This window comes from Pan paniscus, chromosome 18 (genome assembly GCF_029289425.2).
Source record: "Pan paniscus chromosome 18, NHGRI_mPanPan1-v2.0_pri, whole genome shotgun sequence".
NCBI classification, from domain to species: domain Eukaryota; kingdom Metazoa; phylum Chordata; class Mammalia; order Primates; family Hominidae; genus Pan; species Pan paniscus.
This window is the reverse complement of record NC_073267.2, coordinates 31,249,355-31,301,458: the sequence shown is the minus strand read 5'-3', so window position 1 is coordinate 31,301,458 and position 52,104 is coordinate 31,249,355. Positions and strand designations below refer to the sequence as shown.

General features: G+C 46.3%; 1 protein-coding gene across 1 annotated transcript; it reads right to left on the bottom strand.

Moving 5' to 3' along the window:
* Positions 1-4,752: 4,752 nt before the first annotated feature.
* LOC117976346 (uncharacterized) lies at positions 4,753-45,533 on the bottom strand. Its single transcript, XM_063598072.1, has 14 exons — positions 45,220-45,533; positions 35,492-35,674; positions 31,757-31,856; positions 31,449-31,593; positions 27,309-27,369; positions 27,164-27,199; positions 25,229-25,813; positions 19,897-20,070; positions 15,593-15,775; positions 11,893-11,992; positions 11,585-11,729; positions 7,439-7,499; positions 7,294-7,329; positions 4,753-5,933 (listed from the first exon to the last, which is right to left on the bottom strand). The coding sequence occupies exons 1-14, from the start codon at positions 45,337-45,339 to the stop codon at positions 4,941-4,943; spliced, it is 2,922 nt and encodes a 973-aa protein (XP_063454142.1). The 5' UTR covers positions 45,340-45,533; the 3' UTR covers positions 4,753-4,940.
* Between the last annotated feature and the right edge of the window lie 6,571 nt (positions 45,534-52,104).

Genomic DNA, 52,104 nt, shown 5'->3' with positions numbered 1-52,104 from the left:
AGGTTCTTTCATTGAGTGCCCCTTGAGGAGGCTGGAGGAGAGGCCAATGACATTTGCACTTGAGACTCCAGAGTCTAGATTTATAACCACTATGTTACGGCTGCCAGTGTGGCTGCAAGGACACTTCTTTCATTCATTCATTTACAATAGATGCAGCATCTGCTGTGTGCCAGATGCCATTCTAGGTTCTAGGGAAACAAGGCAAAGCCCCTGTTTTCCAAGGCATCCACATTCTAGGAAAGACTGCTACCAGCCTGGCGTGGTGGCTCATGCCTGTAATCCCAGTACTTTGGGAGGCCGAGGTGGGCGGATCACTTGATGTCAGGAGTTCAAGACTAGCCTGACCAACATGGGGAAACCCCATCTCTACTAAAAATACAAAATTAGCCAGGTGCGGTGGCGCATGCCTGTAATCCCAGCTACTCGGGAGGCTGAGGAGGAGAATCTCTTGAACCCAGGAGGCGGAGGCTGTGGTGAACCGAGATCGCACCACTGCACTCCAGCCTAGACAACAAGAGCGAAACTCCATCTCAAAAAAAAAAAAAAAAAAAGGAAACCGCATCTCTACTAACAATACAAAAATTAGCTTGGCAAGGAGCTAGGTGATTATAGTACCAGCTACTCAAGAGGCTGATGCAGGAGAATCACTGAACCGCATCTCTACTAAAAATACAAAAATTAGCCAGGCAAGGAGCTGGGTGACTACAGTACCAGCTACTCAAGAGGCTGATGCAGGAGAATCACTTGAATCCAGGAGGCGGAGTTTGCAGTGAGTTGAGATTGCACCACTGCATTCCAACCTGGGCAACAGTGCGAGACCCTGTCTCAAAAGAAAAAAATAATATGAAGTGACCAGGTGTGGTGACTCACACCTGTTATCCCACCACTTTGGGTGGAAGCAGGAGGATCACTGGAGCCCAGGAGTTCGAAACCAGCCTAGGCAACATAGTGAGACCCTGTCTCTATATTAAACACACACACACATGCACACACACACACACACACACACACACACACACAAAGGCAGCCAGACTATGCACTAGGAACTGCCCTGGGAATCCCTTTGCATTCTCACAACAATCCCATTTCACAGATGAAGAAACCAAGGCACAGAAATATTAAGTAATGTGTCCAGGTGCGGTGGCTCACGCCTATAATCCCAGTACTTTGGGAGGCTGAGGCAGGCAGATCACGAGGTCAGGAGTTCGAGACCATCCTGGCCAACATGGTGAAACCCTGTCTCTACTAAAAATACAAAAATTAGCTGGGTGTGGTGGCAGGTGCCTGTAATTCCAGCTACTCAGGAAGCTGAGGCAGGAGAATTGCTTGAACCCGGGAGGCAGAGGTTGCAGTGAGCCGAGATCACAACACCACTGCACTCCAGCCTGGGTGACAGAGCAAAACTCCGTCTGAAAAAAAAAAAAAAGAAGAAATACTAAGTAACTTGTCTGAGGCCACTTAGTTACCAAGACATGGGAGCTGGGACTTGAACCCAGGCAGTCTGGCTGGATTCATGCCTGCAGCCTCTGCACTCCTGCTACTTACTGTGTGAGAAGCACCTGTTCTGTGGAAGGTTGTGGGCTGAGATCTTTCCATGAGTTCCACTCATTTATCCCCAAGGCTGTTCTTAAAGACAGGCATGACAGTTATGCCCATTTTACAGATGGGGCCCTGAGGCTCACAAGGGCACGCCACTCGCCCATTTCCACAAAGCTATAGCTCGTTAGCAGAGGGCAGAATTCGGCCGCCTCTCCCCTAGCTCGAAGGCTGTGATTGACACAGAGGTTTTTTTGTTGTTGTTGCTGTTGTTTGTTCCTTTTTCTTATTTTTGAGACAGGGTCTTGCTCTGTCATCCCAGCTGGAGTGCAGTGGTGCGATCTCAGCTCACTGCAAACTCTGCCTCCAAGATGCAAATGATTCTCGTGCCTCAGCCTCGCAAGTAGCTGGAATTACAGGTGTGCACTACCACGCCCAGCTGTTTTTTGTAGAGATGGGATTAGTAGAGATTTGTTTAATAGAGATGGGGTTTCACCATGGTCTCTACTAAACCCTGTCTCTACTAAAAATACAAAAATTACCCAGGCGTGGTGGCACATGCCTGTAGTCCCAGCTACTCAAGAGGCTGAGGCAGGAGAATCACTTGAACCTGGGAGGTGGAGGTTGCAGTGACCCAAAATCATGCACTCTAGCCTGGGGTCTCGCTTTTGCCCAGGTTAGAGTGCAGTGGCACAATCACAGTGGCTCACTGCAGCCTCAAACTCCTGGGCTGAAGGGAATCCTCCCACCTCAGCCTCCCAAGTAGCTAGGACTATAGGCATATGCCATCCTGGCGAGTTAATTTTTTGTGTGTTTTTATTGTCTCGAGACAGAGTCTTGCTCTGTTGCTCAGGCTGGACTGCAATGGCATGATCTTGGCTCACCGCAACCTCCACCTCCTGGGTTCAAGCAATTCTCCTACCTCAGCCTCCCGAGTAGCTGGGATTACAGGTGTGTGCCACCATGCCTGGCTAATTTTGTATGTTTAGTAGAGACAGGGTTTCGCCGTGTTGGTCAGGCTGCTCTCGAACTCCTGACCTCGTGATCCACCTGCCTCGGCCTCTCAAAGTGTTGGGATTACAGGCATGAGCCACTGAGCCTGGTCTGGTGAGCTAATTTTTAAATTTGTTATAGAGACAAGAGTCTCTCTTATGTTGCCCAGGCTGGTCTCGACCCCCTGGCCTCAAGTGATCCTCCCACCTCAGCCTCCCAAAGTGCTGGGATTACAGATGGGTGTCACCGCACCTGGCCACTGAGGAGGATTTCATTATAAACCTGCCCTGAAGGGAGGGAATCCAATTTTACGAGAGGGTGTAGCCTGGTGAGGCCTGGATGACCTCCGGAGGCAGGGGCTTGTGCCTGGGCTGAGGCCTAAGGGTCAATGGGCAGACATGAAGTTGCCCCAGGCAGAGGGTACAGTGTGGGCAAAGTCAGGAAGTGGCAGGGCTTGGATCACTCCAGGAAGAGAGAGGAGTCATGTGTCACAGGAGCTCGAGACCCAGAGAGGGAGGCAGGCAGGCAGGGACCAAGCTTGGGCACAGCCAGGAAGGCAGGACAGGGCATGGTGGGGCCAATGGAATCATTACCCAAGTCGGGGATTTTCAGGGAAACAGCTTAGATAAGGCCAGGCATACAGTAGCTCCCACCTGTAATCCCAGCATTTGGGGAGGCTGAGGTAGGAGGACTGCTTGAGCCTGGGAGTTCGAGACCAGCCTAGGCAACATAGTGAGACCCCCATATCCACAAAAAATTTAAAAAAGGAGTTTGTGTTCCTGTAGTAGCATACTTGGGAGGTTGAGGTGGCAGTATCACTTGAGCCCGGGAGTTCAAGGCTAAAGTGAGCTGATTGAGCCATTGCACTCCAGCCTGAGCAACAGAGAGATACGCTGTCTCAAAGGAAATACAAATTAAAAAACCAGCCGGGCATGCTGGCGTGTGCCTGTAGTCTCAGCTACTTGGGACACTGAAGTGGGAGGATCGCTTGAGCCCAGGAGTTCAAGGCTGCTGTGAGCTATGATTGTGCCTCTGCAGTCCAGCCTGGGCGACAGAGAAAGACCCTGTCTCTTAAAAAAAAAAAAAAAACTTAGATAAGAGGATGCTGTGCCTCCCTGGGGGTCTTCAGTCACCCATGGTCCTGGCAAGAGGAGGGCCAGGAGAGAGCTTCACCCACCTGCTGTCCTGCCCATGTGACATCCGCAGGTGCTGCCATGGCCACGACTGTTGTTACACTCGAGCTGAGGAGGCCGGCTGCAGCCCCAAGACAGAGCGCTACTCCTGGCAGTGCATCAATCAGAGCGTCCTGTGCGGTGAGTCCCCAGCGGCACCATGCCACCCACCCCGAGTATCCCCTGGGCATCCTGGCATAGCCAGATGACTTCCGTGCCCCTGTTGCAATAACCACTGCTTCCAACTCTCTATAGAACACCCCTTGGGTATATCTAATGTAAGTGATATTTATTTTATTTATTTTTTGAGTCAGAGTCTCACTCTGTCACCCAGGCTAGAGTGTGCTGATGTGATCTTGGCTCACTACAACCTCTGCCTCCTGGGTTCAAGCGATTCTCATGCCTCAGCCTCCCAAGTGGCTAGGACTACAGGCATGCACCATCACGCCCAGCTAATTTTTGTATGTTTTTCAGTAGAGGTGGGGTTTCACCAAGTTGGCCGGGCTGGTCTCAAACTCCCCACCTCAAGTGCTCTGCCCGCCTCGGCCTCCCAAAGTGCTGGGATTACAGGCATGAGCCGTGGTGTCTGGCCCTAATGTGAGTGATCTTTAACACTGAGCACTTGAAAAAGAAAACCCTGAAGAAACCTAATTCTTTGATGTCTGGATGACAAGGAAGAAGATAGAAATGGCATCAGATAATAAACAGTGTAAATGTTTATCAGAAAGGGGCTGGTGGTCGGGACAAGTAGGAGGATCGCTTGAGTCCAGGAGTGCATCTCTACAAAAAAGTTAAAGGATTTTTTAACATTGGCCAGGCGTGGTGGCACACATCTGTGATCCCAGCTACTTGGGAGGCTGAGGCAGGAGGATTGCTTGAAGCCCAGGAGGTTGAGGCTGCAGTGAGCTGTGATCGAGCCACTGCACTCCAGCCTGGGTGACACAGCAAAATCCAGTCTCAAAAAATAATAATAATAATATTTTACATAACCAACCACTTCTAAAGATTAAAAAAAACCCCATGATTAAAAACCTCAGGTCCCTCAGGCAATCATACCAGATATCGAAACAAAGCAACAACATAAGGACTGCAGTATTTATTTTATTTTTATATTATTTATTTATTCTTTGTTAGTTTGTTTTTGGAGTGTGGGTTTTGTTTTGCTTTTTGATTTTTTTATTTTGTTCTACTCAATTTTATTCTTATTGCTCAGGCTTGAGTGCAATGGCCTGTTGTCAGCTAACTCAACCTCCGCCTCTTGCGTTTGCGTGATGACGGTTCCACGTCATCGGCCCTCCGCCTCTTGCGTTTGGATGATGATGGGTCCACGTCATCGGCCCTCCGCCTCTTGGGTTTGCGTGATGATGGGTCCACGTCATCGGCCCTCCGCCTCTTGGGTTTGGATGATGATGGGTCCACGTCATCCGCCCTCCGCCTCTTGGGTTCGGGCGATGATGGGTCCACGTCATCGGCCCTCGGCCTCTTGGGTTTGGGTGGTTTTTCTGCCTCAGCCTCCTGAGTAGCTAAGGGTGGTGTCTTCAGATTATCATCCTCTGAGGGTGGAGCTGAGGGTGGAGGTGAGGGTGGAGGTGAGGGTGGAGCTGAGGGTGGAGGTGAGGGTGGAGTTGAGGGTGGAGTTGAGGGTGGAGGTGAGGGTGGAGCTGAGGGTGGAGCTGAGGGTGGAGGTGAGGGTGGAGCTGAGGGTGGAGGTGAGGGTGGAGCTGAGGGTGGAGCTGAGGGTGGAGGTGAGGGTGGAGCTGAGGGTGGAGGTGAGGGTGGAGCTGAGGGTGGAGGTGAGGGTGGAGCTGAGGGTGGAGGTGAGGGTGGAGCTGAGGGTGGAGCTGAGGGTGGAGCTGAGGGTGGAGGTGAGGGTGGAGCTGAGGGTGGAGGTGAGGGTGGAGGTGAGGGTGGAGCTGAGGGTGGAGGTGAGGGTGGAGCTGAGGGTGGAGGTGAGGGTGGAGCTGAGGGTGGAGCTGAGGGTGGAGCTGAGGGTGGAAGAGGAGTGAGGAGACACTGGGGAGGCGTCTTGAGATTATCATCCGCTGAGGGTGGAAGGGGACAAAGGAGACATTCGGGAGGTGTCTTGAGGCTCAGGGAGTTATCCGTTATAGAACGTTGTTGAGTTGGAGGAGGTGGCTGGTGGCCCATCCTGTTTTTTAAAGTTTCAGCTGTGAGGTAGGGCCAGTGGGGCAATCCTGAAGAATGACGATGCTCTGCTGCCGCCATTCTGACCTGTAGGGACAAAAGAGGGAATGCTTTCACACATATCCATTTGATGGACAAAATTACCGCCACCAACACAGTCTGCACCTTCTGTTGCTGGTGATAGATTTTTGCACCTTTCCATCCTCCAGGTTTCAAAATAGCAGTATCAGTGTCATAATATCACCCTTCCACTGAGTACTGCCGACAGCTGGGGAGTAAAGAAAAGTCATTGGGACACACTGTTGTCTCCACATGCCACTGTGTCTGTCTGCAAATGTAGGCAGGCTGGGGTCCTGCCCCAGGGAAGACAGAGTCATAACAGAGTAATAAAGAAGCATGTTTGAGACACAGGAGTGTCTATGTCTATCCTCATTCCTCCCTCACAGCCATCACCAGAGCATGTTTCTTGCACCAGGTCAACAGACAGTAAGAGACAGTAAGAGAGGCATGAAAAGCCCATTGTCCACACATGTTGCAGCTTCTTTTTGGAGAATGTTTTCCAGGCCTTTTATGTTCTGTCTCTGATTCTCAGAACTCTGCAAGGTCAGTGTGACCACCCTGCTCCAAATCTAAGAAAACAGAGGTTTCCAGAGGAAGGAGAAATTGTGCCCAGGGTCACACAGCTTGCAAGAGGCAGAGTGGAAGTTGATTCCAGCTCTGCCTGCAGGCCCCTCTCATTTCCCCTCTGTTTCCCTTCTTGACAAAGGATCTTCTTCACTCTGGAGGTGCCACCCATGAGAACAAAGAGCTCTGGAGAGATGTGGATTCCTGAAGAGCTGCAGGGGAACTGGGAGAGGGTTTTCTGACAGAACAATCTTATCTCAAGAAGTCAGTTAGGCATGGCTATAATATTTCTTTTCACTCCCAGGCAATACCAAATTGTAAGTGCACTAAGACATGAAGAATACTTTTGTCCATGGAAAAATGAGGTGGGAATTCTAAACAAAGCAAGTTTTAAAACTGTGTTTCACTTCAAGTGTACAAGTCCCATCACGTGTAATCATAGGACTCGGCAGCTTTTGAAGGTACAGAGGCCACACAAGAACCAGCTTAGCTGAGCATCATTTAAGGCCTTCATTTGGAATTGTCCCTGTGGGTAATAAGTTACATTCACTCTTCACTAATTTACAGTCAGGGCCCATTTGCTATTACAAATATGGGACCTCTGACACTTAGAATATTAGATCAGGGGCCCCACTGGGTGGGGATGAAAGTGGTTTTGCACAACATGGTTACCAACAGGGATGGGACTGTGATGCTTGTAGGCAGCCTTTCTCTCTGCCATCTCCCTCTGCAGGGCTTGAGCACAGAGCTGTAGGGAGAAAAATGTATCCATGTCCTGACCTGGCAGACTATGTCCAAAAGCAAGGAAAACAAGCAAACTTACCCAGTTGCAAAGAGGCTTTCTTGCAGAAGGGGGGATCTGAAAAAGCCAACACATGAGAAATTGAATGTTGAGAGAGTCTAAGGGCCGTGGCATCATCTGCATCAGCACTGAACTATCCTGCAACTGCGGGGAGGAAGCTCCTTACTTTGCATTTGTGGTAGTCCTCTGCCCGCCGCCGCAACTCTTGAGCACGTTGAAACATTTTCCTATGGATTACAATCACTTTCATCAGATAAAGCACCACTTTCAGGATGATTTTAAATAATCTGCCATATTTCTGTTATCCTCACAACTGTACCCTTACACAATCTATCTCTACCTAGAAAACGTATTTCAGATGGCTATAAGAGTACAGTCTGAGCCGGTCGCGGTGGCTGACGCCTGTAGTCCCAGCACTCTGGGAGAGCGAGGCGGATGGATCACGAGGTCAGGACATTGAGACCATCGTGGCTAATATGGTGAAACCCCTTCTCTACTAAAAATACAAAAAATTAGCCAGGCGTGGTGGCAGGCACCTGTAATCCCAGCTACTCGGGAGGCTGAGGCAGGGGAATCACTTGAACCTGGGAGGCGGAGGTTGCAGTGAGCCAAGATCACATCATTGCACTCCAGCCTGGGTGACACAGCCAGACTCCATCTCAGAAAAACAAAAACAAAAACAAAAACAAAAAAACTGTACGGTCTGATCCAAACTGTTGCTATACTGATTCCTCCTCTTGCTTACTGCCTGCTGACTTCTGAGATGATAGTTTCCTTCCCCATTCTCAGTATATCCCTAATTCATCCTTCATTGAGCATCTTTTATCATAAAGCTGTATTCTCTTTGTATTAATATCCTTACCGTGTTTCACAGGGCAGAAACAGCTGGGCTTATAAACAGGCATAGTCCTTTTGAAGGATGTGGTTGATCCTACAACAACACACTTTTCTAAGGATGACAACAACTCACCCCACCCCTAGAATGGCTGGTATGAACCGAGTTTCCACACAGTCTAGCTGGCAATGGGGTCAGGAGACGTTTTGCTACTTCACATCTTTTGGTCACTGGTAAATATTAAGGTACTTTGTTTTCTGTTTTGTGAACTCTCTCTCTCTCTCACGATATGTCTTCTGACCACTTGTTTCTATTTATGCATTTACTGGGTCTAAACATTGTACAAAGGTTAAAAACAACACTCCAATGGGTGTTTCACAGGAGGGTGGGGTTCAGTTTCTGAACTCACTTGTAGGTGTGTATTTCTTTCATATCCAATTTCCCATTTTCCTCTGCCTCTGATACCTGCCTCTCCTTTTCTGCATGCTCACATTCTTTCATGCTTAGTTTCCTCAGATTAGAAGGGAGAGAAATGCACACACATGATCCACCAGCCCGTGTGGGATTCCCTCTGCCCTTCTGGCATCTGAAGGCTGGGATTCAAAGATTCCCCCTGCAACCTTTCCACAAATGAACCAACTGATTCTCACAACTGAAGGGAGAATGGACACCTCCCATTGAGGGACAAAAAAAAGTCACACTCTGGCCTGCTGGCAAGTCACCTGTCATTTCCAGCTCATCTTCATAGTTCCATAGTTAGTCCTATTCTTTAGTAAATATAAAGACTATTAAAAGCTTCTATGAGGAGCACTATGTGTGTCTCTGGGGTCAGTCTTGTGCTTGACACAGCGAAAGCTCATTTTAGTTCAGTGTGAAAAACCAGACCTCACCAATTCATCACAACTAACTCCATCGGAAGCAGAGGATTGCTCCTCATCTGACTCCTCCTGTGTGAGACCTGATTCTCAGTCAGAGGCTGATGCCGGAACTGAGACCATCAGCCATAGAGAGATCCTTCCAGAATATGGTGTCATTAACCCCGCAGTTCACTACTGCACTTTGCCATGATTCAGGACTGGAACTCTTGTCATCGACTTTAAAGATCCTGGTTGACAGAAAAGGCAATCTGAATGCTGGGCGCATCTATTGAATTACAAATGATTGGAATGGCTCCTAAGTCAGGGTGTTATGTCCTGAAAATAGGTGACAATGGCAAACCATCCACCCTGGTGTTGACTGACTTTAACAAGGTTCAGTTCACAGAGATTGAGGGCAGAAAAAGGAAACGGCCTAAAAAGGGTAAGTTTGCTGTGTTGCCCTCACACCACTTGATTCATGGTCCTGATCCTAAGGATCTCACCTGATACTTGGTTTTATAGGAAGGATGTGTAAAATTCCCAGAACGCTAGGAAACAGGGATGAAAACACTTCAAAGAGAAAGTTAATGAACTTGTTTCTGACCACAGGGCATCCTTCAGCACATGCTGTCTGGAGTGGCCTCAAACAAGGAGTGTGTGGTGTGGTGCTGAGAATGCAATGGGAGCAGGGTCCTGTCCCCATGCTACAGAAGCTCACAGTTTAATGCAAATGAGAAGCCAGTGAAGACATCACTACTCCTGCTGTGCACTTGGGAACTAGAAACACAAAACCTGACTCTGGAGGGAAGCTAAGGAAGCATTCTACTCTTGAGTTGACATAAGTGCATCTGAAGCTTCTGATCTCCGATGAGAACAATGGGGGACACCAAACAGAATATAAAACTCATGATTGAATACATCAAATTGCTAACATGGCAGTAAACAGACATGAGGTGAAGATGGAGAAGAAGGAAACCCAGGACGAAAGTCAGCCTCGCATTTGGAACCCATTTCCCTGAGTTTCATTGCTGAATTCCAGAAGGAACTACTGAGATGCAAAGAAGCACAGCAGCTTTTGCACACATGCGTGGGATTAGATGGAAAACAAGTGGATTGAGGGTCTGCCAATGAAAGCGACCCATACTGAAGTCCACTGGCTCTGGTTGAGACCCAGAAGAGTCATGCATCAGAATAGAGGTGGACAGGAAATACCCTGGCCTTTCTAGGGACTGAGCCTGCACCGACGACCTCAATTGCAGCCTGTATGGAGGACCCCTGACCATCCCGCAGAAGTAGACTCCCATCTCTTCTGCAGCAAGATAACATGCTACTAGGCCTCAATTCATTGCTAAATATTTTTTAACAACTATCTCACATTTAACAAAAAAAGATCAGTCATATGGCAGCAAAATACAATGTAATATGACCAAAACATGAAAGACTGTGAAAATGAATCTGGAGGTGACCCAAGCATTGAATTCAACAATCCAGGCTGGGTGCGGTGGCTCACACTGGGAGGCTGAGGTAGGCAGATCACCTGAGGTCAGGAGTTCAAGACTAGCCTGGCCAACATGGTGAACCCCTGTCTCTATTAAAATTACAAAAATTGGGCTGGGCACGGTGGCTCATGCCTGTAATCCCAGCACATTGGGAGGCCGAGGTGTGCGGATCATGATGTCAGGAGTTCAAGACCAGCTTGGCCAATATCGTGAAACCCCGCCTCTACTAAAAATACAAAAATTATCCGGGCATGGTGGCATATGCCTGTAGTCCCAGCTACTCAAGAGGCTGAGGGATAAGAATCGCTTGAACCTGGGAGGTGGAGGTTGCAGCGAGCCAAGATCATGCCACTGCACTCTAGCCTGGGTGACAGAGTGAGACTCTGTCTCAAAAAAAAAAAAAAAAAAAAATTTGGCCAAATATGGTGGCACACACCTGTAATCCAAGCTACTCAGGAAGCTGAGGCAGAATTGCTTCAAACTGGGAGGCAGAGGTTGCAGTGAGCCAAGATTGCACCATAGCACTCCAGCCTGGGTGACAGAGCGAGACTCTATCTCAAAATTAAAAAAAAAAAAAGGCAGGCTGTGGTGGTTCACGCCTCTAATCCCAGCAATTTGGGAGGCTGAGGCAGGTGGATTACCTGAGGTCAGAAGTTCGAGACCAGCCTGGACAACATGGTGAAACCCCATCTCTAGTAAAAATACAAAAATTAGCTGGGCGTGGTGGTGGGCACCTGTAATCCCAGCTACTTGGGAGGCTGAGGCAGGAGAATCGCTTGAACCCAAAAGGCAGTGAGCTGAGATTGTGCCATTGCACTACAGCCTGGGCAACAACAGCAAAGCTCCATCTCCGGAAAAAAAAAAAAAAAAAGAGAGAGAGAGAAAGGAAAACCAATGCCAGTACTAGCAACTCCTCTTCCCCCAAAAAAATGACAAACAAGAATGTAGGAAGGGAAAGGAATTATACAGCTTAAACTAATGAAACAGAAAGGACAAACTCAATTTTGAACCCACTGAATTTGCCACAAATATTGTAGAAAATATTCTCAAGGACTTTACAGTTGTCTACTTTGATTGGCATAAGGTCCATACAGCAGTATTTGTGTCAAGGCACATCTTACTGTTTTTTGGCGGTCTTCCTCTTTCCATTGATTTTGTCATGATGGTTGATTTTCGTTGTCACCTTCATCTTATGGATTTTAGCTCTAAGTTTTGTTTTCACATGTGTCCGTAGAGTAATGACGTCTTTCCGGCCAATTTTATTTCCTGGAAAGGAAGAAACTCTTTTCTTTGTGTGCATACAAATGGACCTCAGCCCTTGGTGAGAGTGAGGACAGGAGAAGGTGAGAAACCTGAGGGCAAGAAGCTGTTCTTTCCCTTTCCAGGGCAAACTCATTTCCACACTATGGGGACTCCAACAGAGCCATACCTTCCTGTCTACGTCGGTTGGACCTCCCGGCTCTCTGCTGTACATCTGTGGATCCATCATGTCCATTTTCAGACTGGAAGATAGTCTTCAGGAAAGACAACTAGGAAATAATAATATAAGAATGACGGCTGGGCACGGTGGCTCATGCGTATAATCCCAGTACTTTGGGAGGCCGAGGCAGGTGGATCACGGGGTCAGGAGTTCAAGACCAGCCTGGCCAAGATGGTGAAACCCCGTCTCTACTAAAAATACAAAAATTAGCCGGGCATGGCAGCGGGCGCCTGTAATCCGAGCTACTCGGGAGGCTGAGGCAGAGAACCGTTTGAAGCTGGGAGGCGGAGGTTGCAGTGAGCCGAGATCACACCACTGCACTCCAGCCTGAGCGACAGAATGAGACTCTGTCACACACACACACAAAGAATGACATGAGGCTGGCACGGTGGCTCACTCCTGTAATCCCAGCACTTTGGGAGGCCGAGGCAGGCGGATCACCTGAGGTCGGGAGTTTGAGACCAGCCTCACCAACATGGAGAAACGCTGTCTCTGCTAAAAATACAAAATTAGCCAGGCATGGTGGTGCATGCCTGTAATCCCAGCTAGTTGGGAGACTGAGGCAGGAGAATCACTTGAACCCAGCAGGAAAAGTTGTGGTGAGCTGAGATTGTGCCATTGCACTCCAACTTGGGCAACAAAATTCAAACGCTGTCTCAAAAAAAAAAAAAAAAATAGGCCAGGTGCGGTAGCTCACGCCTGTAATCCCAGCACTTTGGGAGGCTGAGGCGCGTGAATCACAAGGTCAAGAGATGGAGACCATCCTGGGCAACATGGTGAAACACCGTCTCTACTAAAAATACAAAAATTAGCTGAGCATGGTGATGCACGCCTGTAGTCCCAGCTACTCGGGTGGCTGAGGCAAGAGAACTGCTTGAACTCAGGAGGCAGAGGTTGCAGTGAGCAAAGATCCCACCACTGCACTCCAGCCTGGTGACAGAGTGAGACTCCATCTCAAAAAAAAAAAAAAAAAAAAAAAATGACATGAATATACTTCACACAACGGAACTGTACACTTCAACACGGTTAGATGGTAATTATCATCTTCTAAGTATTTTACCACAGGTTAACATGTTTCACAGCTTGAAAAGGAAGTAATTACCTTCAGCTCTCTGAGTTCTAGAATTTCTAACATTTCACCCCCTGCTCCTTCCTGATCTGCACTGGAGCATCTTCCTTCTGTCCCTGCTCTACTCAGAGTTCACTTTCCCTTCCCTCACATCAGCTTCATTGAGGCTGGTTTGAACTTAACGCAAAACATTCTCACTAATGACTGAATTCCCACCAAGATTTCCATATTATCACAGTATGCTTTTAATCTTCTAAGATATTAAATATTTGTTCTCATCATAGCGAAAATGCAATGCAAATCCCATCTCAGTTGTGGGTCAGATACCTATGAATCTCCTGAGGTAGTCATTGAAATGACTTTTTTCTTGAGATGGAGTGTCACTCTCAACCATGCTGAAGTGCAGTGGCACTACCTTGGCTCACGGCAACCTCCACCTCCCAGATTCAAGCGATTCTTATGCCTCGGCCTCCCAAGTAGCTGGGATTACAGGTGCCTGCTACCATGCCTGGCTAATTTTTGTCTTTTCAGTAGAGATGGGGTTTCACCATGCTGGCCCATCTGGTCTTGAACTCCTGACCTCAAGTGATCCACCTGCCTCAGCCTCCCAAAGTGCTGGGATTACAGGCATGAGCCACCACACCTGGCCTGAAATAATATCTTTCAAATTCTTTGTAGAATTTGTTTTTTCCTGATTTCTGCACATAGGATCAAAAAAAAATCATGTACTAGGATTTCGAGAGAAGCAATGGGTAATCTAAAAAGATGAAAAGAGCAACCACGTCAATCCCACAACTACTGCTAGATTTCATAGGAAAGGTAGCTGGCCCAGTTTGGAGCTAGGAGAAATGTCAAACACATGAAGAAATGACAAGCAAAGAAATGCCATCACGCATGAATGCTTCATGGCACCCATGATGTCCCTGCTTAGGAGGTAATGGTATAGATGACTAGATGACAAGGACAAAGATGAGAGGTGAGAAGTTGTCCAAGTCCAACAGCTCAACTGAACTTTCCTAAATGGAATTGTTAAAAAGTGGTAAATTTAAAAACTTCCCCTGGCTCACGTGGTGGCTCACGTTTGTAATCCCAGCACTTTGGGAGGCTGAGGCGGGTGGATCATTTGATGTGGGTTTTGAGACTAGCCTGGCCAACATGGTAAAACCCCGACTCTACTAAAAATACAAAAATTAGCTGGGCATGGTGGTGGGCACCTGTAATCCCAGCTACTTGAGAGGCTGAGGCAGGGGAACCGCTTGAAGCCAGGAGGTGGAGGTTGCAGTGAGCCGAGATCACACCATTATACTCCAGCCTGGGCAACAGAGGGAGACTCGTCTGGGGGTGAGAAGAAAAAAAAAAAAAAAAAAAAAAAGCTTCCTCCAATTTATACCGAAAATTCTCTGTTCAGGACTAAGTGGCATAGAGAATGTTAAATGTGCCTAGATATCTTCATAACTCATATATTTTCTGCTTTCTACATATCTTGAAAGGCAGTGCCAAATGACGTGTAATTATCTAGGTGGTTAAACTGAAATATACTTCCTCTTCCCTTGAATATAAAAAAGCATTGTGGTATTAGTACTTTTATCTTGGATCATTGTTCAGAAGGAGGTTCAGCCCCCAGACAACCACATTTTTACTGTCATGAATGGCAAGACAAAATGTAGAGCTCAACTTACCCAAAGGAAAAAAGGCTCAAAAGACAAATTATGGCACAACTTAGCAGCCAAATTCTTACCAAGTACAGACTTTTGACATACTGATCTCTCTCCAGTTGCAAGTGGGAACATGCACTTTGAATGATGTCATTCAAAATTACCCTGCCCAGACACACTTTTCATTGATTCTCTTGGAGGGCAGTTCTAAGAGATTCTCTGGGGCTTTCTCTGCATCATGAGACGCAGTGCAGTTCTGCCCTTCACCTTCCGGCAGTTTGTCACCTCGTCCCTATGACCTCAGAGGAACTTTGTCTCAGGCCAATTGTTTGTTCCTTGGCCTCTTTCATTTCCCCTAAAAATCATTTGCTGCCCCTCTAAATGGCCTACGTCTCCATCTATCTCCCTCTCCCCTCAGAAGAGGGTGCTCTTTAAGCATCAACCATCTGGCCCTTCTAGCAGTCTCATTTTTCAGCTGATTCCCATGTTTATGCCTGTTCTAGGTTTTTCTTCTCCTGTTAAGCTGTCTGTTGTCAGCTCATTTCTGCAGTGAATCTTCAGAGAGGAGATTGGAAGCTTTCCTTCCACCCATACGATAGAACTATAAAGCAGAAGAGTTTAGAAAGAATTTCCTATTTAAGTGACGAAACCTCATACTCCATTTGTGATAAATAGCACAAAGGTTAAAAAAACTTATTTTTGACCAAAAGCTCTGTTGACATTCTATTAAACAAACACCGACCTATTTAATTTTCATAATGTAAATGGCAGACATTTTCATAATTCTTATGCTAATAAATCATTTCCCTGATTGTTTGGGTAAAACCACATATTCATAATGAAGTCCAGAAATGTGAATTGTTTTATATAATTTATTCTTATTTGTGATTACAAGTATACCTCTACAGAAAGTTAGTATACTCACACAAAGGTAATTTGTGCAGAAGAGAATGGTAAATGTGTAAGGTCTCAGAAACCCAATAATGATAATTATCAAATTATCCAATTTCTGTGGAGATGGGGTTTTGCCATGTTGGCCAGGGTGGTCTCGAACTCCTCCACAAAAGTCAGTCTCACGATGACGATAGACAGCCAGAGTATTGATAACCTGGAATAATAATAGTTGAAATAATGAAAAGGTCAATGACACCGACAATATTTCACTCAGAAAGAATCATCCTTAGAAACCATCAACCTCCTCCAAAAGGTAACCACATCCCTCAGATATCACCGTGGGATTCCACTGCTACAAAAAAGAACAGAAGTTAGAAGTCTCATGTTTTTCAGATGGATGGTAGTGTTTTTAGGCATTGCAAATGTGGGGTGCTGTCTTTCTTGGTATAAAGCAGGGATATCCAATCTTTTGACTTCCCTGCCTATATTAAAAGAAGCAAAGTTGTCTTGAGCCACACATAACATACACTAACACTAACAATAGCTGATGATCTAAAAAAAAAACTCTTTTTTTTTTTTTTTTTGGAGACAGAGTTCCGCTCCACTCAGTCGCCCAGGCTGGAGTGCAGTGGTGCAATCTCAGCTCACTGCAACCGCCAGCTCCTGGGCTCAAGCCATTCTCCTCCCTCAGCCTCCCGAGTAGCTGAGATTACAGGTCTCTGCCACCATGCCCGACTAATTTTTGTATTTTTAGTAGAGATGAGGTTTCACCATGTTGGCCAGTCTGGCCTTGAACTCCTGACAGGCGATCTGCCTGCCTCGGCCTCCCAAAGTGCTGGGATTAGAGGTGTGAGCCACCGTGCCCAGCCATTTGTTTTTGTTTTTGTTTTTGTTTTGGTGTTTTGTTTTTGAGATGGGGTCTCACTCTGTCACCCAGGCTGGAGTGCAGTGGCATGCTCTCGGCTCACTGCAACCTCTGCCTCTCAGGTTCAAGTGATTCTCCTGCCTCAGCCTCCTGAGTAGCTGGGAGTACAGGTGCCTGACAATGCACTCAGCAAATTTTTGTATTTTTTGTGGAGATGGGGTTTTGCCATGTTGGCCAGGGTGGTCTCGAACTCCTGACCTCAGGTAATCTGCCCGCCTCAGCCTCCCAAAGTGCTGGGATTACAGGCATGAGCCACTGTACCTGGCCAAAATCTCCTAATGTTTTAAGAAAGTTTACAAATTTGTGTTGAACTGCATTCAAAACTGTCCTGGGCCACATGCAGCCCGTCACTCATGGCTAAGATAAGCTAAGTATAAAGTAATTATCTTTTCTTTTTGTTTGGAGACAAAGTCTTGCTCTGTCACCCAGGCTAGATTGCAGTGGCATGATCTCAGCTCACTGCAACCTCCGCCTCCTGGGTTCAAGCGATTCTCCTGCCTCAGCTACTGAGTAACTGGGATTACAGGCGCCTGCCACCGCACTCGGCTAATTTTTGTATTTTTAGTACAAACAGGGTTTCACCATCTTGGCCAGGCTGGTCTCCAACTCCTGACCTCATGATCCACCTGCCTCGGCCTCCCAAAGTGCTGGGAATACAGGTGTGAGCCACTGCACCTGGCCAGTAGTTATCTTTTCTTTAAAGTTATTTACTTGTTTTTTAAATTGATGTATAACATTGGATGCATTTATTATATATCACATGGTAAAAGAATCCCTCTAAATAATACTTCTCTCTTGGATTATATGAATCTTTGTCATTTAAAGCTCAGCATAAGTAAAAAAAAAAAAAATACAACGAAGAGATTACTTCATTCACAAATAAGTATCAAATTTTAGTGCTTAAAAATTAACAAGGTGGGCCGGGCGTGGTGGCTCACGCCTGCAATCCCAGCACTTTGGGAAGCCGAGGTGGGTGAACCATGAGATCAGGAGATTGAGACCATCCTAGCTAACACGGTGAAACCCATCTCTACTAAAATTACAAAAAATTAGCAGGGCATGGTGGCACGCGCCTATAGTTCCAGCTACTTGGGAGGCTGAGGCAGAAGAATCACTTGAACCCGGGAGGCAGAGGTTGCAGTGAGCCGAGATCGCACCACTGCACTTCAGCCTGGGTGACAGAGCGAGACTCTGTCTCAAAAAAAAATTACCAAGGCGGAGATCATGAAAATGGCATGAATAGTGTGGGATTTCTCTAAGATTGTTGATATTAATTCCATTAGACTCTTATGTGAGTGAAGATGAAGACTTCCCCTGAGTAAGTTCAGACAGCTTGTGATAACATTTCTACATCGATTCCTCAGGATTTAACTATATATTCTTGAAAACATCTGAATTTTAAATGTTTCTTTCAAGATGGTGAATTAAACAGAGATAGCCCTTCATCAGGTTGAACTCAGCATATGCTGAGTCTGAAATGGAAATGATGGAGTTAGAGAACCATACAACAATGGTAATGATTTCAGAAACATGGTGTTGAGCAGAACAAAGCAGACACAAAAGAGTACCTATGGCATGGCATGCATCTGTATACGCGAAATTCCAGAATAAGCAAGCTAACCTATGATAAGAAAGAGACTGGCTGGGAAGAGTGAGAGTTCACTTTCTGGGGTGACATAATAGTGTAGATCTTGGCTGGGCACGGTGGTTCACGCCTGTAATCCCAACGCTTTGGGAGGCCGAGGCGGGCGGATCACCTGAGGTCGGGAGTTCAAAACCAGCCTGACCAACATGGAGAAACCCTATCTCTACTAAAAATACAAAATTAGCTGGGAGTGGTGGCACATGTCTGTAATCCCAGCCACTCGGGAGGCTGAGGCAGGAGAATCGCTCGAACCTGGGAAGCAGAGGTTGCGGTGAGCTGATATTGCCCCATTGCACTCCAGCCTGGGCAACAAGGGAGGAACTGTCTCAAAAAAATAAATGAATAAATAAAATAATGTAGATCTTGAAAGGGGGTTGGTTTATGCTGGTGTATGTACTTTCCAAAGTTAGTAAACTGACACTTAAGGTTATATATTTTGGCCAGGCGCGGTGGCTCACGCCTGTAATCCCAGCACTGGGAGGCCGAGGCAGGCAGATCACGAGGTCAAGAGATGGAGACCATCCTGGCGAACATGGTGAAACCCCATCTCTACTAAAAATACAAAAATTAGCCAGGCATTGTAATCTGAGCTACTCAGGAGGCTGAGGCAGGACAATTGCTTGAACCCCGGAAGCGGAGGTTGCAGTGAGCCGAGATCTTGCCACTGCACTCCAGCCTGGGCGACAGAGTGAGACTCTGTCTAAAAAAAAAAAAAAAAGTCATCAAACCAGATGACACAAATCAAATGACATTTCACTTTGTTTTGGTCCATTTTGTTTGTTAGAGACAAGAGTGCAGCGGGGCCATCTCGGCTCACTGCAACGTCCAGCTCCTGGGCCCAAGCGATCCTCCCACCTCAGCCTCTCCAGTAACTGGGATAACAGGTACGCACCACCAGGCCCAACTAATCTTTTTTGGAATTTTTTGTAGAGATGGGGTTTCGCTATGATGCCCTGGCTACTCTTCAACTCCTGGACTCGAGTGATCTGCCCACCTCGGCCCCCTAAAGTGCTGGGATTACAGGCCTGAGCTGTGTAATTTCATGCCGCGTGACACAGCCCAGTAAAAAGGAAGAAACCCCGCGGGTCCAGCGTCTACTCACAGGGGTGGGATGATGGCTGATAAATCCCAGCAGGAGCCAAAAGAGGAGCCACCACCGCAGCCGCAGCCGCAGCCGCATGTCCTGGTCCTTTCAGGGCGCCCTGAGGCGGCCAGGACAGAGGTGGAGGTGGCTTAGGGCAGGGGGGAGGGAAGGGGACGGGGACCGGGCCGGATCTGAGTTGGGGAGGGGGAGGGGAGGGGGAGGGGAAGGGGAGGGGAAGGGGGGAAGTAAGGGAAGGGAAAGGAGGAGAAGGGGGCTGTTGGGCACCTGGAGGAGGTGGAGGAGGAGGACGAGGAGAAGAAGAAAGGGGTCTGGGAAAGGATCCGGTTCAAATTAAGTTCTCAAGCGCTGGTGGAAGGTTTAGCTACAGGTCACGGAGAAGATCAGGGAAGCAACAGGACACGCGGGGCAAGGGAGCGTGAGGCTTAGGAGCAATTAGAGGGAGACAAAAAGGTTCTGCTATCCACCAAACCTTCTTCGGTCTGGGCCCTCCCTTGGCAACCCTGGGGCTTTATACTCCCTCTCCACCAATCCCTGATGACCCCGGTGGTGCCTCACAATGGACAACGCCAAGTAGCGCCCGCATCATTCCAATGACCCCTCCCCCATCTCAGTCTCCCACACTCCTCGCAAGGACAGGTCCTCTCTGGAACCTTCACAAACCTGATTTCTGGTCCTCCCCAACCAGCTCCCTGTCCCTGCTTCTGGGCGCTCCTTCCTTCCTGAGCTCCCAGGGTTCCTCAAGGTCACTTTTGGCGACAAAACATAAAAAACAAATGATGGCAGGATGGCAGGAAGAACCTCATACCCAAGCAGGGTGCCAGGTTTTACAGCCTCCGCTCAGCCATTCATATCCTAAGCAACAAAACATCAGCAGGATGCGGAAGGTCCCGATAGTAAACCATCTCCATCACATCCATGTAGCCATCCGTCCATCAACCTGTATCTCAGGAACAAATGTAGATACATTCATTTTAAGCATGCATGGTACATTTACAAAAATTAACCTGACTTATTTTGTTCCAGCAAATCTCAATATATTTGAGAGCAATCAAATCACACAGCATGTTTCTGATCATATAACTGTGCTAGAAGTCAATGATTAAAAGCTAATTCAAAATTATTATTTGCTTGGAAATTCAAAGTGCCCTTAGAAGACATAAACATAAGAAAGAATCCAAAATGAAACAAGATTGCCTTTCAACTCAATGATAAGATCATAACATGGCAATAAAATGTCTCCCTCTGGCCTGGGAATTCCTCTTTGTGCCACAAGGTTGTGTGATCGCAAATCACCCCTAACCCACCTAGACATTTTAACATCTGAAACCGAGTGATGATGTCCTTATCTATATCATCTTACTGCCTGTGTGTGTGGACTTTAAATTCTGAACCCAAATGAGGGGGAGAAAACCAAGTTGACTTTCATGATTGACCTCTCAGGGATGTCCAAGGAATCTGTGCATTTCAAGAAACAAAGTTCATCAGCTTCTCTCCTAAGGTATTTGCCCACAATACCCAGAGGGCTTGGCAGCATCATGTGTGATGGGTGGGGAGCTCCAAGCAGGTGGGCAGGACCCAGGGGCCTGGTGACCAGGACAGACCCCCACTGTCCATCACCTTTCCTGGCCCTGTCCTCTGCTAAACTTCCCACAGGCCTTCTGCCCGATCACACAGAGTATGCCCAAACTCTCTCAGGCCTCTGGCAGCTGAAAACCACTGCTTTAAATCCCTTTACCATTTACTATGACATAAGGTTATTGTAAACAGGAAATATTCTATTGATGCCACAAATGGAAAGCCAATGCCTTTACCATAAATAGAAAAACAACCCTAAGAAGCAAGCAAAACAAAAACAAAAGAGGGGCTGGGTGTGGTGGCTCACGCCTGTCATCCCAGCACTTTGGGAGGCCGAGGTGGGCGGATCACAAGGTCAGGAGTTCCAGACCAGCCTGGCCAATATGGTGAAACCCTGTCTCTAATAAAACACAAAAATTAGCCGGGTGTGGTGGTGGGCACCTGTAGTCCCACCTACTTGGGAGACTGAGGCAGGAGAATAGTTTGAACCCGGGAGGCAGAGTCTGCAGTGAGCCGAGATTGCACCACTGCACTCCAGCCTAGGCGACAGAGCGAGACTCTGTCTCAAAAAGAGCAACAACTACAAACAAACAAAAAACAGGGTTAACAAAAGTATGGAATTCAATTCTTTTTATATGCTGCAGCCACGTTCTGGCCCTAGATTTGGCTGGGCATGGTGGCTCACGCCTGTAATCCCAGCACTTTGGGAGGCTGAGGCAGGCGGATCACGAGGTTAGGAGTTCGAGATCATCCTGGCCAACATGGTGAAACCCCGTCTCTACTAAAAATACAAAAATTAGCTGTGTGTGGTGGCAGGTGCCTGTAATTCCAGCTACTCAGGAAGCTGAGGCAGGAGAATTGCTTGAACCCGGGAGGCAGAGGTTGCAATGAGCCGAGATCACACCACTGCACTCCAACCTGGGTGACAGAGCAAAATTCCTTCTGAAAAGAAAAAAAAAAAGAAATATTAAGTAACTTGTCTGAGGCCACATAGTTACCAAGACGTGGGAGCTGGGACTTGAACCCAGGCAGTCTGGCTGGATTCATGCCTGCAGCCTCTGCACTCCTGCTACTTACTGTGTGAGAAGCGCCTGTTCTGTGGAAGGTTGTGGGCTGAGATCTTTCCATGAGTTCCACTCATTTACCCCCAAGGCTGTTCTTAAAGACGGGCATGACGGTTATGCCCATTTTACAGATGGGGCCCTGAGGCTCAAAAGGGCATGCCACTCACCCATTTCCACAAAGCTATAGTTAGTTAGCAGAGGGCAGAATTCGGCCGCCTCTCCCCTAGCTTGAAGGCTGTGATTGACACAGAGGTTTTTTTGTTGTCGTTGCTGTTGTTTGTTCCTTTTTCTTATTTTTGAGACAGGGTCTTGCTCTGTCATCCCAGCTGGAGTGCAGTGGTGCGATGTCAGCTCACTGCAAACTCTGCCTCCAAGATGCAAATGATTCTCGTGCCTCAGCCTCCCAAGTAGCTGGAATTACAGGTGTGCACTACCACGCCCAGCTGTTTTTTGTAGAGATGGGGTTAGTAGAGATTTGTTTTATAGAGACGGGGTTTCACCATGGTCTCTACTAAACCCTGTCTCTACTAAAAATACAAAAATTACCCAGGCGTGGTGGCACATGCCTGTAGTCCCAGCTACTCAAGAGGCTGAGGCAGGAGAATCACTTGAACCTGGGAGGTGGAGGTTGCAGTGACCCAAAATCATGCACTCTAGCCTGGGGTCTCGCTTTTGCCCAGGTTAGAGTGCAGTGGCACAATCATAGTGGCTCACTGCAGCCTCAAACTCCTGGGCTGAAGGGAATCCTCCCACCTCAGCCTCCCAAGTAGCTAGGACTATAGGCATGTGCCATCATGGCGAGTTAATTTTTTGTGTGTTTTTATTGTCTCGAGACAGAGTCTTGCTCTGTTGCTCAGGCTGGACTGCAATGGCATGATCTTGGCTCACCGCAACCTCCACCTCCTGGGTTCAAGCAGTTCTCCTACCTCAGCCTCCCGAGTAGCTGGGATTACAGGTGCGTGCCACCATGCCTGGCTAATTTTGTATTTTTAGTAGAGACAGGGTTTCGCCGTGTTGATCAGGCTGCTCTCGAACTCCTGACCTCGTGATCCACCTGCCTCGGCCTCTCAAAGTGTTGGGATTACAGGCATGAGCCACTGAGCCTGGCCTGGTGAGCTAATTTTTAAATTTGTTATAGAGACAAGAGTCTCTCTTATGTTGCCCAGGCTGGTCTCGACCCCCTGGCCTCAAGTGATCCTCCCACCTCAGCCTCCCAAAGTGCTGGGATTACAGATGGGTGTCACCGCACCTGGCCTCTGAGGAGGATTTCATTATAAACCTGCCCTGAAGGGAGGGAATCCAATTTTACGAGAGGGTGTAGCCTGGTGAGGCCTGGATGACCTCCGGAGGCAGGGGCTTGTGCCTGGGCTGAGGCCTAAGGGACAATGGGCAGACATGAAGTTGCCCCAGGCAGAGGGTACAGTGTGGGCAAAGTCAGGAAGTGGCAGGGCTTGGATCACTCCAGGAAGAGAGAGGAGTCATGTGTCACAGAAGCTCGAGACCCAGAGAGTGAGGCAGGCAGGCAGGCAGGGACCAAGCTTGGGCACAGCCAGGAAGGCAGGACAGGGCATGGTGGGGCCAATGGAATCATTACCCAAGTCGGGGATTTTCAGGGAAACAGCTTAGATAAGGCCAGGCATACAGTAGCTCCCACCTGTAATCCCAGCATTTGGGGAGGCTGAGGTAGGAGGACTGCTTGAGCCTCGGAGTTCGAGACCAGCCTAGGCAATATAGTGAGACCCCCATATCCACAAAAAATTTAAAAAAGGAGTTTGTGTTCCTGTAGTAGCATACTTGGGAGGTTGAGGTGGCAGTATCACTTGAGCCCGGGAGTTCAAGGCTAAAGTGAGCTGATTGAGCCATTGCACTCCAGCCTGAGCAACAGAGAGATACGCTGTCTCAAAGGAAATACAAATTAAAAAACCAGCCGGGCATGCTGGCGTGTGCCTGTAGTCTCAGCTACTTGGGACACTGAAGTAGGAGGATCGCTTGAGCCCAGGAGTTCAAGGCTGCCGTGAACTATGATTGTGCCTCTGCAGTCCAGCCTGGGCGACAGAGAAAGACCCTGTCTCTTAAAAAAAAAACAAAAAAAACTTAGATAAGAGGATGCTGTGCCTCCCTGGGGGTCTTCAGTCACCCATGGTCCTGGCAAGAGAGGAGGGCCAGGAGAGAGCTTCACCCACCTGCTGTCCTGCCCATGTGACATCCGCAGGTGCTGCCATGGCCACGACTGTTGTTACACTCGAGCTGAGGAGGCCGGCTGCAGCCCCAAGACAGAGCGCTACTCCTGGCAGTGTGTCAATCAGAGCGTCCTGTGCAGTGAGTCCCCAGCAGCACCATGCCATCCACCCCGAGTATCCCCTGGGCATCCTGGCATAGCCAGATGACTTCCGTGCCCCTGTTGCAATAACCACTGCTTCCAAGTCTCTATAGACCACCCCTTGGGTATATCTAATGTAAGTGATATTTATTTTATTTATTTCTTGAGTCAGAGTCTCGCTCTGTCACCCAGGCTAGTGTGCTGATGTGATCTTGGCTCACTACAACCTCTGCCTCCTGGGTTCAAGCGATTCTCATGCCTCAGCCTCCCAAGTGGCTGGGACTACAGGCATGCACCATCACGCCCAGCTAATTTTTGTATGTTTTTCAGTAGAGGTGGGGTTTCACCAAGTTGGCCGGGCTGGTCTCAAACTCCCCACCTCAAGTGCTCTGCCCGCCTTGGCCTCCCAAAGTGCTGGGATTACAGGCATGAGTCGTGGTGAATGGCCCTAATGTGAGTGATCTTTAACAATGAGGACTTGAAAAAGAAAACCCTGAAGAAACCTACTTCTTTGATATCTGGACGACAAGGAAGAAGATAGAAATGGCATCAGATAATAAACAGTGTAAATGTTTATCAGAAAGGGGCTGGTGGTCGGGACCAGTAGGAGGATCGCTTGAGTCCAGGAGTGCATCTCTACAAAAAACTTAAAGGATTTTTTAACATTGGCCAGGTGTGGTGGCACACATCTGTGATCCCAGCTACTTGGGAGGCTGAGGAAGGAGGATTGCTTGAAGCCCAGGAGGTTGAGGCTGCAGTGAGCTGTGATCGAGCCACTGCACTCCTGCCTGGGTGACAGAGCAAAACCCAGTCTCAAAAAAAAAAAAAATAATAATAATATTTTACATAACCAAACACTTCTAAAGATTAAAAAAAAAACCCTACAATTAATTAAAAACCTCAGGTCCCTCAGGCAATCATACCAGATATTGAAACAAAGCAATAACATAAGGACTGCAGTATTTATTTTATTTTTATATTATTTATTTATTCTTTGTTAGTTTGTTTTTGGAGTGTGGGTTTTGTTTTATTTTTTGATTTTTTTCTTTTTTTCGACCCACGGATTTATTCTTATTGCCCAGGCTTGAGTGCAATGGCGTGTTCTCAGCTTACTCAACCTCCGCCTCTTGGGGTTCAGTGATTGTTCCACCTCATCCACCCTCCACCTCTTGGGTTTGGGTGGTTTTTCCGCCTCGGCCTCCTGAGTAGCTAAGGGAGGAGTCTTGAGATTATCATCCACTGAGGCTGGAAGAGGAGAGGGTGGAAGAGGGATAAGGAGACACTCGTTCAGATTATCATCCACTGAGGGTGGAAGAGGAGAGGGTGGAAGAGGGATAAGGAGACACTCGTTCAGATTATCATCCACTGAGGGTGGAAGAGGAGAGGGTGGAAGAGGAGCAAGAGGACACTCCTTGATATTATCATCCACTGAGGGTGGAAGGGGACGAAGGAGACATTCGGGAGGTGTCTTGAGGCTCAGGGAGTTATCCGTTATAGAACGTTGTTGAGTTGGAGGAGGTGGCTGGTGGCCCATCCTGTTTTTTAAAGTTTCAGCTGTGAGGTAGGGCCAGTAGGGCAATCCTGAAGAATGACGATGCTCCACTGCCGCCATTCTGACCTGTAGGGCCGAAGAAGGGAATGTTTTCACACATATTCATTTGATGGACAAAATTACCGCCACCAACAGGGTCTGCACCTTCTGTTGCTGGTGATAGATTTTTGCACCTTTCCATCCTCCAGGTTTCAAAATAGCAGTATCAGTGTCATAATATCACCCTTCCACTGAGTACTGCCGACAGCTGGGGAGTAAAGAAAAGTCATTGGGACACACTGTTGTCTCCACATGCCACTGTGTCTGTCTGCAAACGTAGGCAGGCTGGGGTCCTGCCCCAGGGAAGACAGAGTCATAACAGAGTAATAAAGAAGCATGTTTGAGACACAGGAGTGTCTATGTCCATCCTCATTCCTCCCTCACAGCCATCACCAGAGCATGTTTCTTGCACCAGGTCAACAGACAGTAAGAGAGGCATGAAAAGCCCATTGTCCACACATGTTGCAGCTTCCTTTTGGAGAATGTTTTCCAGGCCTTTTATGTTCTGTCTCTGATTCTCAGAACTCTGCAAGGTCAGTGTGACCACCCTGCTCCAAATCTAAGAAAACAGAGGTTTCCAGAGGAACGAGAAATTGTGCCCAGGGTCACACAGCTTGCAAGAGGCAGAGTGGAAGTTGATTCCAGCTCTGCCTGCAGGACCCTCTCACTTCCCCTCTGTTTCCCTTCTTGACAAAGGATCTTCTTCACTCTGGAGGTGCCACCCATGAGAACAAAGAGCTCTGGAGAGATGTGGATTCCTGAAGAGCTGCAGGGGAACTGGGAGAGGGTTTTCTGACAGAACAATCTTATCTCAAGAAGTCAGTTAGGCATGGCTGTAATATTTCTTTTCACTCCCAGGTAATACCAAATTGTAAGTGCACTAGGACATAAAGAATACTTTTGTCCATGGAAAAATGAGGTGGGAATTCTAAACAAAGCAAGTTTTAAAACTGTGTTTCACTTCAAGTGTACAAGTCCCGTCACGTGTAATCATAGGACTCGGCAGCTTTTGAAGGTACAGAGGCCACACAAGAACCAGCTTAGCTGAGCATCATTTAAGGCCTTCATTTGGAATTGTCCCTGTGGGTAATAAGTTACATTCACTCTTCACTAATTTACAGTCAGGGCCCATTTGCTATTACAAATATGGAACCTCTGACACTTTGAATATTAGATCAGGGGCCCCACTGGGTGGGGATGAAGGTGTTTTTGCACAACATGGTTACCAACAGGGATGGGGCTGTGATGCTTGTAGGCAGCCTTTCTCTCTGCCATCTCCCTCTGCAGGGCTTGAGCACAGAGCTGTAGGGAGAAAAATGTATCCATGTCCTGACCTGGCAGACTATGTTCAAAAGCAAGGAAAACAAACAAACTTACCCAGTTGCAAAGAGGCTTTCTTGCAGAAGGGGGGATCTGAAAAAGCCAACACATGAGAAATTGAATGTTGAGAGAGTCTAAGAGCCGTGGCATCATCTGCATCAGCACTGAACTATCCTGCAACTGCGGGGAGGAAGCTCCTTACTTTGCATTTGTGGTAGTCCTCTGCCCGCCGCCGCAACTCTTGCGCACGTTGAAACATTTTCCTATGGATTACAATCACTTTCATCAGATAAAGCACCACTTTCAGGATGATTTTAAATAATCTGCCATGTTTCTGTTATCCTCACAACTGTACCCTTACACAATCTATCTCTACCTAGAAAATGTATTTCAGATGGCTATAAGAGTACAGTCTGAGCCGGTCGCGGTGGCTGACGCCTGTAGTCCCAGCACTCTGGGAGGGCGAGGCGGATGGATCACGAGGTCAGGAGATTGAGACCATCCTGGCTAATACGGTGAAACCCCGTCTCTACTAAAAATACCAAAGATTAGCCGGGCGTGGTGGCAGGCACCTGTAATCCCAGCTACTCGGGAGGCTGAGGCAGGGGAATCACTTGAACCTGGGAGGCGGAGGTTGCAGTGAGCCAAGATCACGTCATTGCACTCCAGCCTGGGTGACACAGCCAGACTCCATCTCAGAAAAACAAAAACAAAAAAACTGTACGGTCTGATCCAAACTGTTGCTATATTGATTCCTCCTCTTGCTTACTGCCTGCTGACTTCTGAGATGATAGTTTCCTTCCCCATTCTCAGTATATCCCTAATTCATCCTTCATTGAGCATCTTTTATCATAAAGCTGTATTCTCTTTGTATTAATATCCTTACCGTGTTTCACAGGGCAGAAACAGCTGGGCTTATAAACAGGCATAGTCCTTTTGAAGGATGTGGTTGATCCTACAACAACACACTTTCCTAAGGATGACAACAACTCACCCCACCCCTAGAATGGCTGGTATGAACCGAGTTTCCACACAGTCTAGCTGGCAATGGGGTCAGGAGACGTTTTGCTACTTCACATCTTTTGGTCACTGGTAAATATTAAGGTACTTTGTTTTCTGTTTTGTGAACTCTCTCTCTCTCTCACGATATGTCTTCTGACCATTTGTTTCTATTTCTGCATTTACTGGGTCTAAACACTGTACAAAGGTTAAAAACAACACTCCAATGGGCGTTTCCCAAGAGGGTGGGGTTCAGTTTCTGAACTCACTTGTAGGTGTGTATTTCTTTCATATCCAATTTCCCATTTTCCTCTGCCTCTGATACCTGCCTCTCCTTTTCTGCATGCTCACATTCTTTCATGCTTAGTTTCCTCAGATTAGAAGGGAGAGAAATGCACACACATGATCCACCAGCCCGTGTGGGATTCCCTCTGCCCTTCTGGCATCTGAAGGCTGTGATTCAAAGATCCCCCCTGCAACCTTCCCAGAAATGAACCAACTGATTCTCACAACCAAAGGGAGAATTGACACCTCCCATTGAGGGACAAAAAAAAGTCACACTCTGGCCTGCTGGCAAGTCACCTGTCATTTCCAGCTCATCTTCATACTTCCATAGTTAGTCCTATTCTTTAGTAAATATAAAGACTATTAAAAGCTTCTATGAGGTGCACTATGTGTGTCTCTGGGGTCAGTCTTGTGCTTGACACAGTGAAAGCTCATTTTAGTTCAGTGTGAAAAACCAGACCTCACCAATTCATCACAACTAACTCCATCGGAAGCAGAGGATTGCTCCTCATCTGACTCCTCCTGTGTGAGACCTGATTCTCAGTCAGAGGCTGATGCCGGAACTGAGACCATCAGCCATAGAGAGATCCTTCCAGAATATGGTGTCATTAACCCCGCAGTTCACTACTGCACTTTGCCATGATTCAGGACTGGAACTCTTGTCATCGACTTTAAAGATCCTGGTTGACAGAAAAGGCAATCTGAATGCTGGGCGCATCTATTGAATTAGAAATGGTCGGAATGGCTCCTAAGTCAGGGTGTTATGTCCTGAAAATAGGTGACAATGGCAAAACATCCACCCTGGTGTTGACTGACTTTAACAAGGTTCAGTTCACAGAGATTGAGGGCAGAAAAAGGAAATGGCCTAAAAAGGGTAAGTTTGCTGTGTTGCCCTCACACCACTTGATTCATGGTCCTGATCCTAAGGATCTCACCTGATACTTGGTTTTATAGGAAGGATGTGTAAAATTCCCAGAATGCTAGGAAACAGGGACAAAAACACTTCAAAGAGAAAGTTAATGAACTTGTTTCTGACCACAGGGCATCCTTCAGCACATGCTGTCTGGAGTGGCCTCCAACAAGGAGTGTGTGGTGAGGTGCTGAGAATGCAATGGGAGCAGGGTCCTGTCCCCACGCTAAAGAAGCTCACAGTTTAATGCAAATGAGAAGCCAGTGAGGACATCACTACTCCTGCTGTGCACTTGGGAACTAGAAACACAAAACCTGACTCTGGAGGGAAGCTAAGGAAGCATTCTACTCTTGAGTTGACATAAGTGCATCTGAAGCTTCTGATCTCCGATGAGAACAATGGGGGACACCAAACAGAATATAAAACTCATGATTGAATACATCAAATTGCTAACATGGCAGTAAACAGACATGAGGTGAAGATGGAGAAGAAGGAAACCCAGGACGAAAGTCAGCCTCGCATTTGGAACCCATTTCCCTGAGTTTCATTGCTGAATTCCAGAAGGAACTACTGAGATGCAAAGAAGCACAGCAGCTTTTGCACACATGCATGGGATTAGATGGAAAACAAGTGGATTGAGGGTCTGCCAATGAAAGCGACCCATACTGAAGTCCACTGGCTCTGGTTGAGACCCAGAAGAGTCATGCATCAGAATAAAGGTGGACAGAAAATACCCTGGCCTTTGTAGGGACTGAGCCTGCACCGACGACTTCAGTTGCCGCCTGTATGGAGGACCCCTGACCATCCCCCAGAAGTAGACTCCCATCTCTTCTGCAGCAAGATAACATGCTACTAGGCCTCAATTCATTGCTAAATATTTTTTAACAACTATCTCACATTTAACAAAAAAAGATCAGTCATATGGCAGCAAAATACAATGTAATATGACCAAAACATGAAAGACTGTGAAAATGAATCTGGAGGTGACCCAAGCATTGAATTCAACAATCCAGGCTGGGTGCGGTGGCTCACACTGGGAGGCTGAGGTAGGCAGATCACCTGAGGTCAGGAGTTCAAGACTAGCCTGGCCAACATGGTGAACCCCTGTCTCTACTGAAAATACAAAAATCGGGCCGGGCACGGTGGCTCACGCCTGTAATCCCAGCACATTGGGAGGCCGAGGTGTGTGGATCATGATATCAGGAGTTCTAGACCAGCTTGGCCAATATGGTGAAACCCCGCCTCTACTAAAAATACAAAAATTATCCGGGCATGGTGGCATATGCCTGTAGTCCCAGCTACTCAAGAGGCTGAGGGATAAGAATCGCTTGAACCTGGGAGGTGGAGGTTGCAGTGAGCCAAGATCATGCCACTGCACTCTAGCCTGGGTGACAGAGTGAGACTCTGTCTCAAAAAAAAAAAAAAAAAAAAAAATTGGCCAAATGTGCTGGCACACACCTGTAATCCAAGCTACTCCGGAAGCTGAGGCAGAATTGCTTCAAACTGGGAGCAGAGGTTGCAGTGAGCCAAGATTGCACCATAGCACTCCAGCCTGGGCGACAGAGCGAGACTCTATCTCAAAATTAAAAAAAAAAAAAAAAAAAAAATGCTGGCTGTGGTGGCTCACGCCTCTAATCCCAGCACTTTGGGAGGCTGAGGCAGGTGGATTACCTGAGGTCAGAAGTTCGAGACCAGCCTGGACAACATGGTGAAACCCCATCTCTAGTAAAAATACAAAAATTAGCTGGGCGTGGTGGTGGGCACCTGTAATCCCAGCTACTTGGGAGGCTGAGGCAGGAGAATTGCTTGAACCCAAAAGGCAGTGAGCCGAGATTTTGCCATTGCACTACAGCCTGGGCAACAACAGCAAAGCTCCATCTCAGGAAAAAAAAAAAAAAAAAAGACAGAGAAAGGAAAACCAATGCCAGTACTAGCAACTCCTCTTCCCCCGAAAAAATGACAAACAAGAATGTAGGAAGGGAAAGGAATTATAAAGCTTAAACTAATGAAGCAGAAAGGACAAACTCAACTTTGAACCCACTGAATCTGCCACAAATATTGTAGAAAATATTCTCAAGGACTTTACAGTTGTCTACTTTGATTGGCACATGGTTCATACAACAGTATTTGTGTCAAGGCACATCTTACTGTTTTCTGGCGGTCTTCCTCTTTCCATTGATTTTGTCATGATGGTTGATTTTCGTTGTCACCTTCCCCTTATGGATTTTCGCTCTAAATTTTCTTTCCACATGTCTCCATGGAGTAATGACGTCTTTCAGGCCAATTTTATTTCCTGGAAAGGAAGAAACTCTTTTCTTTGTGTGCATACAAATGGACCTCAGCCCTTGGTGAGAGTGAGGAGAAGAGAAGGTGAGAAACCTGAGGGCAAGAAGCTGTTCTTTCCCTTTCCAGGGCAAACTCATTTCCACACTATGGGGACTCCAACAGAGCCATACCTTCTTGTCTACGTCGGTTGGACCTCCAGGCACTCTGCTGTACATCCGTGGATCCATCATGTCCATTTCGAGACCAGAAGATAGTCTTCAGGAAAGACACCTAGGAAATAATAATATAAGAATGACGGCTGGGCACGGTGGCTCATGCGTATAATCCTAGTACTTTGGGAGGCCAAGGCAGGTGGATCACGGGGTCAGGAGTTCAAGACCAGCCTGGCCAAGATGGTGAAACCCCATCTCTACTAAAAATACAAAAATTAGCTGGGCATGGCAGCGGGCGCCCGTAATCCGAGCTACTCGGGAGGCTGAGGCAGAGAACCGTTTGAAGCTGGGAGGCGGAGGTTGCAGTGAGCCGAGATCACACCACTGCACTCCAGCCTGAGCGACAGAATGAGACTCTGTCACACACACACACACACACACACACACACACACACACACAAGAATGACATGAGGCTGGCACGGTGGCTCACTCCTGTAATCCCAGCACTTTGGGAGGCCGAGGCAGGCGGATCACCTGAGGTCGGGAGTTTGAGACCAGCCTCACCAACATGGAGAAATGCTGTCTCTGCTAAAAATACAAAATTAGCCAGGCATGGTGGTGCATGCCTGTAATCCCAGCTATTCGGGAGGCTGAGGCAGGAGAATCACTTGAACCCAGCAGGAAAAGGTTGTGGTGAGCTGAGATTGTGCCATTGCACTCCAACCTGGGCAACAAAATTGAAACTCTGTCTCAAAAAAAAAAAAAAAAATAGGCCAGGTGCGGTAGCTCACGCCTGTAATCCCAGCACTTTGGGAGGCTGAGGCGGGTGAATCACAAGGTCAAGAGATGGAGACCATCCCGGGCAACATGGTGAAACCCCATCTCTACTAAAAATACAAAAATTAGCTGAGCATGGTGATGCACGCCTGTAGTCCCAGCTACTCGGGAGGCTGAGGCAGGAGAACTGCTTGAACCCAGGAGGCAGAGGTTGCAGTGAGCCAAGATCCCACCACTGCACTCCAGCCTGGTGACAGAGTGAGACTCCGTCTCAAAAAAAAAAAAAAAAAAAAAAAAAAATGACATGAATATACTTCACACAACTGAACTGTACACTTCAACATGGTTAGATGGTTATTATCATCTTATAAGTATTTTACCACAGGTTAACATGTTTCACAACTTGAAAAGGAAGTAATTACCTTCAGCTCTCTGAGTTCTAGAATTTGTAACATTTCACCCCCTGCTCCTTCCTGATCTGCACTGGAGCATCTTCCTTCTGTCCCTGCTCTACTCAGAGTTCACTTTCTTTCCCTCACATCAGCTTCATTGAGGCTGGTTTGAACTTAACGCAAAACATTCTCACTAATGACTGAATTCCCACCAAGATTTCCATATTATCACAGTATGCTTTTAATCTTCTAAGATATTAAATATTTGTTCTCATCATAGCGAAAATGCAATGCAAATCCCATCTCAGATGTGGGTCAGATACCTATGAATCTCCTGAGGTAGTCATTGAAATGACTTTTTTCTTGAGATGGAGTGTCACTCTCAACCATGCTGAAGTGCAGTGGCGCTACCTTGGCTCACGGCAACCTCCACCTCCCAGATTCAAGCGATTCTTGTGTCTCGGCCTCCCAAGTAGCTGGGATTACAGGTTCCTGCTACCATGCCTGGCTAATTTTTGTCTTTTCAGTAGAGATGGGGTTTCACCATGTTGGCCCATCTGGTCTTGAACTCCTGACCTCAAGTGATCCACCTGCCTCAGCCTCCCAAAGTGCTGGGATTACAGGCATGAGCCACCACACCTGGCCTGAAATAGTATCTTTCAAATTCTTTGTAGAATTTGTTTTTTCCTGATTTCTGCACATAGGATAAAAAAAAAACTCATGTACTAGGATTTTGAGAGAAGCAATGGGTAATCTAAAAAGATGAAAAGAGCAACCACGTCAATCCCACAACTACTGCTAGATTTCATAGGAAAGGTAGCTGGCCCAGTTTGGAGCTAGGAGAAATGTTAAACACATGAAGAAATGACAAGCAAAGAAATGCCATCACGCATGAATGCTTCATGGCACCCATGATGTCCCTGCTTAGGAGGTAATGGTATAGATGACTAGATGACAAGGACAAAGATGAGAGGTGCGAAGTTGTCCAAGTCCAACAGCTCAACTGAACTTTCCTAAATGGAATTGTTAAAAAGTGGTAAATTTAACAACTTCCCCTGGCTCACGTGGTGGCTCACGCTTGTAATCCCAGCACTTTGGGAGGCTGAGGCGGGTGGATCATTTGAGGTTGGGTTTTGAGACTAGCCTGGCCAACATGGTAAAACCCCGACTCTACTAAAAATACAAAAATTAGCTGGGCATGGTGGTGGGCACCTGTAATCCCAGCTACTTGAGAGGCTGAGGCAGGGGAATCGCTTGAAGCCAGGAGGTGGAGGTTGCAGTGAGCCGAGATCACACCATTATACTCCAGCCTGGGCAACAGAGGGAGACTCGTCTCGGGGGTCAGAAAAGAAAAAAAAAAAAAAAAAAAAAAAAAGCTTCCTCCAATTTATACCGAAAATTCTCTGTTCAGGACTAAGTGGCATAGAGAATGTTAAATGTGCCTAGATATCTTCATAACTCATATATTTTCTGCTTTCTACATATCTTGAAAGGCAGTGCCAAATGACGTGTAATTATCTAGGTGGTTAAACTGAAACATACTTCCTCTTCCCTTGAATATAAAAAAGCATTGTGGTATTAGTACTTTTATCTTGGATCATTGTTCAGAAGGAGGTTCAGCCCCCAGACGACCACATTTTTACTGTCATGAATGGCAAGACAAAATGTAGAGCTCAACTTACCCAAAGGAAAAAAGGCTCAAAAGACAAATTATGGCACAACTTAGCAGCCAAATTCTTACCAAGTACAGACTTTTGACATACTGATCTCTCTCCAGTTGCAAGTGGGAACATGCACTTTGAATGATGTCATTCAAAATTACCCTGCCCAGACACACTTTTCATTGATTCTCTTGGAGGGCAGTTCTAAGAGATTCTCTGGGGCTTTCTCTGCATCATGAGACGCAGTGCAGTTCTGCCCTTCACCTTCCGGCAGTTTGTCACCTCGTCCCTATGACCTCAGAGGAACTTTGTCTCAGGCCAATTGTTTGTTCCTTGGCCTCTTTCATTTCCCCTAAAAATCATTTGCTGCCCCTCTAAATGGCCTACATCTCCATCTATCTCCCTCTCCCCTCAGAAGAGGGTGCTCTTTAAGCATCAACCATCTGGCCCTTCTAGCAGTCTCATTTTTCAGCTGATTCCCATGTTTATGCCTGTTCTAGGTTTTTCTTCTCCTGTTAAGCTGTCTGTTGTCAGCTCATTTCTGCAGTGAATCTTCAGAGAGGAGATTGGAAGCTTTCCTTCCACCCATACGATAGAACTATAAAGCAGAAGAGTTTAGAAAGAATTTCCTATTTAAGTGACGAAACCTCATACTCCATTTGTGATAAATAGCACAAAGGTTAAAAAAACTTATTTTTGACCAAAAGCTCTGTTGACATTCTATTAAACAAACACCGACCTATTTAATTTTCATAATGTAAATGGCAGACATTTTCATAATTCTTATGCTAATAAATCATTTCCCTGATTGTTTGGGTAAAACCACATATTCATAATGAAGTCCAGAAATGTGAATTGTTTTATATAATTTATTCTTATTTGTGATTACAAGTATACCTCTACAGAAAGTTAGTATACTCACACAAAGGTAATTTGTGCAGAAGAGAATGGTAAATGTGTAAGGTCTCAGAAACCCAATAATGATAATTATCAAATTATCCAATTTCTGTGGAGATGGGGTTTTGCCATGTTGGCCAGGGTGGTCTCGAACTCCTCCACAAAAGTCAGTCTCACGATGACGATAGACAGCCAGAGTATTGATAACCTGGAATAATAATAGTTGAAATAATGAAAAGGTCAATGACACCGACAATATTTCACTCAGAAAGAATCATCCTTAGAAACCATCAACCTCCTCCAAAAGGTAACCACATCCCTCAGATATCACCGTGGGATTCCACTGCTACAAAAAAGAACAGAAGTTAGAAGTCTCATGTTTTTCAGATGGATGGTAGTGTTTTTAGGCATTGCAAATGTGGGGTGCTGTCTTTCTTGGTATAAAGCAGGGATATCCAATCTTTTGACTTCCCTGCCTATATTAAAAGAAGCAAAGTTGTCTTGAGCCACACATAACATACACTAACACTAACAATAGCTGATGATCTAAAAAAAAAACTCTTTTTTTTTTTTTTTTTGGAGACAGAGTTCCGCTCCACTCAGTCGCCCAGGCTGGAGTGCAGTGGTGCAATCTCAGCTCACTGCAACCGCCAGCTCCTGGGCTCAAGCCATTCTCCTCCCTCAGCCTCCCGAGTAGCTGAGATTACAGGTCTCTGCCACCATGCCCGACTAATTTTTGTATTTTTAGTAGAGATGAGGTTTCACCATGTTGGCCAGTCTGGCCTTGAACTCCTGACAGGCGATCTGCCTGCCTCGGCCTCCCAAAGTGCTGGGATTAGAGGTGTGAGCCACCGTGCCCAGCCATTTGTTTTTGTTTTTGTTTTTGTTTTGGTGTTTTGTTTTTGAGATGGGGTCTCACTCTGTCACCCAGGCTGGAGTGCAGTGGCATGCTCTCGGCTCACTGCAACCTCTGCCTCTCAGGTTCAAGTGATTCTCCTGCCTCAGCCTCCTGAGTAGCTGGGAGTACAGGTGCCTGACAATGCACTCAGCAAATTTTTGTATTTTTTGTGGAGATGGGGTTTTGCCATGTTGGCCAGGGTGGTCTCGAACTCCTGACCTCAGGTAATCTGCCCGCCTCAGCCTCCCAAAGTGCTGGGATTACAGGCATGAGCCACTGTACCTGGCCAAAATCTCCTAATGTTTTAAGAAAGTTTACAAATTTGTGTTGAACTGCATTCAAAACTGTCCTGGGCCACATGCAGCCCGTCACTCATGGCTAAGATAAGCTAAGTATAAAGTAATTATCTTTTCTTTTTGTTTGGAGACAAAGTCTTGCTCTGTCACCCAGGCTAGATTGCAGTGGCATGATCTCAGCTCACTGCAACCTCCGCCTCCCAGGTTCAAGCGATTCTCCTGCCTCAGCTACTGAGTAACTGGGATTACAGGCGCCTGCCACCGCACTCGGCTAATTTTTGTATTTTTAGTACAAACAGGGTTTCACCATCTTGGCCAGGCTGGTCTCCAACTCCTGACCTCATGATCCACCTGCCTCGGCCTCCCAAAGTGCTGGGAATACAGGTGTGAGCCACTGCACCTGGCCAGTAGTTATCTTTTCTTTAAAGTTATTTACTTGTTTTTTAAATTGATGTATAACATTGGATGCATTTATTATATATCACATGGTAAAAGAATCCCTCTAAATAATACTTCTCTCTTGGATTATATGAATCTTTGTCATTTAAAGCTCAGCATAAGTAAAAAAAAAAAAAAATACAACGAAGAGATTACTTCATTCACAAATAAGTATCAAATTTTAGTGCTTAAAAATTAACAAGGTGGGCCGGGCGTGGTGGCTCACGCCTGCAATCCCAGCACTTTGGGAAGCCGAGGTGGGTGAACCATGAGATCAGGAGATTGAGACCATCCTAGCTAACACGGTGAAACCCATCTCTACTAAAATTACAAAAAATTAGCAGGGCATGGTGGCACGCGCCTATAGTTCCAGCTACTTGGGAGGCTGAGGCAGAAGAATCACTTGAACCCGGGAGGCAGAGGTTGCAGTGAGCCGAGATCGCACCACTGCACTTCAGCCTGGGTGACAGAGCGAGACTCTGTCTCAAAAAAAAATTACCAAGGCGGAGATCATGAAAATGGCATGAATAGTGTGGGATTTCTCTAAGATTGTTGATATTAATTCCATTAGACTCTTATGTGAGTGAAGATGAAGACTTCCCCTGAGTAAGTTCAGACAGCTTGTGATAACATTTCTACATCGATTCCTCAGGATTTAACTATATATTCTTGAAAACATCTGAATTTTAAATGTTTCTTTCAAGATGGTGAATTAAACAGAGATAGCCCTTCATCAGGTTGAACTCAGCATATGCTGAGTCTGAAATGGAAATGATGGAGTTAGAGAACCATACAACAATGGTAATGATTTCAGAAACATGGTGTTGAGCAGAACAAAGCAGACACAAAAGAGTACCTATGGCATGGCATGCATCTGTATACGCGAAATTCCAGAATAAGCAAGCTAACCTATGATAAGAAAGAGACTGGCTGGGAAGAGTGAGAGTTCACTTTCTGGGGTGACATAATAGTGTAGATCTTGGCTGGGCACGGTGGTTCACGCCTGTAATCCCAACGCTTTGGGAGGCTGAGGCGGGCGGATCACCTGAGGTCGGGAGTTCAAAACCAGCCTGACCAACATGGAGAAACCCTATCTCTACTAAAAATACAAAATTAGCTGGGAGTGGTGGCACATGTCTGTAATCCCAGCCACTCGGGAGGCTGAGGCAGGAGAATCGCTCGAACCTGGGAAGCAGAGGTTGCGGTGAGCTGATATTGCCCCATTGCACTCCAGCCTGGGCAACAAGGGAGGAACTGTCTCAAAAAAATAAATGAATAAATAAAATAATGTAGATCTTGAAAGGGGGTTGGTTTATGCTGGTGTATGTACTTTCCAAAGTTAGTAAACTGACACTTAAGGTTATATATTTTGGCCAGGCGCGGTGGCTCACGCCTGTAATCCCAGCACTGGGAGGCCGAGGCAGGCAGATCACGAGGTCAAGAGATGGAGACCATCCTGGCGAACATGGTGAAACCCCATCTCTACTAAAAATACAAAAATTAGCCAGGCATTGTAATCTGAGCTACTCAGGAGGCTGAGGCAGGACAATTGCTTGAACCCCGGAAGCGGAGGTTGCAGTGAGCCGAGATCTTGCCACTGCACTCCAGCCTGGGCGACAGAGTGAGACTCTGTCTAAAAAAAAAAAAAAAAAGTCATCAAACCAGATGACACAAATCAAATGACATTTCACTTTGTTTTGGTCCATTTTGTTTGTTAGAGACAAGAGTGCAGCGGGGCCATCTCGGCTCACTGCAACGTCCAGCTCCTGGGCCCAAGCGATCCTCCCACCTCAGCCTCTCCAGTAACAGGGATAACAGGTACGCACCACCAGGCCCAACTAATCTTTTTTGGAATTTTTTGTAGAGATGGGGTTTCGCTATGATGCCCTGGCTACTCTTCAACTCCTGGACTCGAGTGATCTGCCCACCTCGGCCCCCTAAAGTGCTGGGATTACAGGCCTGAGCTGTGTAATTTCATGCCGCGTGACACAGCCCAGTAAAAAGGAAGAAACCCCGCGGGTCCAGCGTCTACTCACAGGGGTGGGATGATGGCTGATAAATCCCAGCAGGAGCCAAAAGAGGAGCCACCACCGCAGCCGCAGCCGCATGTCCTGGTCCTTTCAGGGAGCCCTGAGGCGGCCAGGACAGAGGTGGAGGTGGCTTAGGGCAGGGGGAGGGAAGGGGACGGGACCGGGGCCGATCTGAGTTGGGGAGGGGGAGGGGAGGGGGAAGGGAAGGGGAGGGGAAGGGGGGAAGTAAGGGAAGGGAAAGGAGAAGGGGGCTGTTGGGCACCTGGAGGAGGTGGAGGAGGAAGAGGAGAAGAAGAAAGGGGTCTGGGAAAGGATCCGGTTCAAATTAAGTTCTCAAGCGCTGGTGGAAGGTTTAGCTACAGGTCACGGAGAAGATCAGGGAAGCAACAGGACACGCGGGGCAAGGGAGCGTGAGGCTTAGGAGCAATTAGAGGGAGACAAAAAGGTTCTGCTATCCACCAAACCTTCTTCGGTCTGGGCCCTTCCTTGGCAACCCTGGGGCTTTATACTCCCTCTCCACCAATCCCTGATGACCCCGGTGGTGCCTCACAATGGACAATGCCAAGTAGCGCCCGCATCATTCCAATGACCCCTCCCCCATCTCAGTCTCCCACACTCCTCGCAAGGACAGGTCCTCTCTGGAACCTTCACAAACCTGATTTCTGGTCCTCCCCAACCAGCTCCCTGTCCCTGCTTCTGGGCGCTCCTTCCTTCCTGAGCTCCCAGGGTTCCTCAAGGTCACTTTTGGTGACAAAACATAAAAAACAAATGATGGCAGGATGGCAGGAAGAACCTCATACCCAAGCAGGGTGCCAGGTTTTACAGCCTCCGCTCAGCCATTCATATCCTAAGCAACAAAACATCAGCAGGATGCGGAAGGTCCCGATAGTAAACCATCTCCATCACATCCATGTAGCCATCTGTCCATCAACCTGTATCTCAGGAACAAATGTAGATACATTCATTTTAAGCATGCATGGTACATTTACAAAAATTAACCTGACTTATTTTGTTCCAGCAAATCTCAATATATTTGAGAGCAATCAAATCACACAGCATGTTTCTGATCATATAACTGTGCTAGAAGTCAATGATTAAAAGCTAATTCAAAATTATTATTTGCTTGGAAATTCAAAGTGCCCTTAGAAGACATAAACATAAGAAAGAATCCAAAATGAAACAAGATTGCCTTTCAACTCAATGATAAGATCATAACATGGCAATAAAATGTCTCCCTCTGGCCTGGGAATTCCTCTTTGTGCCACAAGGTTGTGTGATCGCAAATCACCCCTAACCCACCTAGACATTTTAACATCCGAAACCGAGTGATGATGTCCTTATCTATATCATCTTACTGCCTGTGTGTGTGGACTTTAAATTCTGAACCCAAATGAGGGGGAGAAAACCAAGTTGACTTTCATGATTGACCTCTCAGGGATGTCCAAGGAATCTGTGCATTTCAAGAAACAAAGTTCATCAGCTTCTCTCCTAAGGTATTTGCCCACAATACCCAGAGGGCTTGGCAGCATCATGTGTGATGGGTGGGGAGCTCCAAGCAGGTGGGCAGGACCCAGGGGCCTAGTGACCAGGACAGACCCCCACTGTCCATCACCTTTCCTGGCCCTGTCCTCTGCTAAACTTCCCACAGGCCTTCTGCCTGATCACACAGAGTGTGCCCAAACTCTCTCAGGCCTCTGGCAGCTGAAAACCACTGCTTTAAATCCCTTTACCATTTACTATGACATAAGGTTATTGTAAACAGGAAATATTCTATTGATGCTACAAATGGAAAGCCAATGCCTTTACCATAAATAGAAAAACAACCCTAAGAAGCAAGCAAAACAAAAACAAAACAGGGGCTGAGTGTGGTGGCTCACGCCTGTAATCCCAGCACTTTGGGAGGCCGAGGTGGGCGGATCACAAGGTCAGGAGTTCCAGACCAGCCTGGCCAATATGGTGAAACCCTGTCTCTAATAAAATACAAAAATTAGCCGGGTGTGGTGGTGGGCGCCTGTAGTCCCACCTACTTGGGAGGCTGAGGCAGGAGAATAGTTTGAACCCGGGAGGCAGAGTCTGCAGTGAGCCAAGATTGCACCACTGCACTCCAGCCTAGGCGACAGAGCGAGACTCTGTCTCAAAAACAGCAACAACTACAAACAAACAAAAAACAGGGTTAACAAAAGTATGGAATTCAATTCTTTTTATATGCTGCAGCCATGTTCCGGCCCTAGATTTGGCTGGGCATGGTGGCTCACGCCTGTAATCCCAGCACTTTGGGAGGCTGAGGCAGGCGGATCACGAGGTTAGGAGTTCGAGACCAGCCTGACCAACATGGTGAAACCCCGTCTCTACTAAAAATACAAAAATTAGGCAGGCATGGTGGCACACGCCTGTAATCCCAGCTACTCAGGAGGCTGAGGCAGGACAATCCCTTGGACCCGGGAGGCGGAGGTTGCAGTGAGCCGAGATCGTACCGTTGCACTCCAGCCTGGGTGACAGAATGGAATGAGATTCTGTCTGAAAAAAAAAAAAAAAAAAGAAGCCCTAGATTTCGGTTGTGTTGGTTGTAAAAGGAGAGACCAAGTAAGTGGGGGTTGAAGTCAGATTAGAGCAAAAGTGAATGGCAGAGAGTAGTATAATGTCCATGAAGGGCTGCTAGAGTCACCATGATCATAGCCCAAGCAGAGACATGGAAAGGAAGATGTGAGCAGAGTTTGGGGTCTCGAACAATGGAGGTTATTCGTGCAGCCCAGGAAAGGCTCCCCAAAGCCAGGATCAACCTCCCTTGCAGGCGGTCCCTCATGGAGGCATGACCAGGCACCTTAGATATGAGACCAGTTATGTTGCTGCTGACCAGCTGTGTGACCCTGGGCTGGTTTCCTTCCATACAATGGGAGTGCCAATGGCTGCAAGCATGCAAAGACCATCTGAGGATAGGAGGAAGCAATATGTTGAGCACCCGTGTACCTGAGTGTCATCACCTCCCAAGGGCATCCTTCGTTCCAGAGCTGGCACCTTGGAAGGCCCTTGGTCACTGAAGGCAGTGATGATGGTAACAGCAGTAAATCATCATTTATGGTTGATGAGGGAAGGCCAGGGGTAGGGCTCCTAGGTCCTGGATAACAATGAGGGTCTGGGCACTCCTGGGGACAGCTGAGTGGTAGGACTCCTGGGTCTCCAGAGGGCAGGTCCATCTTCAGTGGCATTGGGCCTAGGCTGGGATGCTGAGTTATCCACTGGAGCATCAGCAGTACAGGCAGGCACAGACGCAGTGGATCCATCGGAGGTGGCAGGTGTAGGATCATCTGGTGAGCAAGTGGAGTCACCAAGCCTGGCTGACCACTACCCCCACTATCCCCACAGACGATGCCCTGTCCCTTGCCTCATGCTCCGGCAGGGTACAGGCTCGCACCTGGGGCCTCATGGAGCATCTCTCTAAGACCTCTGTGTCCTGGTCATTGAATGGGCACTTGAGTCACCCAGGGCCATTGGAACAAAGAGGAAGAATCAGGCCCCACGATGTTTTGGGAGAGTGTTTAGCACAGGAAAATGCACAGAATACATGCACGACACGGGGGCACTGTCAGTGTGGGAGCAATAGTTTACAACCTCCAGCCCTAATCTGAGCACTCTCACCTGTGCAATCTGAAAGGAACAGGAGACTTGCAGGAAAAAGAGTGCCTGGATTTAACTTAAAGGAACTAAAATGTTGGAATTTTTACTCTTGATATCCTTCCAAATCAACTCTCTCAATGTTCCCATCCTCAAAACTATCATATGGGGTAACTGAGGCAGTCAGAGATTTACTGACTCAATGTCACTCAGTTGATTCTGAGTTCACTGCTGATTACATCTGACCAAACTGCTTTTTCTGAAGTCTACTCCGTTTCATCATGCTGGTGATGATTTTGTGCAGCTCTGGGACAAACTCCACCTGGCTGATAAAGCAAATCTGCGGTGACTTAGTCCTCCTGTCATTTCCCGTCAGTTCCCCACTCTCCTCCTCTGCCCCTCCACAGTCTCCCATGCAGGCTGACACCATATGACGGCCTTAATGGAGTCCACCGAGTATTTCAGGTTCTCTCCTGGGCCACTTGAAAGTGGATGTACCCATGGGATTTGCTTTGACCCAAGAGATGTGAGTGGAAGTGAAGCGTGTCACCTCGAGGCAAAAGAGTTGGGAGCCATTGAGACTGGCCACCCTCTCCTTCATCTCTTAGAGCAGCTGACAGCTCCCATATGGAGGCTGCTCCTTTATTCTCGTGGCAGGATGAGGGCATGTGGGGCACAGGGCACAGGAGAGCCATGGAGGATGTGCAGCATGGGCAGGAAAAGAGCCTTCAGTGGTGTACATTTCCATCGTTTGGGGCTGTTTCTTACCTACAGTGATACCTAGCCCATCCTAGCAGGCATGCACCATCTACCCCACACTCTGTGATGCAGACTAGCCTGCCGTCAGAACATGAACTGGTGGTCAGACACACGTAGGTTTCAGTTCCAGCTCTGCCTCTTATTGACTGTAACCTCAGGCTTAACTTTCAGTCTCTGAGCCTCAGTTTCAACTCTGTAAAATGAGGTGGCTATACCATCTCAGGTTGCAGAGAGAATTAAATGAAATATAAGTGCATGTAGAGCATTGAACCCAGGGCCTGGCACACACAGTGAGTACTCAATGTTAGCCATGTAGCTTCATGATGCATACTGATTGTCAATATTCAGACAATCCAGTAAAGTATTACCAAAAATAAAAATAAACTTATTTGCATATGTATTCTTTCAATCTTTATTTTTAAACAGGGTAAAACTATGCATATTCTTTCATAGCCAGTGTTTTTCTCTTCACAGTATATTGTTAAAATAATTTTATCTTGGACCAGGTGCAGTGGCTCACACCTATAGTCCCAGCACTTTGGGAGGCCACGGTGGGTGGATTACGAGGTCAGGAGTTGACACGAGCCTGGCCAATATGGTGAAACCCCATCTCTACTAAGAATACAAAAATTAGCTGGGCATGATGGTGCACACCTGTAGTCCCAGCTACTCAGAGGCTGAGGCAGAGGAATTGCTTGAACCCAGGAGACGGAGGTTGCAGTGAGCCAAGATTGTGCCACTGCACTCCAGCCTGGGTGACAGAGTGAAACTCTGTCTCTCTCTATTTGTGTGTTTGTGTGTGTGTATCTATATAAATCTCAAAAATAAAAGATCATTTTTGAGATTATCATTTTAAAAGACAAGATAATGTTCAACTTAATGACTAATTTAATTATTACTATTGGACTTTTTGTAGACTGCACAGAGCATTCAAAACAAATGAAGGAGAATAAAAAATATGTATTACATGTTGTAAAATAAATGTGATGTGGTTAATTCTTTTATTCAAAATTATAGAACATATATATGTACTATAGAATGTATTTCTTACTATGAGTCATGTTAAAAAGTAGTTTAGAAGCTGTTGATTTGAATTTCCTTTTCAAATTTTGCAGGATAATCTTTTTTTTTTTTTGACAGAGTCTCGCTCTGTCGCACAGTCTGGAGTGCAATGGCGTGATCTCAGCCCACTAAAACCTCCACCTCCTGAATCTAAGCAATTCTCCTGTCTCAGCCTCCTGAGTAGCTGGGACTACAGGCTCACACCACCATGCCCGGCTAATTTTTGTATTTTTAGTAGGGACGAGGTTTTGCCATATTGGTCAGGCTGGTCTCGAAGTCCTGGCCTCAGGTGATCCACCAGCCTCAGCCTCCCAAAATGCTGGGATTACAGGCATGAGTCACCATGCCCAGCCTAAACTTGGCAAGATAATAAATAACCTTTTTAAGTGTCGTTGGGCACTTGTCTGGTTGTTTTTCTTTAGGTTACCATGCCAGCAATGATTCCTTTTGAGTTTCTGACAGAAGATAGTGGTTTTCATCCAAATAAGTCAACTACTCTACCCCATCCCTAAGCCACTTGTATGGAAAGAAAAAGAGGAAGAAGCCAGTACTGTGACTGCGTAAGCTTCCCCCAGCATCACCCGCTATGAGATGTGTGGCAGCTGAGACCCGGGAACTGCTCAAGGGCACCAGGCCCCATCTGTCTGCACTCACTCACCTTCCTCAGGTACTCGCATGGGCATGTCACTGACTTTACGTGCTGCTGCAGCTCCTTGGTGAGCTGGCCCTGCTCATGGGACAGGAACTGTGGGGTCAGGACAATAGAGAGCTTCACCATTTGCAGAATGAGAACAGGGGCTCATGATGAGTGCCAACCTATTAGACAATTAAGAAAAAAAGTTTGTTGAATGAGTGGAAAAACAAGGTGATGTTTGAGTCTATAGTGGTCAAGAGCATGGGGGTTTCAGAAAAGGACAGAACCAAGTTCAAATTCCTGTACTTTGAATTTCTACTTCATGCCATGCAAAATTACTTTACCCCTTTTAACCTCAGTTTTCTTCAGTGTGAAACAGGAACAATAGTTTCATTCGTCATTCAGTTTCTCTCAAGGTTTCATGAGATCATACCTATAAAACATCCAAGTCATTTAAATGTATCATCATTTCTGTCATAATTAGTGGGATCCATTTCACTATTATTGGATATACAGTTCTGTGCCTGAAACCTACAAAAAAGAAAATGTTAAGTCTAAAAAGCATTAGTGATTTCTCATTTTTGTATTATTAATTATAACCCTATTTAATCACACAAGGCCTTGTCCATGGCAGGTGCTCAATAAACACTTGTCGAATCAATGCATGTTTAGATTCTATTCTGTTTAGATTCTACACTGTTTAGATTCCATTCTGCCTCCACCACTTATTAGCTGTGTGATCTGGGTAAGATAATTCACCTCTTTATGTCTGCACTTCCTTCTCCATAAACTATATATAATGAGAATGCTTAGCTCATTCGGTTGTTGCGAGGGGTGAATGATTTGGCACACAGGAGGGGTTTGTTAAACATTAGCTGTGATGATCTCCTTCCAAATCTTCATTTTCAGAGCCACAGATGAGGCCATACTGCAACCAGGTGACCTTAGAGTGTAAGTACACATGATCACCAGCTATGCTCTATCTCCACCATAGGTCCAAGACTGGGTAGTTCCAGCCTGGAGGTTTCTGCTGCATCTGCCTTCTCAGTGCTCACCTAAGGACTTTTGTATTTTCCTCCTCACATCCCCACAGATGGGGTTCAGGCTGCTGGACACAGCTGGGTGATGCCAGGGCAGTGGCCACCTGTGCCAGCCCTGTGAGGTAGCTGGAGGATCATTGTTCCTTCCTTCTCAGGCTCTGGGCAGATGCCAGGGCTGGGGTGACCCATGCCCTCAAGTTTCTTGCTTTGGTGGGCCACATTTTCCCTTGGCAAAGAGGGTAAAGGTCACAGGATGCCAGAGAGCTGTGACTTCTCTGTGCCCTGGGCCCAAACTATGAAGACCTGACACACTATGCTAAAAGTCCAAGGCTGGGTGCTCCCCAGAGCTTCTTGCCTCACCGCTTCTGCTGAGGGAGGAATGAATACTATGTCCTCCCAGAGCTTTGGGAGCTTGTAGCAAGCAGCCTCCCCAGCACAAAATCTCTTGGAAACCTCTAGCTGTGTCTGAAACATTAGTGCAAATGTTGCATCATATTTCCCATATGTCCGCATGTTTTAGGAAAAAACCCTCAATTTCCTAAATATGCAAGAAAAATCGATATTGTAGGACAATGTGACTTTTTTAAAAATGTTATTTAAAAATCTTCCCCACCTCCTTTTCTGCCCTCCAAGACTGCCAAATACTTGTTGAACAAATATTATTAAAAGCCTACTACGTGCCAGCCATGATTCATGATCTTGGGGACACAGCAGAGAACGAACTGACAGGATTCCTCTCTTATGTAACTCACATTCTTATATGATAATGATAAGGGTTAACATTAATTAAGCCGTCACTACGTGTTAGTCATGGTGCAGTCATTCCCACACATTATTACACTTAAACCTGCTAGCAAGCTTGCAAGGTAGTTAGTTGTTTTTCCTTTAAAAACTGAGTCTCAGAATGATGAAGCACTTTGTCCAATGTCACACAGCTAGTAAGTGTGGACACCTTGCATCCAATCAATGCCCGTCTCATTCTAAAGGCCATGTTATGTGTTCTCCAGCCCATGGAGAATAATTTTAACACAGTCAATGAAATTTCTACACAACAATGTTCTTGTCTCAAGTCCAAGAATGCCTCCTACACCTCCTATAATACTGGCTTTCTGGTGAGTAAACATGCCATTCTCATGTGTAATCAGGTGACAAATGGAGATATGACCAAAGTAACCATCTGCCTACACTCATAACCCTGTACACACTCTTCCTGTGTCGATTCAATTCAAGTACCCCTTTTGATCACTTAGCAAAACTGAGCTTTAAAAGGGTTAAGGTTTTTATATCCACGTAAGTTTCTGTATTGCTTTGGAAGTCTCTGGTTAAATGAATACTCTTTTAATAGTGACCTGTGATTCTGTTTTGATCAAGTGTTTTCAAACTTGATGTCTTTGATGGGTTTTTCCAGTGTCAAAATCCTAAATCAAGTCTTTTTGGCTTAAAATTAACTTTGGGATTTTTCAGCTGCGTCCCTTGGGGAGTCTAAAGAATGTATCTTTCATCTTGTAGAGGTATTAAGTGATTCGATTTATTTGGTAGATTAAATGGGCAGGCATTGTCAAATGTGGCGATACTGCATGGGAGGGCACTGTCAAGTGAGGTGACATTAGATCTCATCTCAGTTATATTTATGGGTATGTTGTTGATATACGTGTTCCAAAAATTACACACATTTATACAAATTTAAGATGTTATGATTTGTAATTTTGATAGTTATGCTAAATATTTGCTAAAGTTATATTTGTATAAACATGTCATGAATGGCTGGGCACCGTCACTCATGCCTGTAATCCCAGCACTTTGGGAGACAAAGGCAGGTGGATCACCTGAGGTCGGGAGTTCAAGACCAGCCTGACTAATAGGGTGAAACCCTGTCTCCACTAAAAATACAAAAATTAGCCATGCCTAGTGGCACATGTCTGTAGTCTCAGCTACTCGGGAGGCTGAGACAGGAGAATTGCTTGAACCCAGGAGGCGGAGGTTGCAGTGAGTCGAGATCATGCCACTGCACTCCCGCCTGGGTGACAGAGGTAGAATCTATCTTTAAAAAAAAGTTATTAATTATTTCTGAAGATTACATGAAATTTATAAAAGTCTGGTGGTCCTGATATGATGCTGTCAGTCATGATTCTGATTACTGTCTTAAAATGCTGCACATAAGTAATTAAATTTCCTTGTGAACTGGGAAGTTTCATCAGACTTTTATCATAACTATTGTTTCCATCATCCACAGTTACTGTTTCGAATCTTCTCTAAAAATATTTGTAATTGGCAATTGTCCAAATTTTCTTTTGTTTTCTTTCCTGTTTTTGAGACACAGTCTGGCTCTGTCGCCTAAGCTGGAGTGCAGTGGTGGGATCTCGGCTCACTGCAAGCTCCGCCTCCCGGGTTCACGTCATTCTCCTGCCTCAGCCTCCCAAGTAGCTGGGACTACAGGTGCCTGCCACCACGCCCAGCTATTTTTTTTGTATTTTTAGTAGAGACGGGGTTTCACTGTGTTAGCCAGGATGGTCTCAATCTCCTGACCTCGTGATCTGACCACCTCGGCCTCCCAAAGTGCTGGGATTACAGATGTGAGCCACCGCGCCCGGCCTAATTTTTGCATTTTTAGTAGAGAGGTTTCACCATGTTGGCCAGGATGGCCTCGATCTCCTGACCTTGTAATCCGCCTGCCTCGGCCTCCCAAAGTGCTGGGATTACAGGCGTGAGCCACTGCAACTGACTTTTTTTCTTTTCTCTTTTTTTTTTTTGAGACAGAGACTCACTCTGTCACCCAGGCTGGAGTGCAGTGGCATGATTTCGACTCACTGCAATCTCCACCTCCTGAGATCAAACAATTATCCTGCCTCATACTTCAAAGTACCTGGGATTACAGGTGATTGCCACCATGCCCGGCTCATTTTTGTATTTTTAGTAGAGACGGCGTTTCGCCATGTTGGCCAGGCTGGTCTCAAACTCCTGGCCTCAACTGATCCACTCTCATTGGCCTTCCAAGGTGCTGGGATTATAAGCATGAGCCACCACAACTGGCTCAGTAAGTACGTTTTTTATTATCAAAAAAGAGTAGTCTATGATTGGCGTATTCTGTGTAGAATGTATTTTATTGATGTCTTCTATTTTTATAATTTCTGAGTTAAGTACTTTTTAATGAATGCTTTTTAGTTTTGGGCAGATTCGGTTGACTAAAGCCCCTCATTTCCCAGATACATGAAATAAAATATTTGGCTTCTTTTCCAATTTCACACTGATGTTATTTTGTGAAAATCAGTGCTTTAAGATAAATCTTTATACTTTAAGGTAAACATGAGAAATTTGATCTAATATTTAATATTTATTCAGTTCTACACTTTATTAAATTCTACACCAGCAGATTTAAAAATTATGTAACTATCTCAAGAAGTTTCACTTGGATGTAATGGTTCACGCTTGTAATCCCAGCACTTTGGGAGGCTGAGGTGGGAGGACCACTTAAGGCAAGGAGTTTGAGATGAGCCTGGGCAATACAGCAAGATCCCATCTCTATTTTAAAGAAAAGTCTCACTTTGGGAGGCTAAGGTGGGCGGATCACAAGGTCAGGAGATTGAGACCATCCTGGCTAACATGGTAAAACCCCATCTCTACTAAAAATACAAAAAATTAGCCAGGCGTGGTAGTGGGCGCCTGTAGTCCCAGCTACTCAGGAGGCTGAGGCAGAAGAATGGCGTGAACCCGGGAGGCGGAGCTTGCAGTGAGCTGAGATTGCGCCACTGCACTCCAGCCTGGGCAACAGAGCGAGACTCTGTCTCAAAAAAAAAAAAAAAGTTTCAGCAAATTCCACCTAAGAATTCCAAAAGAGTTCTGTTGTCTCCAATGTCATCTTCCACAGATTTCAAGTTATGAAGCCCTGAACTGTAAATTTATCTTGAGAATGTATATTTAAGCTTAATTTAAGACTATATACCTAAAAATTGAGCATATAATTTGTATAATTTATTTATGTAAGTTTCTGTAAGTCATAAGTATGTAGTTTCCAAGTGTATAATTTATCTGAATGTAATAGGCATTAATATATTTTACATTATCGGGACCATAGTACAGAAATTTCTAAATGGTTTGTTAAATAACTTGTTATTTGCGTTGTTGTGAAAGTAGTTAATACAATGGAAAAACTCATAATAAGAAGATACAGTTTAACATCAAAAAGTTTACCCAAGGTAATTATGAGTACTACCTGGCAAAACTTCACAGAAGCTGTGATATCACTTTTATGATAGAAGAATAGTGTTTGCATTTTGTGTAAAAGTACTTGCGGCTGGGCGTGGTGGCTCATGTCTATAATCCCAGTGCTTTGGGAGGTGAAGGCAGGTGGATCATCTGAGCCCAGGAGTTTGAGACCAGCCTAGGCAACATGGCAAGAGCCTGTCTCTCCAAAACCTACAAAAATTAGCCAAGCATGGTGGTGTGAGCCTGTAGTCCCAGCTACTTGGGAGACTCACGCTGGAGGATCTCTCGAGCCCAGGAGGCAGAAGATGAATAAATAAATGGATGCAACTGAATGAGATGAGGTCTCTCTTGAAGGAGAGAGCAAAAGAGATTTAAATAATAATTATAATAAGGCTGGGCATGGTGGCACACGCTTGTAATCCCAAAACTTTGGGAGGCCAAGGCAGGTGGATCGGTTGAGGTCAGGAGTTCAAGACCAGCATGGCCAACACGGTGAAACCCTGTCTCTATTAAAAATACAAAATTAGCCGGGCATGGTAGTGCGTGCCTGTGGTCTCGGCTACTCAGGTGGCTGAGACAGGAGAATCGCTTGAACCTGGTAGGCACAGGTTGTAGTGAGCCGATAAATATAAAAAGTATTAGAGTACTAACAGAGGAAAGTTTCCACTGATCACCTTTTAGCTTTAAATAATGCAGAAGCATTTGCCCAGTTTACTTGTAATTAAAAATCATGCATCATTCACAATTTATCAGTCTTTTTTGTTTGTACAATAACTAATATAGTTATTCTCTTTTGTCTGTATTTTGACTGGTTTGGTGAGAGGGAATTAGGCCACTTGAGAGTTTGTGTGTTTAAAATTTTCTGGCCAGGCACGGTGGCTCATGCCTGTAATCCCAGCACATTTGGAGGCTGAGGCAGGGGTATCACCTGAGGTCAGGGGTTCTAGACCAGCCTGACCAACATGGAGAAACCCCCATCTCTACTAAAAATACAAACTTAGCTGGGCGTGGTGGTACATGCCTGTAATCCCAGCTACTCAGGAGCCTGAGGCAGGAGAATCACTTGAACCTGGGAGGCAGAGGTTGTGGTGAGCTGAGATCGCGCCATTGCACTCCAGCCTGGGCAACAAGAGCGAAACTCTGTCTCAAATAAATAAATAAACTATCACAGCATAAAGTAGAGGGATATTTCGTTACTATCTAGTTAAACTGGTTAATGCAGAAAGGAAGTCTGGAAATTCCAGTTTTAAAGTAAAATTTTGGACATTGTAGGATTGATTATTTGGCATAGTTGTGATGTTTGTTCCTGCATTATGGTTTTGTTGGCAGAGCAGCCTCTAAGGACCTGTATATTTTCTTCTAGACTCTATATATTCCCTGTGAGTATTAGTTGCATGGTCAAACTGGCAAATTTTACCATAGGTATAAATAATAGAGAATGTGGAAGAATAGTGAATAGTGTCAGAGATAGTTAAAAGTCCATACAGAAGTAGAGAGGGTAATAAGTAACAGTGGCTTGGACTAAATATTTGTTGAATAAATTTTTTTAAAAACAGGCTACCTAAAATTTGTGTTGAAGATATGAATGAATGAAGTTTCCACACCCTTATGTGGAGTCCTGATAAGTAAGCAACAATAAGGAAGAGTCCCCAGGTTGGGGAGAGCC

Coding starts and splice junctions, on each gene's coding strand:
- LOC117976346 (XM_063598072.1), bottom strand. CDS start 45,339: ATGGTGAAGCTCTCTATTGTCCTGACCCCACAGTTCCTGTCCCATGAG. Junction 31,594..31,756: donor CAACCGACGTAGACAAGAAG/GTATGGCTCTGT, acceptor CTTCCTTTCCAG/GAAATAAAATTGGCCTGAAA. Junction 7,330..7,438: donor AGGACTACCACAAATGCAAA/GTAAGGAGCTTC, acceptor TGGCTTTTTCAG/ATCCCCCCTTCTGCAAGAAA.